This window comes from Populus euphratica, unplaced genomic scaffold (genome assembly GCF_000495115.2).
Source record: "Populus euphratica unplaced genomic scaffold, PopEup_1.0 scaffold44.1, whole genome shotgun sequence".
In the NCBI taxonomy this organism is placed as follows: domain Eukaryota; kingdom Viridiplantae; phylum Streptophyta; class Magnoliopsida; order Malpighiales; family Salicaceae; genus Populus; species Populus euphratica.
Window position 1 is genome coordinate 1,015,267 of NW_011499865.1, and position 72,089 is coordinate 1,087,355.

At 32.9% G+C, this 72,089-nt stretch overlaps 4 protein-coding genes, 1 long non-coding RNA gene, 1 other non-coding gene and 1 pseudogene across 8 annotated transcripts; 2 read left to right on the plus strand and 5 right to left on the minus strand.

Moving 5' to 3' along the window:
• Positions 1 to 783: 783 nt before the first annotated feature.
• Positions 784 to 857, plus strand: TRNAI-UAU (transfer RNA isoleucine (anticodon UAU)). Its single transcript has one exon. It is a non-coding gene; the product is annotated as a tRNA-Ile (tRNA).
• Positions 858 to 5,461: 4,604 nt separating this feature from the next.
• Positions 5,462 to 7,396, minus strand: LOC105125943 (RING-H2 finger protein ATL63-like). Its single transcript, XM_011026622.1, has 2 exons — positions 6,272 to 7,396; positions 5,462 to 6,138 (listed from the first exon to the last, which is right to left on the minus strand). The coding sequence occupies exon 1, from the start codon at positions 7,106 to 7,108 to the stop codon at positions 6,326 to 6,328; it is 783 nt and encodes a 260-aa protein (XP_011024924.1). The 5' UTR covers positions 7,109 to 7,396; the 3' UTR covers positions 5,462 to 6,138; positions 6,272 to 6,325.
• Positions 7,397 to 8,195: 799 nt separating this feature from the next.
• On the minus strand, positions 8,196 to 21,698 carry LOC105125944 (6-phosphofructo-2-kinase/fructose-2,6-bisphosphatase-like). 3 transcript variants are annotated; one of them, XM_011026624.1, is made up of 23 exons: positions 21,270 to 21,698; positions 21,081 to 21,144; positions 20,512 to 20,804; positions 19,340 to 19,537; positions 18,767 to 18,973; positions 18,562 to 18,657; positions 18,219 to 18,317; positions 18,115 to 18,144; positions 17,462 to 17,515; positions 16,675 to 16,728; positions 16,511 to 16,588; positions 15,353 to 15,444; positions 15,211 to 15,268; positions 15,039 to 15,113; positions 14,749 to 14,796; positions 14,245 to 14,342; positions 13,094 to 13,169; positions 9,499 to 9,561; positions 9,278 to 9,369; positions 9,005 to 9,073; positions 8,859 to 8,922; positions 8,713 to 8,778; positions 8,196 to 8,480 (listed from the first exon to the last, which is right to left on the minus strand). In XM_011026624.1, the coding sequence occupies exons 1-23, from the start codon at positions 21,459 to 21,461 to the stop codon at positions 8,403 to 8,405; spliced, it is 2,244 nt and encodes a 747-aa protein (XP_011024926.1). In that variant the 5' UTR covers positions 21,462 to 21,698; the 3' UTR covers positions 8,196 to 8,402. The 3 variants fall into 3 exon arrangements, with proteins under 3 accessions (XP_011024926.1, XP_011024925.1, XP_011024928.1); XM_011026623.1 differs by having other exon boundaries at positions 18,767 to 18,976; XM_011026626.1 differs by lacking the exons at positions 8,196 to 8,480; positions 8,713 to 8,778; positions 8,859 to 8,922; positions 9,005 to 9,073 and adding an exon at positions 9,110 to 9,191 and having other exon boundaries at positions 18,767 to 18,976.
• Positions 21,699 to 26,430: 4,732 nt separating this feature from the next.
• On the plus strand, positions 26,431 to 26,829 carry LOC105125945 (uncharacterized). Its single transcript, XR_842330.1, has 2 exons — positions 26,431 to 26,540; positions 26,641 to 26,829. It is a non-coding gene; the product is annotated as an uncharacterized LOC105125945 (long non-coding RNA).
• A 2,662-nt stretch (positions 26,830 to 29,491) lies between these two features.
• Positions 29,492 to 33,357, minus strand: LOC105125948 (protein CHUP1, chloroplastic-like). The gene is made up of 5 exons (XM_011026628.1): positions 31,222 to 33,357; positions 30,821 to 31,137; positions 30,622 to 30,733; positions 29,877 to 30,008; positions 29,492 to 29,798 (listed from the first exon to the last, which is right to left on the minus strand). The coding sequence occupies exons 1-5, from the start codon at positions 31,897 to 31,899 to the stop codon at positions 29,718 to 29,720; spliced, it is 1,320 nt and encodes a 439-aa protein (XP_011024930.1). The 5' UTR covers positions 31,900 to 33,357; the 3' UTR covers positions 29,492 to 29,717.
• Positions 33,358 to 37,395: 4,038 nt separating this feature from the next.
• LOC105125947 (ran-binding protein 1 homolog a-like) lies at positions 37,396 to 40,146 on the minus strand. The gene is made up of 4 exons (XM_011026627.1): positions 39,804 to 40,146; positions 39,556 to 39,707; positions 39,349 to 39,474; positions 37,396 to 38,071 (listed from the first exon to the last, which is right to left on the minus strand). Exons 1-4 carry the CDS (start codon positions 39,956 to 39,958, stop codon positions 37,848 to 37,850), a joined length of 657 nt encoding a protein of 218 aa, XP_011024929.1. The 5' UTR covers positions 39,959 to 40,146; the 3' UTR covers positions 37,396 to 37,847.
• A 1,365-nt stretch (positions 40,147 to 41,511) lies between these two features.
• On the minus strand, positions 41,512 to 53,067 carry LOC105125946 (clathrin heavy chain 1-like; annotated as a pseudogene).
• Between the last annotated feature and the right edge of the window lie 19,022 nt (positions 53,068 to 72,089).

The following is a 72,089-nucleotide window of genomic DNA, read 5'->3' on the forward strand; positions in this document are numbered from 1 at the left end:
GTATAAGAACAACCGAACCACTTTCAACCCTTCCATCCATGCACCTCTTGGCTACTCCTATGGCTTCTGCTTGTTCTGTACCGATTTCGTATGTCTCATGTCCGCATAATCAAGCAGAAAAGGAAGCGTTACTGCTCGGTAGTGATGATATTGGGCATTTCCTTTATGGGCCCTGTAACATTCCTGGTTAATTTGTTTCAGTTCGTTCCTCCGCTGAGCAAATGGCCTAATGATTGGGACAAAAAATGCTGAGTTCAGACATGACGAATACTGTCAGATACCCCCTATTAAATTTAAACACCTTGGATCGTTTTCTTTTTACTCATGGAATGGTGTGCTGTTTTTTTTTTCTTAAAAAAAAAATCTCAGTGCTAGTCGTGACTGGAAGCTCGCAAAAATGACTCCGTGTTCCACTATAAGTCTATATCAAAGCTACGTGCCGACAGATGGTTGGAAAACGAGGGCCTACGGGTATGCCTTTTCTTTTTCTTTTTCTTTTCCCTCTCTAGAGAAATATGGATTTGTTTTGTTGAGCATTCGCCACTCTTCCTTTCTTTCATATTATCAGGCCATAAGAACCCTACGATGAACCTAGTCTACGCTCACCAAGAGCGTGATTGGTCCGTCAGCTTTCCTCAACCTTCGGCCAGTGGACCACGAATTGATCATGTAAGGGAGAAATAGGACAAAATAACTAGAGTTGAAAACTGAATAGAGCTTCAAACAAGTTTGGACCCTTTATGTTTGTTGATATATTTTAGATGGACACCTTATTTGGGAATCGGTCCCGTAGCTCAGTTGGTTAGAGCGTTGGTCTTATGAGCCGAAGGTCGCGGGTTCGAGCCCCGCCGGGACCATCCCGACTACCAAAGACTTTACCTTGAGGTTAGCATTTTTTCAATCTGTTTATCCTGTTTTGGATGCCAATGGCAACTCGTCGATTGGAAGACAAACGAAGAGAGCCCATTTCCTAAAAATAATTGTATTTTTTCAGCCGATGCCTGACAAGATTTGGGCCCATCTTATAACATGACTTCTCTGATCATTACGATCTCAAGCCCATATCGAAATCTGGGCCACAAGTAAATTCCTTGTATTTGTTATATCTAATGTTGGGCCAGAATAAAAAATTGATATTTTTTAGATCCTTAAATCCAATGCTAGACAGAACTACATGCAATATTGGACAAAAACATCAGTAACACAAAATATGAAATATAAATTACCTAATATGAAAACTTCTGTACCTGATGCGTTTTGTTGAGATGGACCTCCACCTTCATGTTCTTACCTAATATGAAGTATTTTCTTTCCTTCTTTACCCTTTTCTCTTTTAGTTGTTAAATCCATGTTTGGAGTATGTGGATTCGAAGTTTGTTCATATCATGTTCTTAATTATCAAAATCATTTCTGGTGCTTCGTAGAGCCTTAAGTGATGAGATGGAAGTTGAAATCATATTAGGAAAATTTATGTTACTTTGTTTTTTTGTGTTTATGAATGCCCGGGTCAATAACGTCCATCCAAACTTTTTTTCTGCACAAGGAGAAAGTGAGTTACTTAAACAGTGTTGACGACATCAACCTCTTGCTTTAAGCTGTAACATTAGTGTTTACATAACTAAGTTCTTGCATGTGAAAAATGATTTTTTAAATTTTTTATGTGTTTATTTATCATTAGAAAAATTAATTAATGAAAAATATTTTCTAATTAAAAAAAATCTAGCATGGTTTCTAATTTTCTTATTTATTTTAAACAGAAAATATTTTTTAAAAATAATAAAAAATACCTAGATTTTCTTAATTAGTTTATTCTTTGTTCAGTTTCTTTTGAACTCTAAGCTTTATGGTTAGCTTCTTAATGTTGTTTGTTGCGTTCTAATGGTTGATTTTTCTTTTTATAAGAATGATGTAAGTGTTAGTTTCATTGTTACTATTACAAAACAAGATCTTCCCCCTATTCAACTCCCCTCTCTTCCTTTTTTTTCTTTTTTCCTTGGGTTTCCTTTTGGCTTAAGGTAGATGGATTTTTCATCCTTTTGTTTTAATGCTGGATTGAAATTTCTTAATTTTTTCCCTATTAATTGTTGTTTTGTTTGTTTATTGTTGTTGTTGTCTCTTCATAATCTTTTTTTTTTTCTATGTTAATAATGTCACATATAAAGCACTGTCTACTTTCTAAATATCATGGGAATCTCTAAAAAAAATTAGTGAATCGAGGGACAAAAAAAAAGAGAAAAAAAAAAAGGCACAAAGCCTGTTTTTTCTTCCTGCTCCTTCCTAGGAGCAATGACTGTTTGTTTTTTTCTTCTATTTATTTTCTTTTTATTTGTGTTACGTTATATAGAAATATACATTCCCAAACATATTATATAATAAAAGCTAAATGATATTAAGAAACCACCATGAATCAAAAGAGCTTTTATTATAAATTATAATTGTCATAACCTAATTTTATGTTGTTCTCTAATTTTTTTTAAAATAAATAAATAAATAAAATAAAATAAAAACTGACGACGTGGAAAAAACAGATAGGAGAGGATTCTAAAAACTACTTAAAAACCAAGCTGCAATTTTAAAGTAAATTCAAGGTTTAATTGTACCTTATTATGCTAAAAAAATATTAAAAAATACAAATTTAAGGTTAAATTAAATGATTATTGAATGAATTTGCATAAAAATTAAGTTTAAGAATATAATTAAATTTTTAATAGATCAATTTGATTCAATCATGGATCAAATTAAATTTTAATTATATTTAAAGATTATTTTGGGTCTAATTAAAAGATTTAATTAAGTACAAGGAGCTAATTATAATTTAAATAGATGAAATTAATTTTATTTCTTAATTAATTTTAAATAAGATTTAATTAAATACAAGTAGCTAATTAACAGTGCAATACAGAGAACATAGTTTTTTTTCTTGATATCGAGTGTGTTTGGCAATGTGGTAGTGATTGCTTTTTAAATAACTTTTTGTGCCGAAATATATGTCAATGATATTTTTTTATTTTTTAAAAATTATTTTTAATATCAGCATATCAAAACGATCCAAAACATAAAAACCATATTAAATTTTAATAAAAATAAAAAAATAATTTTTTTTTTAATTTTTTAAAAACGCATGTTGAAGCGCGTTATCAAACACTGCCGAGAGAGGACAAAAATAAAGTTTGAGACAGAAAAGGAAAAATAATGATGGCTGACGAGATTGTTGGAAAAAATGGGCAATATCTCCCCCTTCCAGTCCTCCCAGTCCTCCCAAATCTGTTTGCATTTTGATAGCTCTTTGTTTTATATTTTATTTCTCTTCTTCTCTTTATGGTTTCCCCACTTCCCTTCACCCATTCTCCTTACTTGACCTCTCATTTTATGATTGATATTGATTGCGCTTAAATATTTGCTAGATATTGATTGACCTCATACATTCATGATAATGATACATCTACTGTTAGGTCTTAAAGGTGATGCCAGTGGTTGTTTTTGTATGATTCTGTGAGCCTCATATCGTGCTTCCATAAATTCTCTCATTGCTCTTTTACACCGAGTCACATCTACTCTCTTTTCTCGCCCGCCACTAGCCTGCTCTTTTATATTTAGTTACATCTTCTAGCAGTATTTTACCATGTTTGAGTTGAAATCTTATGTGCAAGCTGCTGGAGCTTGATTTCTTCGTGGTGCTCACATGGTTGTTCCTGTTTTTACCTTGGATTCTATAGCTATGCCAACTTCTTCTTCTTCTTCTTTTTAAACATGAATTTCCTTGGCGAATCTATCACCATTCAATACTTCTAACTTAGATCTTATTAATAATTTATAATTTGTAATTGTTGTGCTGTATATTGTTTGTTTTCCCTCTAGATTGGTTTAGATAAATGTGTTTAGTACTGACCTGGTTAAAATATGAAGTAAAACAATGGAAAAAACAAGTGAATTAGTTTGATCTACCCACTTTGATCATATATTATTGTCTGGTCATTAGTGCTTACAATGAAAGGCGAACAGATTTTGAAGAAAGCGTATTTATCAAGTGCAGATGCAGTAGAAGTGTGCGTCTGTTACAAGTTCCAACACCATGGGATCCAATATCTATATATTTGCATCTGTTTTTTTTATAAAAAAAAAAATGAATTTTTTTAATGTATTAATCAAGAATAAATTCTAAAAAACATTCTGAAAAACAAATTCTTCCATTGTCTTGAACACTTTCTTCAAATATATTTGTTCTTCAAGCTCTTTTGAAAATTCTTTTGCTTCAAAATATTTTTTTTATGATTTTAAATTCTTTTAATATGCTAATATCAAAAATATATTTAAAAAAATAAAAAAAATATTTTTTTAATATATTTTCAAACAAAAAATACTTTAAAAATAACCATGATAACAATTCTATTTTTAGTGAACCCAAATGCAATTTTATTAAATTTATTTTTTCATGCAACACGTCCAGCCGGGTTAAATAATTAAAGGATAACTCTATCTTGTAATTTAAAAAACATAGAAATAAAATGAGTGTCGCACTGTTTTCTGATTGTATTATAATAATAACAATAATGTTCCACTCCAAAATTGAAATCTATGGTTGAAGGTTTGTAGTTATGCTACATAATAAATTAGTTTGTAGCTCAAATAATAACAATATTCATTTCTTTTAAAAGATTTGGAATTTTGAATCTATTTTTTGTATAAAAAAGGGAAGAAATAAAATAAAAGGCGATGCCGAACGCATGTTTTGTCTCAAGAATAAAATTATTTCTCTTTATAGTTTGTTTGATACAATTTATGGAAAGGAATAGAGTCATAATTTAAAAATTATTTTTTTACAAATAATACCAAAAAAATGAAAGAATGTCATTTTTTGTTCTATCCATGAATAAAATGTAAAGATAAGTAAGTAAACTATTCAAATTTTTATACCTAATACCCCATAAATAGATGTAATTGTATAAGAATTAAAAAAAAAATAAGGATGAAAATTAATTAAAAAAATCAAATTAAATCAAATTTTAAAATATAAAATATCTTTTAATAAATTATTCTCCGGTTAAAAATATCTTTTAATTTGTGATCTCTAGTTGTATTTTCCAATCTGAACGAGGGAAAAACGCGATAGAAAGATGACGAGATTTCTTGCCTGTATAAGGGCTTGTTTGCAAAATTGTTGTATCTGAGGACCCGAATGAACTTGTTCATTCGAGTGTAGTGAATTTGCAGGAGGAGACTGCGTGTTATTGCACCATTTCTATTAGAAGATTCATTAATGGTGCTGCGGCTCAAGGGATAAGGATATGAAAAAAGGGTGAGATTTGAAGTTAGAGATCGATCCATCAGGGATATTAACGAAATTGACGGATAGCCTGGATTTCCTTGGGATGCAATGCTAAGCTGCTGCTATAGCATAGGCTGCTCCAAAGTCTGAAATGGAAGGAAAAATACTTGTTGAAAATTGAAATTGTCTACACAATATCAGAAGGCTCGTATAATTCTTTTACTTTCTTTCTTCGTTTTTTTCCCTGCTATCGATGACGACAGATTATATATCCAATGTCTCTTAGTTAAACAACAAATTGAGCTGAGGTCTGAAATCTGGATGAGACAAATTGAAGCCAGAAGCTCTAATCAACGGAAAGCGTACACATCTCTGGTTTCTTGCGTTAGCCTTGACCTCTTGGATTTGTGAGCTAAACACCAACCAACTAGGGAGGCCTAGCTTGTACATCGCTCATATGTAGCCATTTGTTTAATGCAAGACTCCAAAACAGCAAGCAGAAACCATGGAAGACTTTACGAGAGAATTTGTCCTCTCTTACCTCTCCATATAGGCCCACCTCTTAATTGGTGATGGAAATAAGACCCACCTTTTCATTTACTCATCAGACATAATACGGATTTAGCCCCATGCATCAATTATGTGTCAGGGATACAGCCATGCTCCACACACAACTCCATAACCAGCTACAGCTCAGTCAAGATTCTTCCCTTGCGATGCCTTGTGCTAAGCATATGACTTTCAGATCATGGACAGATATGGTGCACGCCAGTTCTTTGATCAAACTACTGTTTCTTCAGCTAACAATGAGTGTGACCAATTTTAGAACTAACCCGTAAAAGGCCAAGATTATTGAGCTGTGTTTTCTTTACCTAGTGCAAGATTCAAGAGATGTTTAAGAAAGAGAATCAAGTGACAATCGATCAAATAGTTCAAGATTACATGACCCGACGAGTAATGGCAATCGAGATGAAAAAAAAAATTATATGATATATATCAACTTACAAAAGATCTATACAATGTGGAATGCAAATATTCTGCGTGAACATAGACAATCTCTCAAGCATCCAGCGCAGTCGCATTAATTGATGGGAATACCTTGCTTTCTGATCTATTCCTACACATTCTCTTCAAAGAAGAACTCAAAGACAAAGAAGTAGATGGTGATTCTGATAAACAATCACGATCTACCACAACATTTCCATTCTCATTCTCAGAATTTGAAAAATCAGTGACAATTTCCAATCTAGAAGCCCCACCGTCACTCAAGCCCCTCTCATCTGTTGACTCCCTACTCACCTCCGTGGACTTGAGATCATCAATAGCAATGTCATTGTCATCACCCACAGCAGGAGCTCTACAAACAGGACAATTAGAGTGAGAATTCAGCCACATATCAATACACTCAACATGAAACCCATGACCACACTTTATCAAGCTCTTGCCAACCTCATTTTCCTCAAAGGGACTTAAGCAAATGACACACTCTAAGCCTTGTTTACACTCTTCTGCTTTGTAAACAAACAATGGAATTGAAGAAATGACTGATCCATCAAGACCCTTTGAAGGGGAAGTAGAGAAAGTAGTGTCAACAGTGAAATTATGGAAATGGTGGAATCTTGAAGCACGCAGAACGTGAGACACAGACACAGAACTTGATCTTCTTCTATGGCGAGCTTGTGCCAAGAACCACTTGGCATAGATGTGGAGAAGCAACACAAAGAGGATTACTAAAAGAAGGGATATAACTGCAGCAAGCATTATGTTGCTGTCATACGAAGATATGTTGTTGATGAGATGACTCATTGGATTGTGCTCTGGTGATTCGATAGCACTCGGCATTGCTTTGTTTTTTGGGGTTTAAAGAGAGAGATGTCTGTAGAAGAGAAAAGGTTGAGGATATATATTTATTACACATGAACAGAACAGTATAGGATGATCTTTTTTGTAGACAACTAGGTACCAATGGAATCTGCTACCACCACCACTTCAATATGGGGATTAAATATATAAAGAAGACATCAACGTGAAAATGAAGTCGTTGATTGAGGATTAGATTACGGGCAATGTGTTCTGGAACACTTGCGTGTATTAGTTAGCAATAAAACAAGAGCGTGTCTAATGTCTATAGTGTACTTAGAAGTCAAAAAGAATCCCTCTATCCAAGGAGCTAATGGGAGTCATGCATAGGAAAGAAGAGAAGAAAGTCGAAATGGAGGACTCGTGAAGGCGACGGCAGAAGAGGTTGGGGTTATTGGCTTCATGTGGCTATTTTAATTGTTTAATAGGGAGGCAGGGATCCCAAGATGAAAAAAGAGATCTAATATCTCTACTATGCCATCCTTTTCATGTCTTTCTTGTTGACTTGGTAGGGGCCTAACTGGTCTTGGGCATCAAATTTTGTGTTCGGGGGTCCCACCGCTGCTTCACCACTACCAGTCAGCACCTCCCTTTTCTCTGCATGTTTCCGGGCTAGATATCAATTTCAGCGTTGGGTAGAGGCTCGTGACGCCTGACCTGTCTCGGAGGCAATGGCCAATTACCTGTGACAAGCTAAGGCTCCTACTCATAGTTTGACTATTAACATCAGATCCAAAAGTCAGCAACTCGACATCCTGCAACGGCACTCAACCAACGGCCAGAAATCCAGCGATGATTTAGAACTAAAACGGCGTTCGCAGGGACGCAGAGCAGCCAACCTGTTGCGAACCATTTGCAAGGAAGTGCTGCGCCCATTGGCATGTATGACTGAGGGGCAGTGCTTTCACAATAATCTTGGATTAGGGTGTAAGGAATTTAAAAAATAATCGGATTCGTCCTCGAAATACGCTTAATTTGGACAGTGAAATATTTAGAAAGCGGATCACTAGAATGTGCTCAAGTGTTTTGCACCTAAAACAGTCGAGTTCCAGAATAACAAAACCAATGCAGCTCAAACTTTGTTGTAAGCATTGAAATTTGAAAGGAAGGCCATTATTGATTACGCAATAAGAATTTTATCGTCCGAGTGGTGATTATTCTAGATACACTCGTTGTGTTTATGCTTATGATGCGTCTCGTCAATGAATGGAGAGCACGTGAAAGTAAAAATGCATTGAGTTAGTGTAAAAAGTCCCAAAAACTTTCTTCAGGCATTTCAGTCCATGAGCTTGTATCTTTTTTCCTGGACTCCAGTAACTCCCATTTGTATCTCTATTATTGTATGAAGCGGCACCTGAAAGTCGAATACAAGCAACCTGTTAGAATGCGTAAACAATTCGTTCTAGAAGCCCGCAAATCACTTTACAAGCATCAGGCCAGCCTTCTAATAACAGGGCATCACTCGATGTGCCAGGAAGAATAATTAATCCCCTGATTCATATAAACATGTTCATCCTAAGCTACTTACCATCAATTTCATTACAAAAAAAAAAAAAAAGTACGAGTTCTGAATTATTAGGAATTACCTCGATATGTGGAATTTCTTTTAAAGGCCTATCAGCAAAATATGCATATAATGCTCTCAATACAGCCTGCACAAATAAAGCAATAAGAGATTAGCTTGATAACCCAAAGCATCGGGATATTCAAGATCGCATGTTTAATGTATAACCTGGTGAGAAATGACTACAACGGGTGCCCGTTGTCTTTCCAGTTCAATAATTACAGGCTCTAGCCTGCATTAATGTGGAAATTAGTTTTTACTAGACAAGGAATATGAAGTATCAAAGGTTCTAGTTAAAGCTGCAAAATGCAAACCTTTGGATGACATCAAGATAAGATTCTCCACGAGGGTATCGATACCTCAGCTTGTCCTTCTTGCGTGCCCTGCTCAAAGGGATACAAGCATCAGGCCTCAGGGAAGCAACTAATAATGTCCGAGCGCATGAGAAAAATACAAACGTGTTGTTTTAAGACAACTTCAACTGATCACCATAGGAGTTTACTAGAAGAAAACAAATTATTAAGGTGAGAATGTAAAGCAATGGGAGGGAGGGGACAGAGAAAGAGACAGTATGAGAAGAAACATACTCATATTCCTCAGGCATGTTCTTCTTGATCTCTTCGTATGTCATTCCATCACATACTCCAGCATTTATCTCATCAAGGGCACGCCATTGGATCTATCAAAATGACAAATTGTGAACTTTTCTACAATGAATTCCAATGTCTATCAACTACCCAACAAAATCAGCCAAAGTAAATCACAATTCTGAATGACCAACTAGTGTTCTGAGGGGGTTCACACTGACCTTGGGAAATCCAGGGATAGGACTTGCTGTTATAATTGTTCTCTGAAGTGTGCTGGTCCAAATCTAGACCACAGCAAAATCAGAACAATGGTCATAAGAATTCATATGGCTCATTCTAAACACACTCTACTTGACAGAATTTCCATGGAATAAATTAAATAATTAAAAGTGAAATCAGTTTTCCAACTTCCCAAAGCTAAAAAGAGAAGAAGAAAAAGGACTAAATTGTAAAGAAACTGTAGCAAGTTGCAGAGAGTCACAACTAGAATGATAAAAACAGCAGGCAATCATGATAAGTTGAACTTGGACTACAAACTAGAACCCTGGTGTGCTCATTGACACAAACATCAAAGCATTAAGAAAAGAAAAGACCAAACTTGAACTGATATTCAAAGGGATAAACAAATTAATCATCGTTCCTACTTCCCAAATAAAAGAAAAGAAAAGGGAAAGGAAGATAGAAGAAGAAGAGCTAAATTGTGAAGAAACTGTAATGAGTTGCAAGTTGCATGATAAAAATAATAGGTGATGTAGAACAATTATCCCAAGAATTTAATTTTCAGTTGACAAGGTCAAGCCTAAAAAGAAGTCCACAAAGAAATCTGAAAACATTTGATATAAAGCCTGAATTTAATTATTTTCCTAGTGAATTTTGAAGTTTAATTATTTGTTTCCTGCTTAACTTAGAAATTTTAATTTAATTAGTATTTTACTTTTAGGAATCTTAATGCTAAATAGATTCTATTAATTAAGTTTTAATTAGAAATCAGTTTCTATAAAAGATTTTAGAACTAATATAATTAGGGATGTCTAGTTTATTTAATGGAGATCAATATTATTATTTAGACTTGTTAAAGAACCAACTCAATCCAAATTTATATTATTCTCTAACACACCCCTTCAAGCAAAAGCTCTTTGAACTTAAAACTTGCACAGACTCACATTACCTTATGCTTAATTTTTATCAAACAAATGGGAATGGTGATATTCGAACTTGAGACCACTTGGTCATCAAGGCTCTAATACCATATCAAAGAACCAACTCAACCCAATAGTTTAAGTTGTTAGGTGAGGTCCCAAGATATAATTTATATTATTATCTAATAAGACTCGATAAAAGTACCAGAGAATTTTCTATAGATTTCTCTTCATTTATAATCTGTAACCCTAGAGCTTGAAAACTCTAATTTTATCTTAATATACATTGTGTCATGTGGTATTAGCGCGAGTCAACATCTAAATCAATGGCGAATCGTGAAGAGAATTATGGAGTGACAACCATTTCTGTGAAGGTGATTAGGGGGTGTAGGCTATTTAGGATCAACTAGATCGCCATTTAGTAGTGATAACAGCCTTAGAGGGGCAAATGCAAACTAGATTTAGCGACATCAATACCATAGTTTATGACCTTACAACCAGGCTTGAAGCACTAAGGTTGCGTGCAAGCATGAACTAAGAAAGAAGGGAGGCACACAATGGGGATGACATCCGCAGCCAACCTGTCATTGAACCAGTTCATGCAAATCCCCGTGGTTGGTATGACCATGAGTATTCATTTGATAAGAAATATCTATTTTGGTTGATAGAAGGCACAAACGAGAATTGCAAAGAGAAAAAGAACATGTTTAAAGACTTATCTCGAGGCCGACTTGACCTTAGACTTGTTCCTTAAATTCCATCTATATAACCACTTTTTTATATATAACCACTTGTTTATATGAAGGGTGTTGATGAAGATGAACTTGATGGAAGTCATGGGACCTTATCAGATCAAAACAAACAACCACAACCTGAGAGACATAAATCGATCAACATGATTGAATGTCAAAACAAGCGAGAACCTTTCAATGATGAGGATGTTCTATACAAACCTGATGGAGATTATGAAGAAGATTTATATGATGATGAAGATCTTGCAAACAATGACATGGAGGACTCGGTAATTTTTGACAAATCTCTAGAGATATCATGGAAGATTATTTTGGTGTTCCTTTAAATACAACAATTGAAGTATTGAAGGACATAAATAATGATGAACTCGAGTTTAAACAAAAAAATATGAGTGAACCAAAAGAGGACTTCATAGGAACAAAAGTTATATCATATATAGATTTTTTATTGTTATTATACATGCACAATAAATTAATTTTTTATGTTTGTTATAGGTTGTAAATAACACATAATTAGGAAGTAATGTAGAGCCTAATTGTAGGGATTCTAATTAGTCTACTTTCCTATATAAGTTTCATATCTTGTATATAAGGGATAGATTGATCAATGTAAAAGTAAGAGAGAATATTTGTTTTCTTCTTCTATGTTTTCAATGTTCACAGGTTAAGGACATGTTACTTCATGAATAAGCTAGCTACAATATTATATTTCAAGTATTTGTTTCTTTGGGGCAAAAGAATTCAATTTTTGACAAATAACTCAAGGACGAGTTTGTCTCAAGTAGCAAGTTTGTCTCAAGTAGCAGAGACTAACATAGAACAATTATCTCAAGAGTTTATGGACTAGATCGACAAGGTTAAACTTGAAAAGAAGTCTGCAAAGAAACCTGAAAGCATCTCATATGAAGTTTGAAGTTATTGTTTTCTTGATTTAATTATTTTCCTAGTTAATTTTGAATTTTAATTATTTGTTTCCTACTTAACTTAAAACTTTTAATGTAATTAGTATTTTACTATTTAAGAATTCTAATACTAGGTGGATTATATTAATTAGGTAAGTTTTAATTAGAAATCATTTCCTATAAAGGATTTTTAATACTAATATAAATAGGGATGTCTAGCTTGTTTTATAAAGAAGAAGACTATTATTTAGATTCAATAAAAATACCAAAGAATTTTCTCTAGATTTCTCTATAGTTTGGTCTATAACCTTAGAACTTCGGAACCATGGTTTTATCTTCGCTATACGCTGTGTGACACAGGCAAATTATATTAAATTGAACATCGACTAACAGCTAGAATCCTTCTCATTGACACAAAACATCAAAGCATTAAGAAAAGAAAACACCAACCTTAAATGTAAAACCTATTAAAATACCACTTTTTTTTATCTTTATGTTCTGGAAAAACTTCTTGAGCTGATCTTCAAAGGAACCAAATAAATAAATTATAAGTGAAATCATTGTTCCTACTTTCCAAAGAAAACAAAAATAAGAGCTACAAAGTGAAGAAACTATGATGAGATGCAGACAGTCACACTAGCATGATAAAAATAGTAGCAATTCTGTTAAACTGAACTAGAAGCATGGTGTTCTCATTGACACAAAACATCAAAGCATCATGAAAAGAAAAGGCCAATCTTAAATGAAAATGCTATTAAAAACCCACCTTTCTATCTTTAAAAAATTATTGTGGTTAGCAGCACAATGGTGTTGCTACAAAAGCTTCCAAAAATCTGATTGTGTAATATCTGAATTCTTTGATTTATAATTGCTAGAAGACATATCGCACATAACTTCACTACTTAAAGTGAAAAAAGTTAGGACAGTTGCAGGAGCACCTCATATATAAAAAAAGGTTTTCAAAGATACACTCAGAATAGATGTGGACACAAAAGGTTTATCATTAGGATTGATGGGGCTTACAGATGCTGCCTTTTCAGATTTCAGTCGTTTCTCGACAAAGTTAGTGAGCTTCTTTGCATAAATTTCTCCAGCATCACTGCAGAAACAGATTATAGTGCATTCCAGTAATGAGTAGGGTAAATCAAATCTCAAAGAAGAACCAAGGTTTGCAGAAAATGAGAATGTGTCAAAAAGAGAGATTAGAAGCTGAAGGAAACATGTCAGCATGGAGAATTAAACCAAAATAAAAATGAAACCACAATTGGCAGTAGACATGGAGGGAAGATTGATTGAAGATAGAAAGACTAGATAATGTGGCATTATAATTGACACACATCAAGGCATCTCACTGCTCTTGGACATTGGTGGGACTATTTCTAGGTTATGACAAATCTCATCTTTGGATTGATTTTGAAAAACAGATGTGAATATTGAAGGGGGGAAAAGTGGGGGGAAAAGCCTTCAAAATTTAAAAACATAAAGAACTTATCAGCATCGGTATCAAGTTTTTGAGGACTTCAATAAAAAAAACAAAAAAAAAAAAAAAGATAAAGAAAAGGGTAAGAATATACCATGCATAATTAATAGTTATTATAAGTGGGTATGTATAGATACAAAGTGATTTATATTTGGTCTCTCAGGTGCGTATCAATTATAACATTGCTAACAAGAGTGCTATGAAAGCCAGTCAGCTTCCATGCTCAGCAGTTTTGCTCCTCTCTTAATCATAAAAGATTTACGTTCAAACACTATTGGGTAAAAGAGAGATGCTGATCTTCACTGCAATACTGTAAGCAGCAAGAAGCCAACATGGCTTCCATGGAGAATATTACAAACTTCAGCAAAGCCTTCAAGACTGCTGAAGAGGTCAATTTAAAGAGCTTTATGTTAAAGTCTGCAGATTATCCCTTCAAGGAGAGCTAGTTTCACACAACAGAAAGGAAATGATGCCAAACACTATCTGCAAATATCCCCATCATACTTTACAAAAAATAATACTCTTTTTGGCATCTGTGCTAATATAGTGAAACACAGTAGCAGTGCAATGAACACAAGATCGAGAATAGAGTCATACCTTACAGGTCATCCAAGATTAAAGCTAATTTGACAAAATATAACATTTACAACAAATTCAAACTATACCAGAAAATTAATAAATCGTGAACCACTACCTCAATACAGTATCACCACCAATTCTACCTCTAACATTATCCCGACTCTCTCCATGCCTGGTAAGTAATATTGGGCGTGGTGTAAGGTGTGTATTCACCTGCATCACATTAACAGAAGTTCTTGGTTTGAGTGAAAAGAATGACATTCAAATCAGCAAGATCATAGCAGTGGAAGAGATTGTCACAATAATGGTCAATCATGTTTCATCACTTAAGGCATCTTAGTTTCTTTTTGTTTATTTAAGCCATTGCTTACAACTCAAGCAAAGACCATGTTCTTGCTCCACATAGAAGTGTATGAAAATCTCTGAACAAATATTCTCTTGAGACTACAATTTATTTTCAACAAACATGGTAGTTAAGATTCAACAGAAACTTGAGTATCACTAGCGCCAGCAGAGATGATAACAGAATTTCAAAATTAGAAACGAGAAGTGGCCCAGCAGAACATTTTCTATAATCTGCTAAGAAATAATTGATCCAAGATATGGCAGGACAACTTACCAAGAAAAAAACAATTCGCCCAGGCAGGTAGCCACTGATATTGTTAACCTGAATGTATGAAACCAAGTTGTATTATAGAATAATCACATAGAACATAGTAAGTTCAAAGACAAGGTCCTTTATTATATACAGGGTTCATGAAAAAAAGTTGAATTATCCAAGGTACCATATAGAACAAAATGGCACTATCAATTTACATCCTTTGCTGCCTATAACTGAATTCAGGAAAAAAAAATCTCTGAACAATTAAATTAAGGGGAAGAAGGGGAAAGAAAAAGGTGTGCTTTTACTTGTATTTGTCCACCATGTCCACTGGCCATATCAATCATTTTGATATAAGACCCTTCTTCTACTGTCTCATAAACCTGGTAAATAAAAGTGAATTTTAACCTAAAGTTGAAATTCCTCATTGGTAGTGACCAAATCTCAAAAGGAGAAGATATTAGAAGCACATGAAACTACCTTTTCATAATTGGCTAGCCGACTTTTGAAGTCCTGCAATCCAGCTTTGAAATCTGGCCTGGAAAATAACACCAAGGCCTACATAGTAAGTACCCATGTCCATCACATATAAGAAGCCGGTGATTTTAGATAGTAACCATACTGTTCTGCGTAGTCAGGGCTTTGTTGAATTTTGAGACGTATATTTCTTTCAATTATGCGTTCATCATTGCACAGTGTCTCCAAGAAAATAATCTGCAGTAAAAAGAGAACAAATGTCAAAAGAGTTTGGGACTACTCATCGCATCTTGGTTGTATCCCACCTTCCAGTCAAATTTCGTTCTCGGTGACCACCAACAAGAGTTATTAAGGGGAACTTTTAGCAATTTGAAAATAAAGGAAATTCTTCGGGGAAAAAAGAAGCGAAAGAATAAGAAAGTCTTCTTTTTAGGGTGGTGTTATTCTCACTCCATAGTTTGCTATTCCCAATCCATATTTATTGCAAAATATATTGATAGACTACATTAACCTTTGTTTTTAGTAAAACTATGAAATGTCTTTTCTATTTTTTGTTTTCACATAATCAAGATTTTACTGAAATATTACTTTCTAATTATAAAAATTAAAATTGAATTAAAAAAAAGAAGTAAATAAAATTTTAAGTTCTTAAAATTTTAATTACTCTATTAAATTTTTTGAAATAAATGTTTTATTGATGGATGATGTCTAGGAGGAAAAAATGAAGCATGACCAAAATACAATTTCCAAAAAAATAAATTTGGTGGAGTAATGATAAAAAAAAAAAAAGGGAAAAAAGAAAGAAAGTAAAGTACGAATATCATAATTACAAAAGGAAAGAATTTGTACTTTTAGCTATATTTTCTAGATATAAATATAAACCAACATTTAATATCATCATTTGTGAAAAATAAAATTAAGGTTTTTTTATCCGAGTAATACAAATAGATTATGGAGTGAGAATAATATTATCCTTCTTTTAAGATATCGACTGTGCAGTTAAAAGATGAAGACATACTAGGCACTATAACACTTCCAAATTTAGCATCTTACTCTTAAGCTTGGAGAATAATATCATAACAAGATAAATAGCACGCTTGGGAATTATATGTGAAATTCAGTTTCTTGAGACAGAGAGATTTGGAAAAGGAAATAAAAATAACATAGGCAGCCAAAGTGCATATCACTTCAAGGTGAAACACATTAAAAGTACACATCCCAAAAGGATGTTCTTCACCTAAAAATTATATTAGTATATTACTGGTGAAATTGAAGACCTTTTGCAATGATATGGTCTTAGTACCTTGCACTTTCCTTCAGCCATTTTCATCAGCATATTCCTTCTTTTCCTGTTACTGTTTGTGGCATCAAATATCCCTACCTACAAGGAAATTAAAATGAACCAAACTAAAGGATTAGGAAAGTTCCACGGAAATGTCACTAATATCTGAATATATGATAGTGTACCTGGCCACCTTCTTCCATCCAGGAAATCATATCATCCATTGCCAGTGCTGCTACCTAGTAGCACGCGATACATTAAAACTATTTGCAAAGGAGAAGGTTAATATGGTGTTATCATTCCCAACCATGTAAGAAAAAATAATAGTTCAGAAGTAACAGCATATTTTGAGGGACACGGCAATATATCTGGGAGGCTTTACTACTAATTATTATTCGGGTTACTTTATTCATCCAGGATTGTATCTGGAACGAGCCAAATTGCTGAACCAGCTAAAAGGTCAGATCCTGCAACATGCTTACTCAGTTCCACTCTTTATTCTCACTGCACAGTAATTGCTTTCCTTTTATTACCTACTTTAATTTCACTTTATTAATGACCAATAGCCAACAAATCTTTAAGAGTTGAAAATCCAAATGAACAAGATCTTGAGATCTCAATGACTCGAGGATACTTCAAATAAATAATAATAACTGTAATAAAGCAATTTGATTCAGATGTTATCACGCAGAACTTGTAAGATTTTAAGAAATTAATGCCTTACAATTTACAACTTTTAGAAATCAATAAATCTTCCATCACTATATCCAGATGAGAAATTGAGCAGCAACCCATATTTTAAACCAGAAACTGAATTAGTCCAACCAAATAATTGATTTGCTCACTCATAGAGACAGTTTCACAAGTTCCATCAGTCCAACAGACCGCCAAAAAACACAAAACAGTCTCAGGATGAAAGAAAAAATGCTTTTGTGGTCTACGAAATACTAACACTTATTTAATAGATATTACCTCATTCCGTGCCTCCATTCCTTCAGGGTTGTCGGCTCGGAAAAAGTCAGCAGACTGCATCCACAAGAATCATCAAGAAAAAAAAAACAAAATAAATGCAGCCAGAGCATAGCATGAGTGCAATAAATAGTACAAGAATACAATAAAAAAAATTTCTGGATCAATTTCTTTTCTATATGCATATCTAAAATAACCATTGAATTTTGCACTTCGTCCTGTAATCTCCTTCACATTATACTGTGATAACAGACATAATATAATACAGCAGATTTGAATGCTCAACAAATCTTGAAATCACATTAAAGTTTAAGTTTTTACTAGCATTAATATTAAAAAAAAATGGATTTTAATTATTCAATTATTGAAATTCAGCCACATGACTGACAAGCAACGAAATATTACAAGACTGTAGCTTTAGCTAATATAGCTGTAGGAAGCACCACAATGATATTCCATGGAAAAGACTAAAGAGTTTTTTCAATTAACATAAGGGAGAGACACACAAACAAGAAAATCACTGTATGTCTATGAACTGTACAGCATTAATCATTGTTTCATGAAAACAAACAATGCAGAACAATTCCTTTATCATTAAAAAATAAATCATTAAACGACTAATATAACCAAAGAAACCTATAAAGGCCTATGCATACCTGATTAGATCCATGCTTAAGGCGCCGATACTGTTACAGCCAAATACAGTATTATATTACGCTTCAGCTTTTCAAATGTAATAGTCAAAGGATGTATGACAGACCTTTCCAACATTAAAGTGCTTGGTATCATGACCCAACCAACGAAGATATCTTGTAAGTTTAGCTGCAGTAAAAGTTTTGCCTCGAGCAGGTAAACCAACCTACAATCCAAGCAATAGTTAGAATTTTTAATTATCAACAGTGCTCATGGATTAGTTTTTGAACTATGAAAAATGAAAGTATATAAACAAGCACTAAGTAAATTCCAGCATCCAACTTTCAAGTTATTTGTAGAATTTGGTACCAAATCTAACCTATAAATCTTTACAATTGAACTGAGAGGGAAAGTAGAACGATAATAAATATTATCACCAGTTCTGACCACTAACTTATGCAGATACATACCAGAACAATCGCCAAATGTCTATCCTCCTTTGGTCCAAGCATCTGATCGGCCACAGCTGCAGCTGCCACAGCTCCAGCAGCTGCTGGCATTGAGTTCTGAGAATATAAGGAACACAGCATAAAACAATGATGCAAAACCACCTCTACATACAGAAAATAATTAAGCTTGCAAGATTTCCTACAGTGAGAAATATTTGGTACAAACCTTGGTTTCGGTGTCCAGTTTGAGACCAGAAGAAAATGCGCCAGAACTTGATGATTTAACTAGCCTAGGAGATCCAACACCCCTATCCACAAAGAGTCCCCTGTGACCATCTTGCTTTTGCAGAGATGAAAATGTCCCCACTGATTTTGATTCGACCATCCCAGAGCCAGAATAAATTTTGGATGGATCTGGGATAACAACCTCCATCTGCTATTTGAACATTTGTAAAATGCATCAGAACTGGAATAACATAATGACAAGGAGAAACGATGCATCTAGCAGCCATCCATCATATGATAATGCCCTATCTTAAAAGGTAGCATCAAACTGCTCCTTGACCAACTGGAATGAACCTAAGTATTCTAACAATAGCACATGCTAAAATATGAAGTTCAGGCATGACAAAGCTGAAGTCATCAAATTGTCCTCCTAATTGGAGAGACATTGAATTTTATGAGCAGGCAAATGATAGAAGATTAAAAAGAACATCCTCATATTTCAGGTAGACTTAAATTTTTGTAGGCCATGATGAAAATTAACTGTATATCTGCAGGATAGGTTACCAAGATAAACCTTAATAGTTGCAGGTCGATCCGCAGAAACAACACTATCCTTGTAGGAAAATGAAGCATTGCCTGGGCCATCAACATTGGAAAACCTAGGATTCTCTGCATTGTTAGCTGCATACACCAATGCAGAGTTTGCAGAAGTTGATGGAGCTGGGACAACATAATGTTCAAGATCAAGCTCCAAGCTAGCCGAAGAGCCGTTCTGAAAAAAAAAATGGAAGAATATTTTTTTTAGCATGCACAAGTTTTTAGATTGAAAAGGATCATGACACTAAGGCTAAGTTTGTTATTGAGGCCAAAAGCCAACCGCATGGTTGGCCGCAATAACACGCAGGCTCTAACAGTCCACCCAGTAAAAAAAGATGGAAATTAAATGTTTCAACAAAGAAGTCCACAGTTGCATGTCATTTAAAAAATCTCTCAATTGGACGTGGAGTAGGTTTTTAAAAAAAACATATAACAGCATCATGCAAGTGGGAAAAGAAAAGATAAAGCAGCCTAGTTAGAGAAACTTGAATCAGAGGACAACAATAAAAAATTACCACAGCAAGCTCCAATACCAATTTAAGCAACCAACTTGAAAATTTGAGCTAGTTGGTGGAGCAGCTCACATAGTCAACAAGGTCACAACAAAATTTACACTTGAGATCCATATAAAGTTTGCTCAGTGAACCCCCCCGCCCAGCACTCACATCTAAATATATGAAAACAAAACTTAAGAAAACACACTCGATGACAATGATAACAAATGAACTGAGCCCAAAAATAGGGCCTAGCCCATAGGTAACCAATAATAGCAATCAAAGAACAGTGATATCCAATTCTAATCAACTGTGATTTGACAAGAACAATAGTGGATGGGCTATAGCCCAAAAACAGCCTCGCTGAGAAAACAACATCATAAACAAAATGATGATAAACATTAGAGTATCGCACCTAAAACTTTAGCTCACAGGTCAAGGAGCAATAGAGCATAAACTTTTAGATAGTAAATTCATGATAAATGAAATGCTTGCGGCTCAGCAATCGTTAGGCACATACAAATGATAAGAATATAAAGAAACATATTAATTAAAACCTTTTTCTTCTCACTCTTGGTACATAAAAGAAATGAAATCTCACAAAGATAAAAATAAGATATTATGCAGCACATAGCAACAGGAAAAGAAGATGCACCTCAGCTCCTGCCACTGGCGTGGAATTGATGCTGACATCAGGAATTCCACGAACAGTTGAAGGCTGGAGATTCTCCTGATAAGCTCTCCAACTTGCCGCAAGATCAAAAGGTGAAACTCTGTCAGCTTTAATAAACACCCTACACTCCAGAATCTCATCACCATTCTTGAATACCGCCAGCCTTGATTCCCCTTGCAATGTACCCCCAGTGAGCAGCCGGTTTGGACCCTCCTCGTCCACACAAGGGGCATTACTGTACTTTGGCTTCAACAGGAATTTGAAATCCAAAGTTTCTAAAATTCAAAGCATAATTAACCAATAAAAGAAAAGGTTACTCAGAAGAAACCTACAAAATTATAATAATGAATAACTGAGCCTTATAGTGTTTACTGTTTGATTGAAATCTGAAAACTAGTTTTTATGTTTCTCTTAAGCAAGAAATGGAGGCAAATTACTCCTCAAATTAACAAACAAATCCTAAAAAATCATTTTCTCTTCTCTAAATTTCTCAGCAGCCAAACAAAAGTTACCAGAAAAAAAAAAAACGTACAAAAAAATGAATTAGTTACCGTGATTAGGTGGAACGACAAAGCTTAATTCCCACATTGAAGCCGATTCACGTTCCATGGAAAGCTAAGTTAGAAACATGAACAAAAGCAAATGAGAGGTTAAGAAACTAAATGCAACTGAATTAAATTTTAAGTTAAACATTTAAAAAAATAAATAAAATAAATTAATAAATAATAAATAGGTATTACAGCTTTAGAAGAATCCCAAGAGCCAACAAGAGGCACGGAACCGTAGACATGAGGGATAAGTTCGCCCTTAAGTTTAAAATTCTCCATTTTAAGAGAAACATAAAGCTGACCTCCCGCATGGTCTAGATTTTCTTCTCCTTCTTCGCTTCCGTGGGAGCTGCCGTCTGCGTCCTTCGACAATCCAGTTCCCATTGCTGGCCACTCCAATGCTTCTCAGGTCTGTTGATTTTGGAGATAGATAGAGAGAGTTATCATAGTGCGTTTCAAGCAAGTGGTTGTGCGTGAGTGGATTTTTTTCGGGATAATGGGGAATAAAAAAGAGAGAGGGTCTAGAGAATAAGAGATGGGGATGAAAATGATTTTTTTTCGCTGGGTTTTGTGCGGTTGGATTTGTTTGTAGAGTGTAACAGAAAGGGACGAGAGGGGGGAGAGGGGAGAGTTGGGGATGGTTTGTTCGATTTATGTATATGTTGAAATTGGAGGGGCCAGCGCTGATGCTTGGTGGTCCAACTTGCAGGGCACGGGCGGGCGATACTACTTTCATCTCACTCCAAGAACTTTTTGGGAATACAGTTGCACCGTTTCTAAAAAAATTTAATATTTAATTTAAATATTAAATTTTTTATATATTTTAAATTATTTTAAAACGTTAATTTTAAGAATAAATTTTAAAAAATAAAAAAAATATTATTTTAATATATTTTAATATAAAAAATACTTTAAAAATAATCATAATCATATTTTCAAACAGATTAATTTATTTTTAAATTTATCATCACCCTACTCATATTTTTTTATAAAAAATTATTTTTAAATTAAAAATTTTATATTTTTAAATTATTTTAATACATGAATATCAAAAATAAAATTTAAAAAATAAAAAAATATATTATGTTAATACATTTCAAAACAATAAATATTTACAAAAAAACAATATTTATCATGATACAAAATCTCAGCAATAAAGTTGGCTTATTTTGAATATTTCTTTTAAGTTAAATTGATATATCAAGACATGATATGATTGGTAATCTAAAACAAAATTTAAGAATTATTTATTTGTTTCACTTAAATATTTTTTATAAAATACTTTATATGCAAAAAAAAATTAATATTTGATTTCAAAAATATTTTTTCATGCAAATATTTTTTAATGATAATGATAAAATGATAGAGATTATGAAAATAATATTTAAAAAAAAATGATAAAAAAAAGTAATTATTATGATAGTTAAAAATATAATAGTAAAACAATAACAGTAACAATAAAAATTTATTATAATAATAAAAAAAATATTATATACAATGATAGCGATAAAAGAATTGGTGATAAAAATAGTAATGATAAAAAAAAAAATAATGATTAGTGAAATAATTAGATAATATTGTAGTTAAAAAATATTTTTAATAGATAAATAAAAAAATTTTAAAAATATTTCCCTGTAAAGACTTTGACATGAAACAAAGACTCCCTTAATATACTATGCGAGACAATCCAAAAGCACTTTTATTATATTATTTGAAACTATACTCTAAACTATTATTCTAACTAGATATTTTATTAAGTCAAAACCCACAATCACATCTCAGCTGCTAAGCAAAGTGGTTCCTAGAGATTGAATTATAACTATATAATTGTTTAAACGGAGATAACAAATAATATATACAATAAAAAAATAGAAAATCTATAAATCTTTTAAAATGGATCTTCTAAAAAGAAAGCTACCTCTGCATCTCTCTTTTATTTTTTTATTTTCATTCGGATAGCTATTGACTGGTATTCCAAAACAAATTACTATCTCAAGTTAATAATGGCATAATTTATCACGCTGATATGCAAACTAGTGGTAGTTATTTTAGTTTTATTTTTTTAAAAAAAAAATTGATAGTTATTTTTTTTGTATAAAAACCCCAAAACCGTAGATTTCAATGGCAAAATCAGCGGTTTGGATTTCATTAGACATGGCAGGGAGACAAACCTTGACTCGTTATGAGAATTAGAACAAGCAAACAAGCCTCAATTTTCACAGTGGATCCGTTTCGAAACCCAATTCTATTGACCCAGACCGAATAAAGTGAGGTTTTGTGTATAAAAACTCCGAGAAGGGCCGAACCCCTTCGCGAGCTTGCAACTTGCATGTCCAGGCATTGGAGAAGCAGAAGGGTTTCTCTCTCGCTCCATTTGCTACAATGAGAGCCAAGGTGATCCAATCTCTCATTTCTAGAAAACACGAATCATGAAAAGCCTGTTTAATTAAAAGATTCGAGAATGATTAATTGGTAATGTTACCTGTCTTTGCAATGGAAGAAAAAGCGAACGAGGAGGTTGAAGAGAGAACGTCTAAAGATGAGGCAAAGATCCAAGTAGTTGCAGTTTTAGCTCGCCAAGGCATTAATTAATCTTCGATGCTACTTCCATTGTGAACCATTTTGTATTATGTTGAATCACTTGATGATGCTTCGGAAATTAATGGGTTTTTTCTTTTCTTTTCTTGTCATGTGGTGTGAATGAAAATGTCATGCAATCCCTGATCAGTCACTTGTCCTGCTTCCAACTGTTGTTTTGCTCCATAACTTGCTCGTTCTTTAGGCTTTGCTGCAATCCAAATAGTTTTCGCTGTTTCGGGGATAGGTGATTTTTAATCCCATTGCACCTAGCATATCAAAACTGCAATGTTCTTTTGTTAGGGTGAGAAACGTTGTCGTATACTCAAATACTTTGCTTTTTGAACGGGGTTCATGACAAATTCATGTATTTGTGCCAAGATTTCATGGTGATTATGGGATAAGCCGCGCGATGGAGTGAAGGAATGCTAGTATTTTGGAAGTTAGAAGCATGTTAGACAGATAAAAATTCATGGGAAGTGGAATCGCCTTCTGGTTTATAGGAATTGCGATTTGTTATATATGGGTCTTCTGCAATTTGCAGTGTAGGTGAGGAGATTTCATTGATTTGCTGGGATGCTTTATGCTTGTGCCGAGGAATTGATGTCAGGTGCACCATTAAACCCTCAAGGTCAAGTTCGACATTTTTCATTTTACTTTGCAGTATTGATTGTATGAAGTTCGTTTACTCTTTAAATCATATGATAGAATCCAATTTCCCTAAATGAATTTAGAATTCTCAATTTCGCTGGAGTAGTCAATCTCACCACTTATATATTCTGCACTCTGACCTTTTTAATCCAGCATTTGCCATCGCCGTCATGATTCCATCAACCAAGTTGTCTACTCAGATTATAAAATTATAAGAATTTTATATATATATAGTCTAAAAATCTTAAAATACATAGTTTAATTAAAAAATTATATATAATTATAATACAATTATTTATGTACATAGATTTTTATTGACTAACTTAAAAGTAATAGTTGCAATACAATTCTATGCTTTACGTAAGCTCCAAAAAGTCTAAGTTAGGATAAATAACATTAGATTTTTTTGTTCTATCTGTAACTTCGCGGTTAAACAAGGAGTCTCCTGTCTCCGCTGTTTCCATGAGAGAATTTTCTGTATATGTTGGAAGGGAATTTTAACCCGGGGATGGAAGTAGATTGATGAGCATTAGGATTTTGTTTGAAATTCAGTGTTTCTATTTTATGAAATCAAATCATGGTGTCATCTATTTGTTAATAAAGCTAGGGTCTGGGGGTGTTTGTGGTTATAGTAATTATTTTTGATATTAATGTATCAAAATAATTTAAAATTATTAAAAAAATATTAATTTAAAAAATTCAAATATTTTTTAAAATACTTTTTAAATGTAGATATAACACTATGTGTTTTTTTTTTTTAAATATGGATCTGCCACAATTTCAAACTTACGTATATGTCATCAATTTTAATATTACCTTATTTTGAAAAATGGTTAACATGGCATAACTTAATCTCATGAAAATTATTGAAAAATCTTGAACAAAAACGGATGTTAACAATAAAAAGATTGAGAGCTTGGCCGGAAAACGTTTAATTTTCAATGAATAATTTTCTAATATTTGTTTTATTTTTCACAAAACAAATCCATCCTTGTATATGCTTATTATTTGCTGTTAAAGCAAAATATTTAGAGTGTGCGTGTGGCATTGCAATCAAAACATTGTTGGTTAAAAAAGAATTATTTATTTGTTTCACTTAAATATTTTTTATAAAATATTTTATATGCAAAAAAAAATTAATATTTGATTTCAAAAATATTTTTTCATGCAAATATTTTTTAATGATAATGATAATAAAATGATAGAGATTATGAAAATAATATTTTAAAAAAAATGATAAAAAAAAAGTAATTATTATGATGGTTAAAAATATAATGGTAAAACAATAACAATAACAATAAAAAATTTATTATAATAATAAAAAAAAATATTATATACAATGATAGCGATAAAAGAGTTGGTGATAAAAATAGTAATGACAAAAAAAAATAATGATTAGTGAAATAATTAGATAATATTGTAGTTAAAAAATATTTTTAATAGATAAATAGAAAAATTTTAAAAATATTTCCCTGTAAAGACTTTGACATGAAACAAAGACTCCCTTAATATACTATGCGAGACAATCCAAAAGCACTTTTATTATATTATTTGAAACTATACTCTAAACTATTATTCTAACTAGATATTTTATTAAGTCAAAACCCACAATCACATCTCAGCTGCTAAGCAAAGTGGTTCCTAGAGATTGAATTATAACTATATAATTGTTTAAACGGAGATAACAAATAATATATACAATAAAAAAATAGAAAATCTATAAATCTTTTAAAATGGATCTTCTAAAAAGAAAGCTACCTCTGCATCTCTCTTTTATTTTTTTATTTTCATTCGGATAGCTATTGACTGGTATTCCAAAATAAATTACTATCTCAAGTTAATAATGGCATAATTTATCACGCTGATATGCAAACTAGTGGTAGTTATTTTAGTTTTATTTTTTTAAAAAAAAAATTGATAGTTATTTTTTTTTGTATAAAAACCCCAAAACCGTAGATTTCAATGGCAAAATCAGCGGTTTGGATTTCATTAGACATGGCAGGGAGACAAACCTTGACTCGTTATGAGAATTAGAACAACCAAACAAGCCTTAATTTTCACATTGGATCCGTTTGGAAGCCCAATTCTATTGACCCAAACCGAATAAAGTGAGGGTTTGTGTATAAAAACTCCGAGAAGTGCCGAACCCCTTCTCAAGCTTGCAACTTGCATGTCCAGGCATTGGAGAAGCAGAAGGGTTTCTCTCTCGCTCCATTTGCTACAATGAGAGCCAAGGTGATCCAATCTCTCATTTCTAGAAAACGCGAATCATGAAAAGCCTGTTTAATTAAAAGATTCGAGAATGATTAATTGGTAATTTTACCTGTCTTTGCAGTGGAAGAAAAAGCGAATGAGGAGGTTGAAGAGAAAACGTCGAAAGATGAGGCAAAGATCCAAGTAGTTGCAGTTTTAGCTCGCCAAGGCATTAATTAATCTTCGCTGCTACTTCCATCGTGAACCATTTTGTATTATGTTGAATCACTTGATGATGTTTCGGAAATTAATGGGTTTTTTCTTTTCTTTTCTTGTCATGTGGTGTGAATGCAAATGTCATGCAATCCCTGATCAATCACTTGTCCTGCTTCCAACTGTTGCTTTGCTCCAAAACTTGCTCGTTCTTTAGGCTTTACTGCAATCCAAATAGTTTTCGCTGTTTCGGGGATAGGTGATTTTTAATCCCATTGCACCTAGCATATCAAAACTGCAATGTTCTTTTGTTAGGGTGAGAAACGTTGTCGTATACTCAAATACTTTGCTCTTTGAACGGGTTTCATGACAAATTCATGTATTTTGGAAGTTAGAAGCATCGCCTTCTGGTTTGTAGGAATTGCGATTTGTTATATATGGGTCTTCTGCAATTTGCAGTGTAGGTGAGGAGATTTCATTGATTTGCTGGGATGCTTTATGCTTGTGCCTAGGAAGTGATGTCAGATGCCTTCAAGGTCGACATTTTTCATTTTATTTTGCAGTATTGATTGTATGAATTTCATTTACCCTTTAAATCAAATGATAGAATCCCATTTCACTACATGAATTTAGAATTCTCAATTTCGCTGGAGTAGTCAATCTCACTACTTAGATATTCTGCACTCTGACCTTTTTAATCCAGTACTTGCCATCCCCGTCATGATTCCATCAACCAAGTTGTCTACTCAGATTATAAAATTATAAGAATTTATGTACATAGATTTTTATTGACTAACTTAAAAGTAATAGCTGCAATACAATTCTATGCTTTACGTAAGCTCCAAAAAGTCTAAGTTAGGATAAATAACATTAGATTTTTTTGTCCTATCTGTAACTTCAGTTTCTAGCGGTTAAACCAGGAGTCTCCTGTCTCCGCTGTTTCCATGAGAGAATTTTCTGTACATGTTGGAAGGGAATTTTAACCCGGGGATGGAAGTAGATTGATGAGCATTAGGATTTTGTTTGAAATTCAGTGTTTCTATTTTATAAAATCAAATCATGGTGTCATCTATTTGTTAATACAGTCTGGGGGTGTTTGTGGTTGTAGTTATTTTTTAAAATGTTTTTTATTTAAAAATATATTAAAATAATATTTTTTTTATTTTTTAAAAATTATTTTTAATATTAATGTATCAAAATAATCTAAAATTATTAAAAAAATATTAATTTAAAAGATTCAAATATTTTTTAAAATACTTTTTAAATGTAGATATAACACTGTGTTTTTTTTTTTTTTAAATATGGATCTGCCACAATTTCAAACTTACGTGGCTAAGTAACATTGGTTTATGATGATACCTAATTTTTCTTAAAAAAAAGTTTTTAGATATTTTTTCTCAGAGAAACATGTGTCATCAATTTTAATATTACCTTATTTTGAAAAATGGTTAACATGGCATAACTTAATCTCATGAAAATTATTGAAAAATCTTGAACAAAAACGGATGTTAACAATAAAAAAGTTGAGAGCTTGGCCGGAAAACGTTTAATTTTCAATGAATAATTTTCTAATATTTGTTTTATTTTTCACAAAACAAATACATCCTTATATATGCTTATTATTTGCTGTTAAAGCAAAATAGTTAGAGCGCGCGTGTGGCATTGCAATCAAAATATTGTTAGTTAAAAAATATTTATTTATTTTGTTTTGAAAAAAAATTTCATGTTTTTTTATCATTTTAATATATTAATATTAAAAATAAATTTAAATTTAAAAAAAATATTTATATATATTTTTAAACAAAAAAAATATTTTAAAAAACAACCATTATTACATTTACTCTTAATCAGCCATCAGCGCATAAAATCTCAAGCACTATATATGCCAACAGGATGCATGGTACTATCTACAAATGATAAGAAATACTCCTGTCTTGGTAATATGACATTTTAATCTCGAAAATTGATTTTTTTAATTCTATAAATTGAAAACCCGTTTTATATATATATTGTGGCGCAAATGGTATGCAATGCCAGATAAGTCTCTTGTCGTGCATTAATTCTGAAACGGTATGTGATTGACTCTTGAGTCCCTTATCGTAAAAGATTTCTGTTGTGGTCCTTAACTTGCTGGTCTTTCAGATTTTAGGGCGGTCGAAGCATGGCTGTCTGTTTATTGGATAGATGGTTTTTGGTCCTGTTAGAATCTACCATAGCAAAACTGCAATGTTTCTTTTGTCGCGGTGATAAACATTATTGAGCGATTGACCTGGTGTCAGCATGATGGTGCAAACTTTATGTGCCTCACATGGGTTTGGAATGCAATAAATTTTTCTGTTTAGTTGGTGATTCTGGTGGAAAGTCATACTATGTGCTAAGTATGCGCTAAGCATGCCCTAGTATTTACGATGTTATTTAGGAAGTGGCTTCTGGAGTGCATGGGAAAGGCACTGCTATTGGGGGAATATCTGACAGATTCGGTGAATTTGTTGCCGAGTGTTTTCCCATGCATTCAGTGACTGTAATTACGATATTGCGGAATACAGATTATGTTTCCAGAAATTCATCGAAGAAATTGTCAAGAACAAACCGAATCCTGGAGACAAACTATAAGTAATGCCTTCCCTTCGAGGCATTGTTGAATTTGCCCATCTTAGATAGATAAATTCATGAGAAATCGAAATGCCTTCTCAAATGTTTATGCTATCCGGTCATTGTCCTCTGTGATTTTCCTTGCCCTCTTGTTCTGATTGCAACATGCTGAAAGCTTGAGATGATCATTGTTCAGAAACCAATGCTTAGTGTGTCTTATCCATTAGAGCTAGAGAAAATGAATTCATAATTTATGGAACTCTCCCATTCTATTGAATTTCAGGAGGCACTGGCTAATACTTCTATAGCACTAATTGATACACTTCATGCTAGTGGCCTTCTAATACACCACTCTGGCACTCAATAATATATCATTCAGATACATGTCTAAACAAATTGGATAACCTTAACACACTATTGTTTGAGACTACACATTCCAATCTTCTTTAGCTCTTGAAACGCACGTATGGTCTCTGCATCAAAACCACCTGCGAACTGAATGTTTTAACTTCATGGTTAGTAAATATGACTGATAAAATCTCAAGATTGAGCTTGATGGAGTTCAACCTTTACCTGGTGTACACGATAGGCAAATCTAGCTCCTTGAAGCAAGAGATTATCTTCTCCCGCGCATTCATTAAGCTGCAGTTCTTTAGTTATCCTTTTCAAATAAATCTTGGCTAGCCTCAAAGAACTTAATTTCATCTGCAAACAATGTCAAGACTGTCGGTGCTGTGTTCTAACTTTATAATTTCAGTATAAAGCTGCTCTCTTGATAATATTTGTGTGAAAATATTGGAAGATGTAGAAACTCTTTCTTTGGAGTTCTTCAAGTTGATGCCATTATGAGATGCAATATGCAGAATCTAGAAAATGCAGTAGTGGGGCATCATAATATCTAGATCGGTTTAGTCGTGTGGCCACCAAATTTTTCTTATCATTACAAATTAGTCTCTTAGGAGAAGCCATTTGTCTGTTCTGCTGCTTAAATTCTAGAGAACGCAGGAGGCTAGACCATTACGTTTATCCTGCTTTTTCGCTGAGACTCTTTTTGGTGGGATGTATATTACCAAATGATACACTCTGATCTATTTGAATGGGAAGGAGCAGTTGCCTTCATATAAATTTATCAATTTGAATGGGAAGGAGCAGTTGCCATCATATAACAAGTGAACGTCTGTTTGTTTCTGTAAATGTGAAAATTCTTGGCATGTTAAGCTGTTGTGCTAATTTTATATTAATAATAATTGAGTTGGCAAGGTACTGTCATTAGTTGAACTATCATGCTTATGGTAAAAACCAGCTACATGATACCTACCTGACCGATCAACCCCGTGTTCAGCAACCATTCCCATGGGATCTGAAAATCCCTGTATCTCTTGATCATGCTCTCTCTCGTCCTTTCCATATTGTCAATACTTCGCTCCAACCTGTAAATTTGGTGTTTGATCGTTTCGTTAATACTCAGCATTGAGTCAAAACAGGAAATTACTGCAATTTAGTTTGTACATGCTCGCCTGTCTTGCAATGCTTGCATTCTTCCCAGGGCTAGGGTCAAAAGATCTTTTGGATTGTCCTGGAATGATGAAACTTCAGACTCGAGGTTCATTAGGTCTCGGTAGTTGAAAGCAGCTTCTCGCAAAGCATCTGCTTTTCGTTCTGGCCATTGTGGGAAATGCTTCAACACTGCCCTCTCGTCAACCAAAGATGATAATTCATCATCTAGCCATTTCACAAATGCCTTCACATCAGATATGTCTTTGAAGGCTGAAGACTCCACTTCTTTGATTAGGAAATTGATAAATTCCTTCTGTTTTTCCACATCCGATTTTATCTGTTCAATTAGCATGCATTTTGTCACCAGAGAGTAACAATTCGTTAAGAGCTTAATGAGAAGAGCAGGTTGCAACTAACTTACAGCAGAAAGATAACTGGAGCGATTCTCAATTTCTCCTATCATGTTAGGAGTAAATGCGAGTACAGGAATAGCAGCTGAGTTGGTTCTGTTCTCCATGTGGGCATCTCTCCTTGTAAGCAAACGATAGAACTCCACAACTTCTGGCACACGGCGCACTGCTTTTGACCCAGCACACATATTTGGTGGGGGAGGTGGAGGCGGTGGTGCAGATGCTGGTGGCAACTTATTGTCCTTCGCTTCCTTGAGTGATGGAGGGGCTACAGAAGTAGGCCTTGGTGGTGGATTTGGTACTTTTGCCAGCTTCTCTTTTCTCGCAGCTAGTTCTTGTATACTCGGTCTTGGACTTGAATGTTCCACACTCCTTTCTGAGACTTTGACAAAATCTGATTGTTTCTGCTGAAATACTTCAGTTTTGCTGCTGTCAAAGGGATTCTGTAATTTCTTCCAAAGCATGGATTTCCTCTCATTGTCGTGTGCTTTGAGTGAACTTATTTGTGCTTTTAGACGAACTACTTCTTGTCGTAAATCCTGATTTTCTTTCTCCAGTGAATCAGTCCTTAGCAGAGCCGCTTCGACTTCTTTCTTGAGGTAGATGATCAATGATTCATCCTCTTCTTTTCGCATTTTCCTCTCTTGTTCTGCTTTCATCGGAGCAATAACAGGAGATTGGAATCGCATTCAATAGCTAGACCTTTCCCCTTTTATTTATTTGTCTTGCTTTTGAAGCAAGGAGTTCTCACCTAAGCCTGAAGAGAGATACTCAAGAGAATACCCCTTATTATGCTTAGAAATGGCACTTCTGGCATGCAGACCATTGTATCCTATACAGGGTATTTCTGACTTTTTGTTAAATCAGAAATTGTGATTTGTTGTATTTGCCCTCTTTTTTAGTTTGCAGTGTAGGTGAGGAGATTTCCTTGGTTTGCTGGCATGATTTATAGTTGCCCCTAGGAAGCTATGTTAGGTGCAACATTAAATTCTCAGGTCAAATTTAACTCTCCTCTTTTATTCTTTTTTGCCTTATTCATTGTACATCACTGACCCGTGAAATCCTGGTAGAATCCCATTTTCCTGCTGTGGCATACGTCGCTAGGTTTCATCAAGCCATTGGCATGTTTTACACGTAGACTGGTTAGGCATGGCCCAAGGAGAAGCAATTGAGATATGACTGATTGCAAACTCCCAACTGCCCATCTGTGGACTTCCTCTTCCATTCTCCATTGCACAAGTGTAAGCCCCAGAGTGGGATGGTGGAATCGCATGGTCAAACCAGGTTTCAATTAAGATTCTCCTAACGTTGAACTCTACGAGCTTTTCCAGAGGTCTTGAGGGCACTGAATTGCATTAGTTATTCTTTGCTTGTTAAGCAATGTGAACAGGTAAAAAACGAAGCACATTAAAGATGCTGGCGGTGGTTCACTTAAAAAAAGAAAGGCGATGATAGATAAAACCTACCAGAACAAGCTTTTTTACTCTTCTTTGTCCCCCTTCCTTCTCAAGGAAAAGGATGGAAGCGCGCTATGCTTAGGTTTTATTATTGAAGTAGCCTACCTTTGTGTAGGCCCTCCTGGTTATCTTCCATGACACAGTATCTCTATGTGATTTATTTTATATGGATTGATCAGAAATTGATAAACGATTAATCTAGAAAGTAATTCAGCTAAAAGTCAAGAATATCTCTGATGGTGAGGTTTTATTTCCCGTGGTAGTTGAAGAGAGGCAGAATGATAAAATACCACCATTTTGGCAAGACAGGAGACAATGTACAAGGTTTAGAAGGATCCAAGAAATCTTTGCAGGAATCTATTCTTCAGCTCTAGAAAGCAGAAACTAAAGTTCAGGAGCAATCACTGGAACATATAGGACTCAAAATCTGTATGATTCTTACTTCTCAACATTAAAAGAAAAGGTAGTCCTCCTTCCTAGGAGCTGCAGGAGCTTGTTTTTGCTTTGATTTTCAGCTTTACTCTTTTTGAAGGCCCCATGGCCATCATTAGCTCGTAAACCGAGTCCTCAAATGCCAAGGGAACATAATAGGCTAATAGACTAGCTAACAACTTGCTGATGACTCAAGAAATGTGGAAGGATGACATGGGCAGAACATGTCTTATTTGTATCAGTATTTGAGCCACAGGAACTTGGTCGGCAATTCATTTGCGAACAATATTAGTAGGGTTGTTTAATGAGAAGTGGGTTTTTATAATTATTTAAAAAAAAATTATTATTAATGAGAAGTGGGTTTTTATAATTATTTTTAAATTTTTTCTGTTTGTTTTTTTATTAAAAAATTAATTAAAAAAATATTTTTTAGTAAAAAATTAACTTAATTTTTAAAAAAGTGTTTTTTATATTTTAGATGAAAAACATTTATAAAAAATTTAAAAATTTTATATTATTTGATAATTATACTAAATTTGATCCTTAAATTTTTTATTGTTATATATTTTTTTATTTTTTTTATTTCATCCCTTATATTTTAATTTTAATATTAATTTTAATCCTTATTTTTTTATAATTATTATTTTTTTCTTATCATTTTTTAAGTGAAAATTTGTATTTATAAGTTTCTGTCTTCATTCTTCTTATTGTTATTTATTTTATTAGATATAATTATTATTTTAATTTCATTATCTTTTAATTTTTTTATTTATTAGAATTGATCTTTATTATTCTAATTATTATTTATTTTATTTAAAATAATTTATGAAATAATTTCATACTTATTCAATTTTTAAATTTTTTAAATTTATTTTTTATTATTTTAATAAACTTCAAAAAAATATTAATAAGTTATTTTTTAATTTATTTTTCATGATATAACTAAGCACTAAAAAATATTTTCATTTTATTTTTCATAATACTATTAAATATTTAAAATAATTAACTTTTCAAAATTTTATTTTAAAAAAAACTATTTTAAAAACTATTTTTCATAAAAAAAACTAAAGTAAATTAACTCGGGTCATTTTTTAAGTGAAAATTTGTATTTATAAGTTTCTGTCTTCATTCTTCTTATTGTTATTTATTTTATTAGATATAATTATTATTTTAATTTCATTATCTTTTAATTTTTTTGTTTATTAGAATTGATCTTTATTATTTTAATTATTATTTATTTTATTTAAAATAATTTATAAAATTAGATTTTTTTTAATTTCATACTTATTCAATTTTTTAATTTTTAAAATTTATTTTTTATTATTTTAATAAACTTAAAAAAATATTAATAAGTTATTTTTTAATTTATTTTTCATGATATAACTAAACACTAGAAAATAAAATTATAAAAGATAAGGATAAAATAATTTAAAAATATATTCAATAAGTTTATTTATTTAAAATATTTATTTCTAATTTTTAAAAAGTTACATTTTTAATAAGTGATAATTAAATCTTAATCAATTTAACCAGTACACAAGAAAAGTTTAGTGTATTTACTTTTTGTACTAGTTTAAATATTAGTTTCTTGAATTTTATATTTTCAAGTTCGTATCATAGAATTAATTAATTTAACTCGATTGATTTAGCAATTCAACTTGTTAATGTTTTTTTTTTAATTTAAAATGATTTCATTTTTTTTAAATAAAGTTTTTTTTTAATTTAAAATGATTTCATTTTATTTTATTTTTAAATAAATTAATTCATTTGATTTGTGACTCAGAAAAATAAGTTATCATCCTCAATTTGACTGGAATACCCAAACCCACAGGAAGGAGCTCAACACCCTGACCTTTTCTGTCCAGCATTTTCCACCCCTGCCCTGACCTTTTTTGTCCAGCATTTTCCACCCCCGTTATGGAGAGCATCAACTAAACCTGTGTGTTACAGTGTATTTCCAATTCGTGATTACGTTGTAAGGTCTGTCATGAATTTCAGCTTCTGTGGTGTATCCACCGTTGTCTGTTAAGAAGATGATACTCTTTTGTCCACCGCAGCATAGTTGACACATCTTGTGCTGTCATCTGCAAACCAAATTCCACAGCTTTACGCATCCAACATTACACAACAGTTTCAAGTATGAAATAAGACCACTATGTGGCCAGTAACCTTATAAAGTTATTCCATAGAGGGATGAAATGTATTCATTTTCATGCAAGTAACAGATGGATTAATGAAAACAATACCAGGTGCCAACCTGAAAGCTCCCATCACCCATGCAAGCAATCACACTCTTATCTGGCATGGACTGTGCTTAGCCAAGCGTTGCACCAACTTTTGTTCCTTCTATGTTTCGAAAAATCCGTAATAAAGACAAACAAGTTTAGGCCTTTCGATTCTACCCCCACATCCTTGTTATTTGAGTTTCTGGCAGCTAAACCAGGAGTCTCCAGTGTCGGCAATCACAGCTGGGTCCCCTGAGAGCATTCTCTGTATGCGTTGAAAGAGAATATTAATCCTTAAATGTTCCTTAGGATCACATTTGAGAGGAAGTCCCTCTGAAATATAGATCATGCTGGAGCGTGTTCTTGTTTAGCCTTTTCGCAAGTCCTTCATTAGGACACACCCGAAAGCAGTTCCATTAGATGCTACAACACGATCAGGCTGCAATGATTGCCTTTTCCTTTTTGAGGAGGAGAGAATATCTGACGGAGATTGGGCCGATGAGGATGTACTCATCGGCGGATTCAGCAATTTCAGAACAGAAAGGATCAGTGCTCACATCTCCCCAGTAAGTACCAACAAGGTGGTATTCTTTCACTAGTCCTTTGGCTACGCACAGTCCATGCCAGATAAGCGTGATTTATTTGTTGTAGTTGATCCGAGGTTCAATATCCTGTAAGAAAAACAAAACACAATAATTTTTGTAAAAATGATGAATCCATTGAACCACAAATTAATCTTGTAATTAAGCCAACGATCCAGGCTCTTTTCAGATCAATCCTCGTTCAGGTCTCAGAACTATTACCATGAGTTGATAGAAGAAAAATTGCACATCTCTGCGTCAACCATAAATGATTAGTTGTTGCCGCTCTCAAATCACAATCTTGCTCACACGCAATACATGCATTACACGCAGAGTCGCATTTCTCAAAGAATAATCCAAAATACTATGATTTTCAGAACGTAATTATTAATTTCCTTGATGGTATTCTTTGTTTTGCCTGATAGCAAGTTACAGTTCCGAAGCACCGAAATTACAGACAAAATCAAGCAATCCAATGACAGGAAGATTCTCACTGTAAGCCCCAGCAATGGGCACAGTGAACGCAACAACACAAGCGCCAACAACACCATCAGCCCCATAGCCTGCACGGAACTCATCCCAGCAACCAATGCTGCTAAGCCCTGAAAGAGTAGCTGGAAAATGTCTCAATTCCTTCACAGTTCAGTTTTTTAACAACCGTTGAAGTCTCAAACATAACTAGCAAAATGAATGACTATTAACGGATATTAAAGAAAACGTTTTAATTTAAAAACTACTAAAGGAACGATCAGCAGAAAAAGTCCTTCGGTACTAATTTGACTCGTCGAAGGATTGTTTACACAAGTCCATTGACAAATTAAAAATTTGCACAGGTACAAATCATTCACAGAATCTATTAAATTTCATATACTCGGAGATGGAACTAATTTTCAATTCGCTTCGGATATTCAATACTGGTTGATTTTTCTTCATTTATAGGCTTGTTGGGTGATTGTAAATCGATCCCGGGGTGGCTAGTGCATATGAAGACCCTTTTCTTTTGTAAAGTTAAGTCCTTCCACTAAAATTAACTCAAGGTAATTTGACTAATTTTGTGGGCATGCAACAAACTAATTTAAGGCTTATCAATGGTTGCTCATCAGATAATCAAGGTTGGCAGTGATAATGGTTGCAGTTTTGGACGACCGGAGTAAGGTCGGAAAGAACATGCAGGATAATTCAGGTCTCCACATTTATATCTATAGATATCTCTCAAGTCTCAATCAAATATAGAAGAGTATTATTTGGAAGCCAAATTAATCAACAATTTGATAAGAAATTGCACAGATTAACAGACCAAATTATATATAGAAACACAGAGAGAGTGAGGAGGAGGGGGGACGCCACTCAAACCTCTTCTTTGATCACTTAGACTATATATATATGTATGTATGTATGTATGTATATATGTATGTGCGCGCGCCACCCTCCCACATTCTAGAGCTGGGTTTTCATGGAGCCTTTGCACAAGGAAATTTGATAGATGAATCTTTCAACAACATCAATAGTAGCACACAAATCATGCCCCTGATATAAAGATGATATAATTCAGACTCTGCACAGCTCAAGGAATTATATCCCAATAAAAACTTGCCTGTAACAATTTTGTTCTTTTTTTAAAAAAAGAAACTTCAACCCCCACCCCACCCCAAAGCAATTATAACCGGCTTGTAAACAATTGTTTGAGAACAAAACCCTACCTCAAAACCTTGACAATACCCAGACCACAAAACCACAACCCTCAACATGCAAACATGACCCAAAGTTTGACCAAAAGCTAGCAGAATCAAACTGCAGAATGCATAGACCCCAAACCATTCGTCACCCATAAACCAGGTCCAACAAATTTCAAGAGCATGAGAAAATTGTCAAAATGGACGAGACATGTGGTTGACACCCAACTTCATCATAAAGGGAATGAGAAAAAAAAACAAATCAACCCTCAAGTTGAGGGATCAGGTTTCTCCTCTTTCTTATCTTCACAGGTCTTAGTTTCCTCTTCCTTGGCTGCAGTTGGTGACTCTTCGACAGCTTTCTCCTCAATTTTCTTCTCTTCAACACTCAACTTATCCAATGCATCCGCAGCAGTAGTTGCATCCTTGTTTTCCTCATTGCTCTTTTGGGATTCAGCAACTTCTTGAAACATTTCCATAAAAGTTTTGCAATCTGAGGAAAAACCCAATATTAGTAATCAACAGGAGGAAGAATGTTTGTATGATGCATGTGTTTAGAATTCACGTGTCAAGGAGGAGACATCACGGCAAATTATGCATGTACAAAAAAAATACAACCATCCATCATGCTAGTGTAAAAGTCAAGACAATTAGATGGAGGCCCACCATTAAATGAACCAAGGTTTCTTTCAATATAAATCCACACAGCCCACTTCTCCAACCCCATTTTGCATAGGCCTTGACTCAAACTCAAGTTCCACTAAATGAAAAAGACATTTCCATACGACATTAAATAAAATTCCAGGTTTTTCTTAAAGAAAAGAATGGTTTCTCTGCAAAAACAAAAACAGTTTTAAGAAAATTAAGGTTATTCAACGAAGTCACTGTTGAAATTGAGGTTCTTATTTTCTATTTTTCAGGTATAATCCAATGGATCTTCTGTGGATACAGTAGACAATTCATTCTATCACAAGATACTGAAACTAATAAAAAACAGCATATTTCATATAGCGCATACAATGGGGCACAAATGATCAGCTTACCGAGTTCCAACTTTGCAAATCCCACACCTTATTCATTGTCTATTTAAAACTAATTGATAGAGACAACAACCATCTCCAAATTTCTTTCTTACTTCACCACATTACAATTTACAACATTTAACTACCTACTCAAAACAGAGTCGAAGACTCTTTTACATCTTTACCATCTTAGGCATTATGCATTATGCATTACTACTCATAAAACTTCACCTAAGTTGAAAAAAAATCAGCAGAAAGCATCTGCTCATAACCAGGTTACATAAGAAACAAGTCCTAACCATATGCATGTGTGCACAGAAGCTACCCTAACTTGATACCAAGTTATGTTTAGAACGGAGTTGCATAATGATGCAGCACAAAATTATCACCACAAAGCCTTTAGCTTATACTAACCAGCCACAAAGGCAGTTGTTACTACTACTAAATCACACCTTTGTCAATTATACAGTCAAACAAACAAGGGTTATCAAACAAAATAGTTCACATGCTCACTAATTTATTTTTTTTAAATTCAAAATTCCTCTCATGCATTCACAGTTCAGACCCCACTACGATCAACCATGCTAGCAAACACACATGGTAACATATGGAGTCAACCATGCAACATTTACAGCAAAGAATCCATTCAAACATTATCACAGTCAGATAACCCATAAAATGACATAAAATGTTTCCAATCAAACTAGATAATAAGTTATCGACAAAACATGTACTAATAATGACTCACTTTCAATAGATGCAAAACGAATACAGAACAACTCGTCCTTCAATTCACCATCAGCGAAATCCGTTGCGTGCCACACACACGACTTCTCATTCCCTGCGTGCTCCTGCACTGACATAGTCGGCAGCACTACAAAAACACAAACACAAAATATTCAAAACCCTAAAAAAATCACAGAAAAAAAGGAAAGGAAAGGAAGCGAAAACAAACCGAGATGATTAGCGCAGATCTTGAGAGTCTTAGATTGTCTCATAACAAGACGAACTTTTCCAGACTCTTTATGTTTCAAAAACTTAACAGTACCAGCGCCTCTCTCTTTCCACTGATTCCCGTCCTTATCGAATCTATAAAGCTTCGATTTCCTTCAATTTTTTTGAATAAAAAAAAGAAAAAGAAAATTCAATTGAAAACCCTAAAATAGGTTAAGAAAATTGAAGAGATTGAATTTATATTCTTACAGATCGAGAATCGCATCTTCATCTTCTTCACCAGTAGAGACGGCGACTTCTTCGAGTTTGACGATCGGGGCGACCTGAGCACCAGTGTCTTCGTCATCTCCGGCTGGGGCTTCCTCGTCCTCTCTGTGCTGGTGTTCAGGCTCTGTGCTTGCCATTAGATTTGATGTTTTTTGGTTGGAGAGGAGAAAAGTGCGTGTCTGTAAGTTTTAGTGTTAGAGATCGAGTCAGATGTGGGGGTTTTGGGGCTATGATAAGCTAGCTAGGTAAAGGAGGTTTATATATGGTGGGGATGGCGAATTATGAGAGGGAGAGGGTGTGATTTTGTGACTGCTGCTGTGCTGTGCCGTGCTGGGGTAAAGATAAAATGAGGCCCGGATGAGACAAGCGTAGGGTAGAAGAGTTAATACCTTTTTCTTTTTCTTCTGTTTTTTTTTTTTTTTGGTAAATATTTGAGGACGGATTTTTTTCTGATTTGATTTAATTCTGTGTATATGTTACTGTGTTCTGCAAATGTTTTTAAAAAATTTTGTGTATATGTTACTGTGTTCTGCAAATGTCTTTAAAAAAGTTTAATTTTTTTATTTTAAATTAATATTTTTAAATTATTTTAATACGCTGCTGTTAAAATTAATTTTTAAAAAATAAAAAAAATATTATTTTAATATATTTTAAAATAAAAAATACTTTAAAAAATAATTGATATCATACTTTCAAATACACTCCTATATCATATTTTCAAATACACTTCTAAGCATGATTTCTTAATTTTAAATGTGTTTTTTAAAAATTAATATGTTTTTATATTTTTAAATTATTTTGATATAATAATATCAAAATTAATTTTTTTTAAATAAAAAATACTTTTTAATACATTTAAAAAATAAAATATTTTAAAAAATTATTATTATTATCACCTATCTTAATACTATTATGTAATGCATGGGGTTAAAATTTATTGTCTATGCTGGTTTATCCATCATAGTATTATAATCACTGTTATTTATTTATGAAAGTTTCCATATCTGAAGACGATAAAATAAGAAGAAAAATCATTTACAGCTTGAGTCAACACGTCAGAAATGTCTGTCCTTTACAGGTTTGTGGGAATATAAATTTTAGAACAATTTACTTTTATATCATGAAAGGTGCTGTCGTCACATGACAACTTACAAGCTCGTGGAAATATAATTTTTTTAAAAAAATTATTGTTATATCATTGGGTTTATTTTGACATTACCTGCTTATAGAATATTTGCAGTTAAAGCCACTTGGAGGTGTTTCTCACGACGAAGAACAGAGTATTATTAATTGAGTTTTACTCAAAAGGTACGATTTCCGTTTAACATAATAAAAACATATTAGGCTGTTCTTTCTCATCAAGCAGGGTAAAGTCGTCTCTGTACACATCCAGATGATGCGCCGCCATTTCATTCAAACAACTCGCCGTCATCATAATAAAGCAGCCCCGGGATCTTCGTCACTAAACACAGCCACTATAAAGCCCTAAACTAGCAAGCGCCGGTTCGATGACTGCTGGATAGAAATTGCAACCGCTTCCTACAAGAGGTTAGTGCTTCGACCAGAAGTAGCAGGAGCTGCTTCCAAGCTTGAGACTCGACGATGGAAATTCTAATACCGTAAATTCAAGAATGTTCAGCTCAAAGCACTGCCATATTAAGAGTAAGAAAATTGCTTTGCAACATGCATCCAAGCCCAACAATATTTTCAAGAGTATAAATTGAAGTGTTGTACATGAATGAAATATGGTGATTACAAAATTTAAAAAACCCTAATATGAATCCAAGAACCGTGCAGGCGACAATTAACAAAACCAAAATGTTATTACTACAATAAAACTAAAACTATACACGTGCCACAACCACAACAAATTTCATAACCCAATCTCTGTAGAAAACATGTTCATGGCCGAGACTTCACTGGGGAAAACTTGCTGCATGACATGACAACCAATTCTGAGAGATAGAAGTTACAGAAAATGCAATGGCAGGGACCGGTTTAATTCCTCCCGGAAGTATATAGCCATCAAAAGAACTGAATTAACCTTCAATAACAGACAAGCAATTCTAGATAACCTAATTTCTGAGGTAGATGTCCAAATCAGTAGGGGGCCATGGATGGCATGCCATAAGGTGGCATTGGAGGCATTCCCATTCCACCCATTGGAGGAGGTGCAAAACCTCCACCCATTCCAGGCATAGGTGGCGCAGGCAAAGCAAGGGGCAGCAATTGTGCATACATATTCTGCAGAAAAAAGAACCGAAAAAAGTCGAATGAGTTTAAACCAAGTATCCATAATAATACAACTATTGTTAGACATTGGCGTAGACTTCATTATAAAAGGGCATTGTTAATTGCATTTCTTCTATAAAAGCAGTTAGAGGTGTTAAATTTGGAAAAAATATTAATAACGTCTTTTCATTGTCAAACCAGAAAAAAACTGAAATATTATAATTTCATTGATCAGCAACTTCATATATAACAACATGGAAAAAATCAGTAGATTGAAAGGAGAAGAGCTTTCAAGACACTAATTATTTTCATGCATATATTCATTGAAAGCTTGGGAACAAGTTCAGAAAAGTTTTGCGAGGAAGATAAAAAAAAATACAAGGAAAAGAATTTTTTACTGGTAAATTAAGTATTTATGTTAAGAGCATTAAGATGCCCATACCTGCTGAGCAACCATGTCCTTCTCCTCTTTCTCTTTGGCCTTCACCTCACTAAGAGCCTCAAGTTTTTCCTTGATAAGTTCATCTACTTTGCTTGTGTACTCACGGATGAACTTGGAAACAGAAAAGAAAAACAAAATCAGAAGTTGAGGAAAATCAAAGACAAATAAGTATCAACAGTTAAGAACAAAGGAGAAGACAAACAAAAAGGCTACCTGCAAGAGATATGGGAATGCAAAATCAATCATGTTGTTCATCCAAGCCAGCTCAAGAGCAACATCTGGTCGGATCAAATCATAACAAACAAAGAGGCAAGCTGCAAAGCACTCTTTCTTTCCCTGCATCAGCATTTAACAAGATCATCAGCACAGTTCTCATTTGTGACTCCCAATATGACAAAGCGCATCTAGCACAATAGATTTTCTTTCTTTCTTTCTTTCTTTCTTTTTTTTTTTCCGAGGGTTGAGGGGAGGGTTGGTCTTTATCTTTTCTGAAAGAGGACAGCATTATAGAAGAAAACAATTACAGTGGTCCAAAATCAATATCATCCAATGGCTTAATCCTTAAGAAAATGATTTGAAGAAATATCAAAGGCAATCTTGTTTTAGCAATTATTTGAATGGATTAAACAATGAGAAAAGTGCAGTTGAAAAATAGCTGGGATTGTGAAGAGGGATGGAGGATTGCACAGAGACTTCAAGATAGAAAGCTCTTGTCAAGCACTAAAGATCTAAGAAAATGATTTGAAGAAATATCAAAGGCAATCTTGTTTTAGCAAGTATTTGAATGGATTAAACAATGAGAAAGGTGCAGTTGAAAAATAGCTGGGATTGTGAAGAGGGATGGAGGATTGCACAGGGACTTCAAGATAGAAAGCTTTTGTCAAGCACTAAAGGTGTGCTGCATTGCCCCACACACAGCATGGGGAGAGAAGAACTAGATAAAACAAACCTGCTCAATGAAATAGACAAGCAACTCCTCAGAAAGTTCCCTTTCACCAGACTGTGAACAAGTTTCCATACAATCTTTGTAAAGATTGTCTTTCTTTGACAAAGCAATTGACTGCTTCCACCTTCCAGCTTTCTTGTATATGTAAGCAGCAACACGTCTCATCTCCAGAAGCTCGTGTTTCTCAATCTGCACAAACACATTATTAGGGCTTGTAAATAAAAAATCAACCTTTACGACTTTCAGTCATCTATTGAAATTTATACTAACCTTCTGTGCAAGACCTATCTGGTCAAAGTTATCATGCAACTCAATAGATTCACGAAGTCTGTCATAGTCTTCCTCCTCAATGTAAATTCCATTCAGTGCTTCATTTACAGCAGAGACATTGTTGCTCTGAACTGCAACCATGTATGGCTTAACAAGGCGGAGCTGACCAGCCTGAAACTCAGAATTGCAAATGTGAATAAGATATATTACAGACAGAACTCTTCCTGGTCACTAACTTTCCAAGAGAAGTGGGTGCAACAACAACAGATGCAATAAATGTTAAAATGTACCTTTCGCATTATGTCCACCACTCTAGTATGGTCAACACGAAGAGCAATCACATTAAGAAGATCATTGATTAGGTCTGGATGTTCTTGCAAGTAAAAGTGCACAGCCTTGTAGTAGAGCTCAACATTTGCAACTTTTACTACAACATCTTTGAATTGCATGTGGTCCCAAGCTTCTGGAGAGTGGTTCATTATAGTGGTAGCAGCATTGTCAAATTCATCATATTGGATGTATAAATAAGTCAGTTCCTTCCAGTGCTGTTGTTCATCACAAGCCCGTATAAGCTTGGGGATGTTGAGACGAGTTGAGAACAATTTGATGTGCTCCATAAGCTTCTCAGGGCGGTATCTCGCATATAAAACTCCCAATTCAGTGAAGATGCCCATATGTGCACGTTCCAAACCAAGCCAACTTTCCATTAGAGAGATGAGCTCACTGAAGCATCCTCTGTTCTGGTAATACTCACTGACCTCTTCCAAATCATCAACCTATAATGATAGAATAAACACAAATCAGAATTTAAGACCACTTGAATACTTTCCATTTATGCACAGAAATTCATTTTCTACCATTAGCTATGTTACTTGCTAAAGATAAGGATTTAAGGGAAAAAACCAGCAGAAAAGGGCCAAGGCCTGTATAAGGTTATAGCAAGTTGCGCTCACAACATTAAAAGTCAGACTGAAAGAAAAGGTTCAAACAATAACCACCTGTATGATGATGTTGAGACCACATATCTGAGCCAAGCGGAATTCCTCAGCATCAACACATGCAAAGCAGACTTCTTTCCATGTTTTCGAGCTGTTTGCTTTTCGAGCAGCATCAACAGCACTTTGGAACTCGTTTAGCTTAACATGTGTAACAGCTAACTTCGCCCAGTTACTAATAAATCTAAATATAATCTTTGCTGCCTCGTACAGGGCTTCATCATATAAGCGATCTCCAACATTTTGGAGATTAGCAACATTAGGCATGAGAATGAACTCTTCAATTTCACCCAGTTGATCAATTTTAGCATATGCATAAATGAGTTCACTATCCACCTTGGGCTCCTTGGACTTTTGCCTCACCATTAGAAGGTACCTCACCAAGTCATGATATACATCTGCATCCTCGGCAGCCTTTATGACTTCCAAAAATTGAGTAGCATCGTCTGCACGGATAAATGACTCAATTGCTTCACTCACTAGTCCCTCTCGCAGTTGGGCCTTGGCCACTTGGCTCCAGACAGCTTCTTCTTCCACCCGGAATGCAAACTCCACAGCTCGATCAATGCTGCGAATATTATCCAGCAGGACATTGACAGCTGAAAAATTCAGATTGAACTTCTTGAAAATGGCAAACGCCTCTTCATACAATTGAGCTTCCACAGCAACCTCCCCAATCGCAGGACCATCAAAGTTGTCTAGCCTATTAATGTAATCCATAACTCTTGATGGATCAGCCTTGATGGCAGTCAAGATGAGTAGGTTTTGCAGATTGAAATTTCCACTGAAAGCAGAATTTTGGAGAACAATCTTTTCAAGAAGTTCGATCAGTTCATGTGGAAGATCAGCTGTCATGAAAGCTTTAACAGCTGCTGAAACTTGATCAGGACTCTTGCTTTCAGGCAAAGCAGTCGATACAACCTGATCAATCAGCTGCCGTCTATACTCATTATCAGGACTAAGGACTTTCTCCCAGAGATCACCATCCATCCGTTCTACAACATATCTGAATAAGACCATTGGGAAATCAGCAGAAAGAAACATATCTAAGCACATAATGAGTCATAACCACTTGCTGATGAACAATGTGCATACCTGGCCTGCAGTTTGAACAATGAATTCTTGTTTGTGACATTGATTAATTCATCATCACACTGTCCCCTTCGGTAGGCAACAACAGCAAGGGTGGGATCCCGCTTCTCACAATATTTACCAACAACACGTGAATCGTAATAGGGGTTGGTAGTAAGAAAATGCTCTGGATTGTCACCACTTTCAATAATGATTTTACCAAGAGCATTGTGAACATGCACATCCTGGCTTCCCTCACTGACCAGATGCTCCAAGAACTGAGTGAGCAAGCGGAGACGATTCCTGCAAGGAAAAAAAGCAAGTGAAGCTGCAAAGGACAGATGATTGAACATAACATTTTGAAAAAACAACAAACCTTTTCTCACACTCCTCCACTAAGGGCTCAACTGGCAGAAGAGAACGAACTGAAAGAATAAGGCCTTTAATGAAATCTTCAGCACATTCATCATCAAGAAGTTGTCCTACAACTAAAGGAGCATTTCCTGGATTGACCTGTCAAACATAACAAGGAGAAAATGAAAAATGGGACTGTATTGCCACTTATGAATGATTTTAGCAATTAAAAAACACGAAAAATGTTCCATCACACAAAAATCTCAAACTTAACATTTCAAGTAAACCTAAGAATAAAATTTACCTTTTGAACATAACCCTCTATATAGCGAAGCATATTGTTTACGTACAGGTAATGTGTAAGGTCCGGGACAAATCCAAAACGATCACAAACATTGATCAATGGACGTGCATCTGGAAGTTTGGCTTCCATTAAAAAGTTCTTTGTCTTTTCAGGATCATAGAAGTTAGATTCACGCGTCACACGTTCTACCTCCTTAATCTGCCCAGTTTTTGCAGCCGCTTCAATGTACTTGAAGTGGATTTCAGGATCCTCACTGCCCAGAAAGCAAAGAGATTTGTTGCAGCATACATTTTAACAGCCAAAATTATTGTATTTTGGATAAGAGAATCCACATTGTCAAAAAAGGAGTACCTGGAGCTCAAATATGAACCCAAAAAGAAATACAGTCCTTCATATGACTTAAACTGCTCGAAGAGCTTTATGCATGCATCCACACCCAATTGCTCACAGTATTCTTTGGCAGTCTGCATACAGAGATGTCTATGAGACCTAATAGAAAAGGTTGCATTTGTGATTGCTACTAAAATGATACTTTACCTGCACAATAATCTGAAGGTTGCCCCTCAGGTTGACAAGAAGAAGATCTTTCATACATTCAAGAGCCCATTCTCGAGAAAGAGTGCCAAAGAACTCAACAAGAGCCTAAAAAGAAGTAACATAAACATTTAGAGATAATGTTAAATTCGCTTGGGACAAACTTTTTTATGCATTGTGAGCAAACCTGAGGCTCAATGACATGTGTGTTCACAATAACACGTTTTATATCAGGCAACTCGGTATAGTGCTGCATTATATGTAAAATATCGTTAGTTCAAGAAATAGTGAAATTCCAAAACAAAAGGTTTTACTTAAGGATCGAGAAGGCATTTTACCTGAAGCGCTCGAATATACAACCCAGCTTTTTCACAGAGTTGGCCAATTCGTGGGCGATCATAATGACTAAACATACCATTGGCTAATATGGCATCTGCAACATTTGGAAATGTCACAAGATTGATCTCCAAAACCTGGTGGAAATTAGCATGAAGATTGTTAAGCAATGACCATCAATGGTGATTTCAACTATACAAAATAACTTTTTTTTAAAAGTATTAACCTTAGTTTGAAGGAATCCATGCTCAGGCAAATTTGGCTTCAGAACATCCAACAAAAATGCTGTTGCCTCACGGATCAAATTCCTCTGAAAAACAACAACAGCAATAAACGGAAAAATAATATATCATGTGGACAGAAGGAACATTTCTGAGCATAATTGAATTATTTTGTGCTAAAAAATAATAATACAGTAGAACCTGAAGGAACAGATCAGTTATTGTGTTGTAATCGACTGGGCAACCTCCCTCCATTTGAGACATCATTAGAGCAAAATTAACAGCAGCCTGGCATCCAGAAAGTTGAAACGAAGGTGAATGCCAACAAAACTCAAAACAAAATAAAAGAAGCTTCAGCCATTACATTTTGGTTGACACATTGTGTATACAAAACAGTGTGTGTGTGTGTGTGCATGTGTGTGTGAGTGAGTGACTAAAAAATTTGAGAAAATGAGAGTCCACATACCTGAGGGTCTGTCCGCAATATTGTTTGGAGAAGGAACAAATAATCAGGATTATAGCCAACCTATACCAGTGAAATAAAATATAAGTTGTCAGCACCCAAAAAATAACTAACAGCTATAGCTAAAAATATTCTATTCATAGTATTCATTAAGTTGGAATTTGGCAGCGTAGATCAAAAGATTTTAATGACAGAGCATGAGTACTTTACCTGCTTTGAGTATATAAGAATCTTGTCAAACTCCCTCCTCTCAGCAAATGCTGCAACAACTTTTGGAGTTGCCCTAGCTTTGATATATATCTTCAATGCAAGATCATTATCAACTGTCTGCAATGGAAACATGTTTATAATATCAGAAAGATGAATGAAATTATACACACTAACTACACAGACAAAGCAGAAAATGATATCCATGTCAAATTAAATATATTCAAGTTGTTTACATAAATAAAAAATAAAATAAAATAGACCAAACCATTGCCCGGGATGAATACCATATTTATTGATATTGATACCAGAATAAATTTTTGGACCCAAGAGAGGTCTCTCAATGACATCTCAGTAGTGTCAGGTCAGGTAAAAACATGGTGCACGGATATTAAACAAAAGTTAAAAGAATAAATGATAAAATAGCCTTTTTTTGGCTATTAATAAAAGAACCCAAACATTACCAGCAATAATGAATATAACTGACCTTCACAAGATCTCCAAGCTCTTCAGTGCATTCAAGCTTGTCCTCTGCCAACCAGTTCTCCAGAAGATTTTTCTTATTCTGATTTACAACAAGGCGTGATAATTCCAATGACTCGAAAGCATTAAGTTTTCCTCTAGTCAACAGAGTTCCAAAGTACTGCAGCAATGGTGGTGTTTGCCCAGCTTGCACCGGAACACTCTGTGGCACATGGACCAAATAAGAAATTCATGACCTTCAGATTACAGTGTCTTCATAGATAAAGAACCAAAGAAACAAGAAAGGATAAACTTTGCACTAAAAAACCTGAAATTTAGCAACAGTGTCAGGAGTGCGCAGGATTCCTTGAGGAGATTCTGCCGCAAGTTCTGCAGCCTCCTTATACTTTGCCTGAGAAAATAACTCTTGAAACCTCTGGACAACCTGAAAGAGACAACCAATGGGAGATGTTCATGGTAGAAACTAGAAACACACCATACATGCACACAGGCATAGATCAATTCAAGCATACATGGTAAAATTTTGAGTCAACCCGTGATACTATTCAGAGAAAACTGAAATAAAATAAAATAATGCAAACTTTAAGAAAGCGTCACAAAATTAACTTTCATGGAAAATTCAAAAGGTGGGAAGTTTTTCTAGCATATTCAAGTTTTACCTGCATTGACACGGATACATCATGTTGCGCAAAGTTATTTATTGGAGGTAAGATAATCTTTAACTCTTAAATAACAAATATCATTTTTCTCCAGATTCATGTCATGAAACATTTCAATAAATAGTTTTTTTTTCCGGTGCATAGAGAAAGCAAAAAATGATGAAAGATACATTATATCATAGGAACACAAGAACATTAAGTAAGTAAACAATAAGTACGATTAATTCCAACGCTCGGCAAAGTTAACAAATGAAAACAAGCAAATAATGTGTTTACCAGATTTTCAGCACCAGGAAGATTTCCTCTTTTTGCAAGATTAACAGCAAGTTCAAGATTGTTTAACTGCCAAACCACCAAAAAATGATATAAGATTGATGGCCCTCCTCTGTATATTAAAACATGACAGAAAAGGAGAGAATCCAGCAAGCAAACCTGGCCACTAACGAAAGGCACAAGTGTTGCTTCATTTACAGTGGCAAGCAAAACCTGTCCTCTCCTATTGACAGCATAGAAGCCACCTACTGAAGAAGCATCAGTCGTCAAAAATATAGGATCTGGACTGATTCGGTTTCTATAAACCGCGCTAGCAGTCTCTAGGTCATAAACAAATAGAAGTCCTTGCTTTGTGATCACATATATTAAGCCATACTTTTGGGATATCTGTCACAAAATAAGAGTTAACAAATTTTAGCTTGCGCTGAACCTATTAGAAACACTGCCAGTCTAGATAAAAAAGAAGCTATGATCTACCTGCATTGACACGGGAAAATCATCAGCGAAGTCTGGTGGAAAGAACAGGTCTGCTTGCTTCTTAGTAAATGATGGTTTGCCTAATAGACAATAGCACCATCAGTATCCAAAAGATTTCACCGGAAGCCAATATGGAAAGTTATAGCAACATGCTTTTAGTTTCACCAAGAACAAAAACTTGCTTTGGGACAGCATAAAAGCAAACAAATGAAACCAGGACACAATTACACTTCATATGATGTACATATGAAATATGAATTCCAGAGAAAAGTAAATGACCTGGCACAGCACCAAGTTCAATAACATGCAACTTTGATGTTAGTTGTCCAGCATTAAATGACCTTGATGCAAAAGAGATAAGGATTGAAGCATTATCATTTCCTGCAACCTGGAAAGGCATCAAACAAGCACATTTAAAATACAATACCAGGAGGAACACAGAAAGGATTAGAATCCACAAAATGAAAAAAAAAATGAGAGTAACATCACACTTTAAATGAGGCAAATGACGCTGCATGTGCTTCAAGAGCCTGACTACGCTGCTGATCCACAGAGAAAAGCTGCATATTCCCTTTGCCAATTGTGGCCTCTGCAACAAATATTAGGATATTAACCAATGCTGTTGAAAACTCCAGAAGAATTCTAAGTATTCACAATCATCAAGGCAGGTACAATACCAATCATTTAAGGAATAAATGTTTCACAACTAAAGAGCTGATATTTATATTTTAAAAATAACAGCAAAGACAAAATATGCCATCTTACATAATAACTCAAAAACTTGATAAGACAAGAAATATGGGAAAAGCAAAAGCAAATAATGATTGGTTATTGTACTTGAACAGATTAAAGGATCACAAGTCATACTCTAAATAACATTCTTACCTATCTACAGTTACAGATAAAAGAAGGAAAATCACCATAAATAACAACATTTTGATAGACCAACAAATTTGGAAATAATCACAATGTTTTGACAAACCAACAAATTTAGAACTAATACAAACCATGGTCCAAATGAGTTCTTACATTATAGACAACATTCAGACACAATGAAATTACAGCAAAGGAAACTGCTACAAAAACAAGTGCACACAATATTGTCTGTTTGGGCATCTATTTACAGTGTCAGTGTTTGACAGTTCTGAAAATTAAGTCCTCATAATTAACTTCCACAATCAACCACTCTATTGTGCAAAAACATATGCTCTTTTGATTTCCCACCGAGAAAAATGCAGACTTGCATATCCTACACTACAGGGAAAACAATATTCAATGTCATGGACAAGGAAAAATTTAACCAAGGATGATCTCAAGATAAGATAAGTTACATGTAACAGTGCATTATTCTGAGTAGTATCAATTGAATGAAAAATTACACTTGTGGCAACTCCTAGTCTCAAGTAATGCATGAAGCAACTAAATCTTTCAATTGTTGAAGAATTGTTTGAAAAACATACCACTTCATCCCTAAAGAGCGCCCAATACACCAGGAGGATACCAAGTTTTTCATACAAGTTATTAAAAGAGAGCAGACCAAACAACATAAAAGGAAATAAACAAGTCAAGAGCCCAAAATATTATTGGCCCGGGTCCAAAAGAGACTCTGCATCAGAAGCATTGAATTTTATCATAAGAAACAAAGGCAAGAGTACAGTAACTTAGCAAATCAAAACATACAAAGAAAGCATGTATAGCACCTAACAGCCATTTCACTTACTAAAAATTTAACTTATAAATTCTTATAACATAGCAAAAATGGAGCCACTAGTATGACCAATGTGTCATGAATACATGAAGAAATTTCTCTATGTAAATAATAGAAGACCACAAATGACACACCTCTGGAGGACCTTGAGCAATTCCAATGAGGACCAACCACTTCTCTGAAGGATCACATCTATAGTTGATTATCTGATTACCTTGCAGATTAGCTGTCCTATCAAACATCTTCACAGGCTCCGAATCACCTGCAAGAAGATAGAATCATAAACAATGATGCGGTGGAAAAAAAAGACAATATCTTAAAAATAATGAAAGATACAGAAGCTTGCCTTCAATTGACCAGTGATAAACAGAAGTCTGTGTTACCAAGGCCAGCATGGTAGCACTACTCCACTTCCAAAACACAACCTATAGCGCCAACCAACAATGAATAATATAATTTAGACTGGCATTCTAAATACAATAATTTAGACTGGCATTCTAAAACTAAAGAACAAAATCGAATCAAAACTCGATATATAGTAACCTGCTCAGGCATTTGATGTGATTTCACTTTCGCTTTCATTTCGATATTAAATATCTGTAAATGATCCTGAGTAGTTCCCGGGAGTTGAGCTTCCAGTAAAAAAAACAGCAGATCCATTAACCAATAGACAAAGATTAAGACTATAATTATTGCCATTAAAAACAGATGACAAATATACTTCTCCATTATTCACTCTAAAATATGTAAATCAATTTAAATAAATGAAAAATGATGGCATTATAAGTTATAAGAGTACCTTTGAGAGCGAGAATTCGGGAATTAGGATTCATCAAGGCGGAATCGGCCGTGATAGGCCTTCTCAGAGGCTGCGCAGGCATGCTCATATCGACAATAACCACACTGTTCTGCGGCGCCGTTTCTCTGATGCAGATGTACTTCTCTGATTCCATCGTCACATGGGTGAAATTTATGAACTGTGGATTGATCCCGAGGCTTGGCAACTACAATTCAACAACAAATCAAACAAAACCAGTATAAGAACGAAGACTTTTATTAAAAGAAATCACGAGATCTAGGGAGAAAATGTTGATAGTATTACCGTTAAAGCCTCTTTCATGGTGATTGGGGCATTGGCAGCAGCCATGGTGCCCTGGATCCGGGGTTTCGATTTCAGAAGCCCGAGGGGGAGGAGAGAGAGGGTGTTCGTTGGTAGATCGAGTAGTGGAAGAGAAAATGGGTCTGTGTTCCTTAATGATTCGACGAGCTAAAATGGGATGCCGGTGGGTTGTACCTTAATAATGTACATCTCCGCTGTACTAGATAGGTATTTGTCTTGGGCTGTTTTAAGACGGCCTCGAGTTAGTAGCGAAAACCAGTCTGTCTTGGGAAGATTGCGGCCCAGTGGGTCTAGAACGGAGGGAATTTGACGGTTCGATGGAGTTAAAGCGGAGACAGAGATATTTTGTGATGAATGGATTTTTGTTTATTTCTCCTCCATTCAGCAAGGTAACTCGCTAATTGTGATTCCATCAAGGTTCTGTCCGTTGCAGGATATTTTTGGGGCCTGCTTTAACTGGATTGTTTAAATTTTGAAAAGCCCATATCTTAAAGAACATTGTTTTGCTAAAATAGTTTCATTTTTTCTCTAAAATATTCTCCATAAAACAAATTTTACAAGAAACATTCGACGGTGATAGGATGATCATACATCATGGTAACGAAGCGCTTATGCTCACGTCGATGGTGGCGGTAGCCTTATTATATGTTTTGTGGAAGCGTTTTTGTGATTTCATTTTATTTGGTTACAAAACAAAACACATGCATGGCCCATCATTAAATAAGTTCAAAACTCATTTTTTGTTAAGCTATTTCTAGTTGCTTTTGCTACCTTTCTCCTCTATTTTATTTTTGTAGACAGAGAAAAAAAAAAGTAAAAAAAAAAAAATTGTTGTCTATCAATAAAAAAATAGCTTCATTTCACTACCAACCTCCACAATTTTTGCCTCTAACCACTTTTTTTTTTCTTTCCTTTTCTTTTCTCTTTCTTCTTCTCCTTTTGGGATTGATGTCCACAATCAGATGCTAGAAAATAAGCCAATAACAATTGAAAAGGCAAGGACTTCTTATTCTTAGACGCCTGTTTGATATTTGATATAAAGGCTTGTTTGCAAGTTAAGGGTGATGCAAATATTTCATTAACAGATTTAATTGATTCACGTTGTATGTAAATAGTAGAGAGCAGCTCATCATCAGCCTCCGCCATTTCCACCACTAGCTATTACTCTTATTCTTCCCCTTCTCTTTCTCCTTCATCTTTTGCATTCTCTGTTGCTCATGTAAATAGTGGAAAGCGTCTCCACTATTCATAGCCAGAATCGGTCCAACCCAAACCTTAATGTATTGGACCGACTTCATCTTTTGCATTCTCTGTTGCTCATATAAATAATGGAAAGCGTCTCCATTATTCATAGCCAGACTCGGTCCAGCCCAAATCTTAATGTATTGGACCAAGTCTAACCCAGTAAATTAAAAAAAATCTAAAAAAACTCTCAAATATTGTGTTTTATTTGAAAAACCAGTGTTTAACATTATTTAATGATATTATATAATTATATTATAAGGAGATCATATGATGACGTAGCATTTACAGAATTTGATTGTAATTATAATTTTATTCCTATTGTGATAATATTTTACTTGATATTGTTGCACGCTCAGAAAACTATGAAAACTATAATTCTTGTCAGATGGATTTCGTATGTGATAGAATTGCAAATAGTTTGTTTAACTAAAAGTGATCATTTTTAATTTGGTTTGGTTTTTATCTAAAAAACTAACCAAAATAAAATTTTATAAAATTGAAAAATTTGAATCAAAATCGATTCAAATTGACCCATTTCAATTGAAAAACCTATATTTTTTTAGGCTTTTTTTTTTTGCTTTTCGATAGGTTTTCTAATGGACTTGTAATTGATGTTAATATTATCTAATTTAGTTACAAGATTCTATAATATATTTAATTTTTTTATCGCTGAATATTCATTTATATTTAATTATCAGTGTCAATATTATGTTCAATATGTTGCAAGTCTTTTTAATATTTGTGTCTTGGACTCTTCCTACATCAAAGTGTAAATAACACACGCCAAATTAAAATTTAAATTATAAAGCATTGCCTTCAAAAGGGCTTTAAAAAAACAATAAATAACCTTGTCATAAAAAATAAAACTTTTCATATATAAATAACCTTGTCATAAAAAATAAAACTCTTCATATAAAAAATATAATTTTTTATTGTGCACATCATCCTTGTGGATGAAGCATTTTGAATTTGAAGATTTTCCATCTGTTAATACAAAATGAAAACATGTTAATGACCATAATTTATATGAGACTTAAATGCACTAAAATTCAAAGAAACCAATAGTAATAAATATGCCTATAGGAACATATAGAGGCCACTTATTGTAGCAATGCAATAAAAAATAATAGACAAACAAGAAACAATTTAATTCTTGACATTTTAGAATATCACTTAACCTTATAAAACCCAAGTAACATTTATAGCCCATTTAGATGTATCTCGAGATATTAAAAACACACACAAATAAATAGCAACTAAGCAACAAGTTTGACAAGAGAAGGGGGAATAAAACCATGAATTTTCAAGATAAAATATCATAAAATATCTTATAAAATAAAAGAAAGACAAGCAAGCTTTATGGGATAAGATCCCATATTTTAAAATAGAAACTAAGCAACAAGTTTGAATAGCCATTTTATTTGCAAGACCTGCTTGGTGCATTGTCTGATTTTTAAGGTGATTTATTCATTTTAGAAATCACTAGTCATATTTTAAATTTACTAACTCAATATAAAATTATAGCATAAACCTTGTTGGTTTTGTTTAGCTAGAGCTCATAGATGTATGCACGGATTTCCTATTCCTTCTTTCCATACTCTTCAATCTAAAAATTAAAATTTTAAAATTTCTCATACTTTGACTAAGAAAGACCACATTAGACTAACAGATAAGCTTCACATTGTTTGCTACATTGAACTCAAAATGAACTATTACCTTACACGAGTCATGGGATATTTGATACAGGCATTTTATCCAAGTATAGCAAGACACCTTTAATGGTATAAATGACAATTTACACCTAATACAACCATCGAGGGTTTGCCAAATCCTTCCCTATTTCTATTGCTATTAAGCCATGTTTCAATACATAATGGTAGTGTTTATCTTAAGCCTTTTCATTATATTATGCCTTTTTATTATATTTGCAAACCCTCGAATTCATGTAATAGAAATAGCTTAAGACATGGATACGAAAGTAAATGTGCAAGAGAAACAAGTAACACTTCAACCAGTCATCCCAAATCATATAGCATATGTTAAAAAAAAATAGAGATTGACATAAAAAGAAATCATACCTAGTGACCGGTGTGACAAGATTCAAAGTCGAGTGTACGAGAGGAAGGTGACTAGTTTGCTAGATCTAAAGGATAGGTGTAATATGTGTCTTGCTCGTGTATGAGAGGGATGTGGCTGGTTTGTTAGGTCTGAAGATGAAGATTGAAGATCTATTAGCAGACAACACGAGTGAGGAGAATAAAGATAAAGATTGATTAATTTGATTTTGTTTGAATGATGCTGAGTGTGTGAGAGATTTTGAGATGGAGACTTGAGAATAAGATCTATGAATTGTGAGAGTTGAGAGGAGGCAGATAGACACGGATGAGATAGGTATTGTTATTTGCTAGGGTTAACAATTAGAAAGCATTTTATTTTTATTTTGTATTTATAGTACCCTTTTAACTGAACCGATTTGGTTCAGTTGGGGTTTTTTTAATTCCAGGTTCTTAAACCGAAACCGAATCGAACTGAATTTTTTAAAATAATCGATTTAATTAGTTTTTTTTATGGTTTGGCTTTTTTGGTTACTTTTTTCTTAATGTTCTCGGTTTTTTTACTCACCCTAAGTTTAAACTAAACAATAAAAAATAGTTTATATAAAATATTGTTTATTTCATGATAAAATAACAGTAGTTAAATCTATAATATTTCAATTAAAAACTATCAATATTCATCTATGTTTTTTTTAGTTATTTTATAATCTCAATTTGAAAAGCATTCTTAAACAAACATATTAAACTATTTTTTGTTCAGCCTCAATTTCAACTATAGATTTAACCAAACATATATTTTTCTAAACTAACCTCAACTAAAAATACTTTTTATAAAAATATTTTTTTTCAAATCATAATTGCTACCACAATATCAAATGCACTCTTAATGACAATGAGGTGGTGGTGATAGTGTTAACAAAGCGATAATAACGGTGAATCTCATCGTGTTGACAAATTGATAGGCAATGATCGAAGAAATGGTTATGATGAGATCATAATTGTCTTGGTGGAATTACGACATTTATGATCGTTTCTTATTTTCTTTTCAAATTATTTTCCTAGTATAAAATATTAAATTGATATTTTTAATGTGTTTTCCTATAATTTTAATGTGATATTAAAAAAACATTTTAATATATATTTAATTGAAAAATATTTTTTAAAAAATATCATACACTATATTCTCATATTATCATATGGGCAAAACAATAAAAATAATGTTATAGAGATAGTGATGAATCAATAATATTTGTAATAGTGAAGGTTATACTACTTGTTTTTATGCTTGAAACTACGTTTTAAAAGTGTGTTTGACTTGAAAAATCATCAAATTAATATTTTTTAATGATTTTAATGTATTGGTATTAAAAATAAAAAAATTTAAAAAAATTATTCATTTTTATATATTTTTAAATAAAAAAATATTTTTAAAAAGTATTATATGTGATGGTGAGTGTTGTGACATTTATTATGATTAAAATGGTTCAATAATAGTATAGATTAATTATTATATGTGAAACTTGCTATGGAACTTTACGAGCAAGATAATATTTTTCAAAACAATTGAAATGAATTCATACACTGACTATAAATTATTCTACAATATGTGATTTTCTTGTGAAATTAAATATACTAAACAAATGCAAAAGATTAAGAGAGAGCTTTTTTGAAAAATATTTAAAGTAAGATAACAATCTTGTTATTGAAAAAAAAAACTAAGAATCGTCAGCAAGTCACTGTGGCATATGGGTTAATTTACCATGTATTGAAACAATGTACACAACAGCTCTAGGGTTAAGTTCTCATCCTTTATGTTCATGCCCTTTTAATTTGAATTTTGGTATCTGAGAGCAATAATTTTATGATCGTTGCCACCTTTTAATTTGAATTTTTGTATTTGAGAGAAATAATTTTATGATTGTTGCTAAAGACTGCAAGCATCATATGAAGTTAGATCTGGTGTTTCTTTATCTTACAATGCAGCAAGCAATTTTTTTTTTAACTGTGGATGTTTGAGTTAATTTATACGCATCTTAACTAATCTTTCAATGCTTTAAAGTTAACGATCATATAAGCCTCAAGTAACCTTGAAATTTGTGACACTCAAACATGTAACTTTTAGGTAACAAATTCAAAGCCTGACCTGTTGAGCTACACCCCTCAAAATTATAGCAAACCATTTTTCTGATTATATATCTTACCTAGTAGTAATGCTTATCTCACCAATGATTATTTTCTTATGCAGACAATAAGTGATAATAAAACATGTTCTGATTCCTTGTAAAAATAAGTTATTGTAGTCTATTCAATGAATGAAAGCCTTTCATTGATATTTAGGGAACCGAGTATTGAAAAAACAAAGTTCATAAAATGGTTTGTACGTAAGAAATTTGATGATGACGCAAGTAAACTATACCGTTCACAAATTACTAATATTTTTTTTTTGATGATGGGCCTAAAAGAATGGATTCCTTGGTTAAAAAGTTTTTAATTTTGGTTGTTTAATGTATGTTCACCCTGTTATTAAAGAACTTTATTTTTTTAGATTGCTTCTTAACCATGTTAAATGAGCATTTAAATTTGATAATCTTAGAAAAGTTTTGGGTGTTATTTATCCAATATAGTTTGCTTGCAAGACTTTAGGCCTGCAAGAGATAATAAGAAAAGGGTTAGGATTTTGTTGAGGGTATAATCACTATAATTTCTCAACAAATTAGGTATCTGTTTGTCAATGTTATTTTTTTTGCGATGTTATTAATCCAAAAGCTTTGTTCTACAAGTTTTGACACTCCATGAATGATGTTATTCTTGTCTATTTTAGATCTATTTTTATCATTTCTAATCCTAAGTTGTCCGATGATAGGATTCAGATCTACTTTTATCATTAAAAGCATAAGCTTTTAATGCTGATAGGTGTTTATTTTATGAAATATTAAATAGACTTATAAGAAAAGAACTTAACTATGATACCACATATCTTATGTGCCAACAATGAAAGTGTTGTTATATTCATCATTAAAAAAAGCAAGAATTGATATCTTATGTGCCACTGATGGCGTATTGACCCATGACCAACCATTTGACAAATTCTACCGGTTGTTCCTGGAGGGACGAGGGAGGACATGGTTCAAGCATCTCTTAGCAGTTTATATTTATGGTGTTAATTTGAAGTCCTAGAGAACATGCGCCTTTTAGCAGATAAGCTTTCAGCTTATTAGAGGAAAGAGCTTGCTGACTTTGTTGAATGGATCTTTGCAATTGGCAACGAAGATCAATTTTAATTTTCGTTACTTGAAGATTTAAAGCTGTTGAATTTTTTATTTTTTTCACAAAATTTGTCATTTAAAGTTTATAACTTTCGCATGTTTCGTTCGCCGCCCCCCCCCTCTTTTTTGCTTCATTTATATTCACGGGATGTTCCACAACTTGCTATCAAATTCACAAATCCTTTATACTTTTGTTTACATTATCTGTTTTTTTTTTAATTGTTGGTATTTGGATAACTTATATATATATTGATTAATTCTTTAAAACATTTTAATTAATTATTTAACATTTTAAAGTTAATAATTAAGTAAAATTTTAACATTTTAAAGTTAATAATTAAGTAAGTTTTTAATAATTTTAAAAATAACCAATTAACTTTGTATAATCTTGATTCATAGTTCCAACGTTTTCTTTCTGTTGCCGGTGTACAGGAACATGGCTGTGCCAATAACAGAAGTGAAGAAACACACTTTGTACTCATCATTGCAAGCTAGGGTTTGCAGTGTCTAGATTGCTAAATTTAATGGCCAGTCAAGCAGTTTCAATTATGTTTCTGTTGACAATCAGATAAAGGTTAACATTTAGGCCTGTCAATTAATGCGATTTTTTTTTCCTAATTCTTTTCGTCCAAGCTAAATCCATCTCCTCTCATTGCAATTTTGTTTGTTGAATCCTTCTCTCATGACATTCCAGCAATTCAAGTTTTCCTTTTCCTTTTTTCGCCTTATTTTTATACAAGATGGAGCCATACAAGGTTGGGTTAAGGCAAGGGATCTTGCGTCTTTCAGATCATTGATTACTGAAGGCAATATTATGAAATCAAGGGATTCTACACCTAAGAAAACAGAGCTGCAAATATTGTGGCTGCCCATGATGCCATCATTGATTTGAAATCTAACACCAAGATTGCTGCCATTGAAGCTCTTTCACCTTCAATCCCTAGACACCACTTCGACTTTGTTGACAATGCAAATTTTACTGCGAAGAGAAAGGGCTCAAGAATTCTTATAGGTTTGCTCGCTGCCTGCCTTTATTTGTCAAGTTATGACACTTGCTTTTTATTTCATTCGCTTAGACAAAGACACTTAATATAGTTTGTCTTTTCTTATTCAGATGTTCTTGGAAAGCTTAAGGCCATACAACCACTATAACAAATTCTGGTTTGCGGACATACACCTGAAAACAGGAGGAAATTTATGCTTGAGAACATACGGTTAGTTCTGGCATTTCATTCAATTACTTCAACTAAATTCAGCTTTATTCACTAGTTTTTCTGTCTTCTCTTTTCCAGTGGTGATGACCTTCACGTCACCCTTTGGGGTGATAGTGCCAGGGCCTTCGATGAGAATGCTCTTCATAGCCTGCAATCTCCAGTCATCGTGGTTTTTTTTAGGATTTCATGTCACTGAATATAAAGGTAGTTCTTTCATCAACAACCATACCATTAACATTATCACTCATTCTTTAACTTTCTGTCTTTACTTATCTTTTCGTTTAGAAAAAAGATCAATTGCTTTCTTTACTTGTCTTTGTACTTCAAAGAAAAAGCAATTGCTTCTTTTGAAATTTTTACTTGATTAATACCTCTTTCGTTTCTTCACATCTACTTCCTCTTGTCACCAGGAAAACAAAGCCTTAATGGCACAATTGCGTCTCTTTGGTATTTCAATCCCTGTATACCAGAGTGCTTGGCGTACAGACATTTGTATAATCGCCTGCCATCATCCATATCTCTATTTGACTCTCACATGTTTTTCAGTTACAAATACAATTGTTTCAGCATTTTGAATGTCTTTTGCGTTTGGCTTTGGACAACTACCCGTGGAGACCCAGCAACTTCCCTCGTCCACTAGTGTTGTTTTAACGATCGAGGAGCGGGTCAATGAAAATAGGAAAACGATAAGGGAGATTCTTTGCATAAATACCTATGAGCACAAGGTTATTTTTCTATCTTTCCATTACCAGCCACTGAGACACAAATCAACTTATTGGTATGACTGCTTTTTTTCCTTATCTAACTACAGCCATGTATCAAACCTTTATTTATACAGTATATGAGGTTCACTTGTCGAGCATCGATCATTGACTATGATTTCCTAAATGGATGGTGGTACCCAAGCTGCCTTCATTGTAACAAGAAACTTAGCGGGACTGAGAACAATTACACCTGCACAGACCATGATGTTATCACCACTCTTCCAGTTCCATAGTAGCTCACCATCTAACTACCAATTAAACAATGCTTTAGACGTGGACAGGAAAAAAAGGATACAGTTTACTGTTTATGCTGCCCGTTATCACCCGCTGCTTCTTGTTCACTTAGTCATCATTCCAATGTAACAGGTTTCGCTTAGAATGTATAGTTACTGAATGAGATGAGGCCACTAGCGTTCTTCTGTTTGGAACACCAGCTGAGAACTTCTTCGGGTCATTAGCGCACCACTATGTCTATGATAGGAAATTTGCGGATCCCTGTTATTGCACCTCATATGGCAGCAAAGTTGAACAAACACAGGATCTTTCAGCTATGCTTTGGTGCTTTCAGATCCACAACCCCAACGCGAGATTATCATTGCTAATGTTTTCGATGACACCTCCTGAGGACAGCCATGCCCTGCCTATTGAGCCACCTATAGATTACACACCATCTGAGACATGCAAGACCACTACTTCTTCAAGCTCTGCAAAACAACCTCTATCTACTCCATCTACTCCAGCAAACACTGCCCTAAACTCATCATTGGCCCTGATTCCATGGAACCCCCACCCCCATGTTGGGAATTCCGACCGGTGATGTACTGATATTTGCTCATAGGAGAGCCAAGCACACTGACACAATATTTAACGTGGTTCGGCAAAACCGCCTACATCCACGGGAGAAGTCAATATATTTAGAGATAGAGAAAGAATACAAAACAAATACATGGAGGAGGAGGATTACACCCTCTCATACTCAACTCTCAACTCTCTTTGCTGCACTTGCAGCTGCTGCAATGGCAGCAAGGCTGCTGCCATTGCAGCTCTCTCTTCCTCTCTACTCTCTTCACATTTTCATAATTCTCTTCACTCATTTTGCTCTCTTGCATATGCCTCTATTTATAGGCATTCATGGAGGTTTTTCTTCAACAAAGGTGGCTGCCAACTCCAACTCTTCTTCAACAATGGTGGCTGCCAACCTTTGACATCTTGGATGAGTGCACATGGTTGGTGCAATAGCAAATGGTTGTTGCACATTAATGGCAACCAACCTAACACCCCAGAGGTGCTAGCAACTAGCCAAATGAACTTGCCTTCTGAAGCACGTAGGCAACTGCGTTTTGAAGCCGAAACAGAACAGCTTAGGCCAGCTTCCCTTTCCCCACATACTTTTAATTCAACACGATGCAAAATTCCTTTTTCGTTCAATATTTTCGTTAGGTTGCTGTTTTAGCCTTTTTATTTATTTTCCCTTCAATTGATTTCATTATTCTTACCTAACGGTTCTTTTCTCTTTCATTTCTCGGGTCCTTCTTTTTTTTTCTAACAGCAACCCTATATTGTCAGACAACGTATCTGAAGCACAAAATACCTTGGACACTGTTATTGCACCTCATCCACTTGATGAATCAGCTTTAGAGGAGAAAAAGAAGCAAACGACACCTTCATCCTCCTCAGAGGTTTGACTTTCCCGTTTTATTTTTACTCTGTTGCTGATTGTCTTTGGTGATGTATGCATTTTGTTGTTCTCGGTTCAACATTCCAGTTATTTTTTCAGAACATCCCACCACGCCTTCCCTTTATTGTTTGTTTACTCTGTCTTTGTGCCGCCATTTTTTATTTTATTTTACATATTCTGCTCTTTTCTTGCAAGCCTACGCATCTTTCCAGGGACAACTTTTTCCATTTAGTAGAACTATAATGAACAAATTTCTTTTATGGTGAATTTTTCGTACAATATCATGAATCCATTCAGTCTTTAATGCTCTTTAATTCTTAATTCAGGCCGTTGGTTACAACCATTTATCTTATTATGCCTTGCATTTCTTTTCCTCTGACAGCAGCAGGCTCTTTTACTTGCTGAAGTTAGCTCCAATTGTCCAAGTTAGTTTTCAATCAAACCTGCTGTAAAATTAACAGTCTTTATCTTATGCCATGCTTTCCAGTTTTTTTTTTTTTCCCTTTTTACCACCAATTCGTTCTGCCTTTTAATTCTTTTACTGCACATATTCATAGTTGAAATCTCTCGCAAATCCATTTTTCATTTGACACTTAATCCGTGGTTTTTGGTTGTAGATTGATTAGCTTTTGTCTGCTTCTGAAGTGGACGTGAGATTCGGCAACAAGATTATTGCTGCTAAGTCTACGCTTTTGATCTCATTCGCAAGTAACACTGCGCTTTAACTGTTGTCCTCGGACTGCCCCGGCACCTATAGCTGTGCTTGAACGTTTTGATTTTAATTGTAACTTTATCTGCGTTGTCGTAGCTTTGATGCTTAACTTAGCTGGCTGCTGTTGATGTTTATCACATGCCGCTCTGCTTGGATACTATTTCCATATTGATCAAGCTTATTGCTTCACCTGTTATTCATCAATTTGCTTCGTCTCTCTTCTTAATTCGATTATATGAAGTAATTTTCATCCACCGAGATCATCCACCACATTGCTTCCATCTACTGTTTCTACGCGCTCTGGTATTGCTCGGAGCAAAGCACCAGCAATCTGTCTAATATTCAAGTTACCTTCAAATCAAACATACAAGTTAAAGTATTCATGTTCCAATTTATTTAATAAAATATCTATATTTTGCACGAAGCTAAAAGCATCAGGGAAGAATACAAACGCAGGTGAAACATACAGATTTCTCATATAAAAAAATAAAAAAGGACGTGACAGTTACTCTTCCTATTCCAACTGATCATTTCATATGTGACTAGTTTATTGTCCAGTTAGGTTCGATTCAATCCAAAAAAAATTTAAAATAATATTTAAATAATTAAAAAATTTTAGTTATTATCATTAAATTCAATAACCATTTAAATTTAAAAAATTATAATTTTATTTTTAATTATTCTAAATTCTAAATTAGATTATATAAGAATTATCTTTACAAGATTTTATATACTTAGAAAGAAAAGATTAGATTAGGTTTATTATAATTAATTAATCAAATCTATGAACTTGAATCTACTATATTGAATTAATTTTTTATTTTATTATATGATAAAAAATATAAAAACAAATTTAAAATTAATTTAATATCTAATAATAAAATTTAATAAGAATCAATGAATGATAAAAAAAACAAAAACAAATAGCAACTTAAACAAACCGTAAACACATAAAAAAAAAGCCCACAAGCACGGGCCGAAGATAGGCTTGCACGCCACCTATCTCAACCACATCTCGCCACATGTTAGCCAAGTAAAGCATGGAATCAATGGGTAAAATAATATACTAGCTTATTCAATGTTCATATAAATAGTTAAAACAAACCCATACCTTTTAGATGCACTTACTAGATTATTTGGTTTCTTGGTGAGATTGTTTTTTTTTTAGCATAAAAAATAATAAAGTATTATTAACATGTTTTTATAGTAAAAAAAATTAATTATAAATTCAAAATATGGTAGATATTAACATATTTTAAAATATTAATACAATATTATATTAGATAAAACAGTGAAAATTCTATGAACAAATAATTAAATTTTTTTTTGAAAGTTAATCACAATCAACTTAATATTAAAAAATAAAATTATAAAAAAAAACTACCAAAATCAACTCAAATTAACCTATCAAATTAATAATCAAAGTTATAAAATTAAAATATTTCTATAAAAAATAAATTATAAAACTCAATTTTACTTAATTAAAAAATAAAAAAATATTTAAATTAATCCAAACTGCATAATAAAACAGGAAAAACCTATGAGAATGAATCCATTGCTTGTTAATTATCACGTAACATCCACCTATATAAAATTTTAGTGGGAAAAATCGTTAAAGCTACCTTTGCATCTGAACCGATCCAGTATAAAAGCTCACGAGGGAGGGGAAAAAGTATTTTGTTAGATATTGTCTTCCGTTTGCAAAATCTAGTGTCATGATAATGTAAATTGGTATGTTCAAAGAAATAAAATTACAGATTCTTTCTCATCAACTCGTTAAATTTATAAATTGAGTTGTAAAATATATTGAGTTGATTTAATTTTTTTATCTTGTTCCATAATAAAAACAATTATAAAAATTAATTTACAATCAACCTACATTTAATGATAAAATTCAATAAAAACCTGTAAAATGATATAATTGAAAAAAAAAATAATAAGCCAAAAAACAAAAACCCATAACCACCTTCTTTTTAAATCTTTGGATTTTTGTTTTAAACATTGGTAATATGAATTTAAAATATTTGGATATTTTTTTAAAACATGAAAAAAATAAAGAAATTGATAATATATTTTTTAAATAAAAAAATATAATCATGAATTTAAAATTTAACGTCTAGTAGAAGATATTTTTTTTCAAGTATTAAAATGATGATATATTTGACAATAAATATTAACATCTAATATTGAACCCATGAAATATAGAATGAATCAGATTGGTTCATCATGATATTATAATAAACCCATAAAAAATAAACCAAAATAAATTAAAAAGACCAATTCTAACAAATCAAATATTGAAGGGAAAGAATAAAACAAAATAAGCAACTTAAAACTAATCCAAGTAAATCCGTCAAAGTCGCAACTCAAATAATGAGAATACGATTATCCCATTTAAAGCAAGTTATTTTTTTTAAAAAAAATCAATTCTCAACCAACATATTGTCAAATGACAAAATAAAAAATTAAATTATAAAAAACCAAGTCAACTAGTCAAATCCATAAGTTGAGTCATGAGATTAAGATAACTTCATGAAAATCAAATACAAAAAAATCACAAAACTCAATTCTCAACCAATTGAATGTTGAAGTATGAAATGAAAAAAAATTAAAAAAACCCAAATGAAAATACCTGAATTAAGTCGGGCTATTACTCCAAATTTGTGACTCGGGTCTTAATATTGAAATTACTCAAAAAAATTACTATAATCAGTCTCAAACTAACTAAATATTAAATGATAAAAATAAAAATTAAAAAAATAATAATCAAATTTAATACAAATAAAAATTGATAGGCCACTTATCAATTTTTGCAAAGTCAGCAACAAAAACTGAAGATATAAAAATAGAAAGTGAGAGCAAGAAAGGAAATAAGAGTGGTTCAGTTGTGGGATATTCACTACCATGTGCGTGATAACAAAGAGCATGTCGGAGCAATTCATATGCCATTATAGAAAGTGTGTTTGGACATCAAAAGCTGTCATATGAACCATTAGAATACAATGGCCTAGCTCGTGCTCATCAAACTCACTCACTTTTCCAGCTAAAAAAATAAAATTGTTAAATATTTATATTATTATATTTTAATTTAATTTTTAAAATTTTAATTATTTTCAATTAATTATTTTTTATTCATTCATTCAAATCAATTATCAACCAAGGAATATAATTTTTCCTTAATGTCATGATATCTATGTAGACATTCAAAACAAATTAACAAACCTTATCCAAAATCTCAATAAGCAGGCAACCAAAACAAACTAACAAGTTTAATCCCAAGTTAACGCAACATAATTGAATAAATTAAAAAAAATAATCAAGGGATCAACATAAAAAAAGCTAAAAAAAAAAAACATTATTAGAAAACTATTAAAATCCACGGTTTTCTTTGTCGTGGATATCATCACTTTCGCCATACCTCATGTGTTTTTTCCCCCTACGTGACAGTTACTCTTCCTATTCCAACTCATCATTTCATGTGACTAGTTTATTGCCCAGTTAGGTTCAATCCAATCCAAAAAAATTTTAAAACAATATTTAGATAATTAAAATTTTTTAGTTATTATCATTAAATTTAATAACCATTTAAATTTAAAAAATTATAATCTTATTTTTAATCATTCTAAATTTTAAATTAAATTATATAAGAATTATCTTTACAAGATTTTATATACTTAGAAAGAAAAGATTAGATTAGGTTTATTATAATTAATTAATCAAATCTATGAACTTGAATCTACTATATTGAATTAATTTTTTATTTTATTATACAATAAAAAATATAAAAATTAATTTAATATCTAATAATAAAATTTAATAAAAATCAATAAATGATAAAAAAAAAAACAAAAACAGATAGCAACTTAAACAAACCATAAACACATAAAAAAAAACCCACAAGCATGGGCCAAAAATAGGCTTGCACGCCACCTATCTCAACCACATGTCGCCACATGTTAGCCAAGTAAAGCATGGAATCAATGGTTAAAATAATATACTAGCTTATTCAATGTTCATATAAATAGTTAAAACAAAACCATACCTTTTAGATGCACTGAATAGATTATTTGGTTTCTTGGTCAGATTGATTTTTGTTTTAGCATAAAAAATAGTAAAGTATTATTAACATGTTTTTTTAGTAAAAAAATTAATTATAAATTCAAAAGATGGTAGATATTAACATATTTTAAAATATTAATACCATATTATATTAGATAAAACAGTAAAAATTCTATAAAAAAATAATTAAATTATTTTTTTGAAAGTTAATCACAACCAACTTAATATTAAAAAATAAAATTATAAAAAAAAACTATCAAAATCAACTCAAATTAACCTATCAAATTAATAATCAAAGTTATAAAATTAAAATATTTCTATAAAAAATAAATTATAAAACTCAATTTTACTTAATTAAAAAATAAAAAAATATTTAAATTAATCCAAACTGCATAATAAAACAGGAAAAACCTATGAGAATGAATCCATTGCTTGTTAATTATCACGTAACATCCACCTATATAAAATTTTAGTGGGAAAAATCGTTAAAGCTACCTTTGCATCTGAACCGATCCAGTATAAAAGCTCACGAGGGAGGGGAAAAAGTATTTTGTTAGATATTGTCTTCCGTTTGCAAAATCTAGTGTCATGATAATGTAAATTGGTATGTTCAAAGAAATAAAATTACAGATTCTTTCTCATCAACTCGTTAAATTTATAAATTGAGTTGTAAAATATATTGAGTTGATTTAATTTTTTTATCTTGTTCCATAATAAAAACAATTATAAAAATTAATTTACAATCAACCTACATTTAATGATAAAATTCAATAAAAACCTGTAAAATGATATAATTGAAAAAAAAAATAATAAGCCAAAAAACAAAAACCCATAACCACCTTCTTTTTAAATCTTTGGATTTTTGTTTTAAACATTGGTAATATGAATTTAAAATATTTGGATATTTTTTTAAAACATGAAAAAAATAAAGAAATTGATAATATATTTTTTAAATAAAAAAATATAATCATGAATTTAAAATTTAACGTCTAGTAGAAGATATTTTTTTTCAAGTATTAAAATGATGATATATTTGACAATAAATATTAACATCTAATATTGAACCCATGAAATATAGAATGAATCAGATTGGTTCATCATGATATTATAATAAACCCATAAAAAATAAACCAAAATAAATTAAAAAGACCAATTCTAACAAATCAAATATTGAAGGGAAAGAATAAAACAAAATAAGCAACTTAAAACTAATCCAAGTAAATCCGTCAAAGTCGCAACTCAAATAATGAGAATACGATTATCCCATTTAAAGCAAGTTATTTTTTTTAAAAAAAATCAATTCTCAACCAACATATTGTCAAATGACAAAATAAAAAATTAAATTATAAAAAACCAAGTCAACTAGTCAAATCCATAAGTTGAGTCATGAGATTAAGATAACTTCATGAAAATCAAATACAAAAAAATCACAAAACTCAATTCTCAACCAATTGAATGTTGAAGTATGAAATGAAAAAAAATTAAAAAAACCCAAATGAAAATACCTGAATTAAGTCGGGCTATTACTCCAAATTTGTGACTCGGGTCTTAATATTGAAATTACTCAAAAAAATTACTATAATCAGTCTCAAACTAACTAAATATTAAATGATAAAAATAAAAATTAAAAAAATAATAATCAAATTTAATACAAATAAAAATTGATAGGCCACTTATCAATTTTTGCAAAGTCAGCAACAAAAACTGAAGATATAAAAATAGAAAGTGAGAGCAAGAAAGGAAATAAGAGTGGTTCAGTTGTGGGATATTCACTACCATGTGCGTGATAACAAAGAGCATGTCGGAGCAATTCATATGCCATTATAGAAAGTGTGTTTGGACATCAAAAGCTGTCATATGAACCATTAGAATACAATGGCCTAGCTCGTGCTCATCAAACTCACTCACTTTTCCAGCTAAAAAAATAAAATTGTTAAATATTTATATTATTATATTTTAATTTAATTTTTAAAATTTTAATTATTTTCAATTAATTATTTTTTATTCATTCATTCAAATCAATTATCAACCAAGGAATATAATTTTTCCTTAATGTCATGATATCTATGTAGACATTCAAAACAAATTAACAAACCTTATCCAAAATCTCAATAAGCAGGCAACCAAAACAAACTAACAAGTTTAATCCCAAGTTAACGCAACATAATTGAATAAATTAAAAAAAATAATCAAGGGATCAACATAAAAAAAGCTAAAAAAAAAAAACATTATTAGAAAACTATTAAAATCCACGGTTTTCTTTGTCGTGGATATCATCACTTTCGCCATACCTCATGTGTTTTTTCCCCCTCAATTCGCTCACCAACAGCTGCGAAGGTGAGTAACAAAAAATGTCATGCTTGCTGAAGCTTCCTCGAACCCAAGGGGGTCATGCTTTGTTTTTAACAGGATCTTGGAAAAGTATTTTCCGTACTTCCATTTGAGATCAAAAGTTTTAGGAAATTATCTTAGCTTTCCTGGAAAAAAAATTAAAGTTATTTGGATTTTTAGAACTCAAGATATGGACTGAATACTTAACAATGTTTGAGTTGCAGGACAGATTTAGACTTCTTTGTTGTTGCTAAAATTTTACTTATAATGACTTTTTTAAATCTTAAACTCCCATAAAAGTTGTAGGCCTATGTCTTATATTTTCATCCACATAAAGTAGACCTAAATCTGATATCTAGAGCTCCAGATATGGCCCAATTACTGAACAGTGTTCCAGTTTGGACTACACCATCATCTCTTTACTAAATTTGACCATTTCTTCGTCCTTTCAATTTCAGTACTTAAACACATCAATCAATCCTTTTATTTATCTGATAGGCCGGCATTTAATATGAACAATTACTACAAATTAAAGGTATCGATATGTTATTATAAAACATGATTTAGTTAAGGAGTTATTGATACTTCAAGTGAAAAATGATGATATAAAACCTTAATAAAAATACACTTTTAAATATTAATTAATGACCAAATAAAGGAAAGTCAATCACAACTCTAAAATCTTTGAAACTTTTAAACATATAAGGATCAATATACCTTTATTAGATGTTATTAAACAAGTATCTTCTTATGCAAAATTTTCGAAAGACTTATGCACCATGAAGAGAAAACTGAATGTGAAAAAAAAAGTCTTTTTAGCCGAACAGGTAAGTGTCATTCTTCAGAATAATAATGTTTTAAAATATAAAGACCCTGGTTGTTCTATAATTTTTTTTTATTAGAGAACATAAAATTGAAAAAAGTTTTACTTGATCTTGGAGCTAGAGTGGATTTACTTCTATATTCAGTATTTTAGTGTCTCCATTTAGGTGAGTTAACACCAACTTCTGTAACTCTTTTACTTGCCGATAGATCTGTAAATGTGCCTAGAGGAATAGTTCAGGATATGTTATTACAAGTTCATAAATTAATTTACCTTGTAAATTTTATTGTCTTGAATACATAACCTATTGAAACATATAATTCAATTCCAATTATTTTAGGGCGTCCATTTCTTGCAACCTCTAATGCATTAATTAATTGTAGAAATGGATTGATGAAGTTATTATTTGAAAATATGACACTAAAAATGAATATTTTCAATATTTATAAGCAACCTGATAATGATAATCATTTCTAGAAAGTAGATCTTAGTGAATAATTAATTTATGATCAATTTTAATCTATCTAAGTAAAATTAATTTCAATGAATCTGAAGATTTGCAAATGATTTATTTTCACGAAGAAATCAAGGGCAAGAGAGGCACAAAAAATGTTGTCGCGGATCATTTGTCAAAATTAACAACTGATTCCACATCTGATACCACATCAAGTGATGATTACTTTTCTGATGAATCCTTACTTTCTCTTAGTCCAATGCCTTGATTTGCTAATTTGATCAATTTTCTTGCAACAGGAGATTTGTCAGCTGATTGCAGTACCCAATATAAAAAAAAATTCTTGAACAAAGAGAAGAACTTTTATTAGGATGACACTTATTTTATTCAAATATTATACTGATTAAATATTTCAAAGATACATTCCTAACAATGAGATAAGTGGTGTCCTTAAATTTTGTCATTATGAGGGATCTGGGGGTCATTTTTCATTAAGAAAGACAACTGCAGAAATTTTATAAAGTGCATTTTATTGGCCAACTATGTTCAAAGAATCACATGTAATCTATAAAA

Bases quoted from the DNA above. Each gene is read 5' to 3' on its own strand.
- LOC105125943 (XM_011026622.1), bottom strand. From the start codon at position 7,108: ATGCCGAGTGCTATCGAATCACCAGAGCACAATCCAATGAGTCATCTC.
- LOC105125944 (XM_011026623.1), bottom strand. From the start codon at position 21,461: ATGGGAACTGGATTGTCGAAGGACGCAGACGGCAGCTCCCACGGAAGC. The intron at 20,805-21,080 runs GTAACTAATTCA...TTTGAATTTTAG, and splicing joins TGTCGTTCCACCTAATCACG to AAACTTTGGATTTCAAATTC. The intron at 19,538-20,511 runs GTGCATCTTCTT...TTTTTTTTTCAG, and splicing joins CGCCAGTGGCAGGAGCTGAG to AACGGCTCTTCGGCTAGCTT.
- LOC105125948 (XM_011026628.1), bottom strand. From the start codon at position 31,899: ATGCGATTCCAATCTCCTGTTATTGCTCCGATGAAAGCAGAACAAGAG. The intron at 30,734-30,820 runs GCGAGCATGTAC...CCAAATTTACAG, and splicing joins ATGCAAGCATTGCAAGACAG to GTTGGAGCGAAGTATTGACA. The intron at 30,009-30,621 runs GTAGGTATCATG...CATTGTTTGCAG, and splicing joins ACACGGGGTTGATCGGTCAG to ATGAAATTAAGTTCTTTGAG.
- LOC105125947 (XM_011026627.1), bottom strand. From the start codon at position 39,958: ATGGCAAGCACAGAGCCTGAACACCAGCACAGAGAGGACGAGGAAGCC. The intron at 39,475-39,555 runs GTTTGTTTTCGC...GTGTTTTTGTAG, and splicing joins GATCTGCGCTAATCATCTCG to TGCTGCCGACTATGTCAGTG. The intron at 38,072-39,348 runs GTGAGTCATTAT...GTTTTTCCTCAG, and splicing joins TCGTTTTGCATCTATTGAAA to ATTGCAAAACTTTTATGGAA.